The 72,089-nt window shown below is 36.5% G+C and overlaps 2 protein-coding genes and 3 pseudogenes across 2 annotated transcripts; all 5 read left to right on the plus strand.

The window, feature by feature from the left end:
• The first annotated feature begins 10,638 nt into the window (after positions 1–10,638).
• On the plus strand, positions 10,639–17,314 carry LOC114268896 (LEAF RUST 10 DISEASE-RESISTANCE LOCUS RECEPTOR-LIKE PROTEIN KINASE-like 2.1 pseudogene; annotated as a pseudogene).
• Positions 17,315–18,912: 1,598 nt separating this feature from the next.
• Positions 18,913–21,505, plus strand: LOC145789863 (uncharacterized). Its single transcript, XM_082867403.1, has 3 exons — positions 18,913–19,680; positions 20,609–20,650; positions 20,886–21,505. The coding sequence occupies exons 1-3, from the start codon at positions 19,281–19,283 to the stop codon at positions 20,957–20,959; spliced, it is 516 nt and encodes a 171-aa protein (XP_082723529.1). The 5' UTR covers positions 18,913–19,280; the 3' UTR covers positions 20,960–21,505.
• Positions 21,506–33,692: 12,187 nt separating this feature from the next.
• LOC145824407 (LEAF RUST 10 DISEASE-RESISTANCE LOCUS RECEPTOR-LIKE PROTEIN KINASE-like 2.3 pseudogene) lies at positions 33,693–34,926 on the plus strand (annotated as a pseudogene).
• A 584-nt stretch (positions 34,927–35,510) lies between these two features.
• LOC114295582 (LEAF RUST 10 DISEASE-RESISTANCE LOCUS RECEPTOR-LIKE PROTEIN KINASE-like 2.4) lies at positions 35,511–45,212 on the plus strand (annotated as a pseudogene).
• Positions 45,213–46,457: 1,245 nt separating this feature from the next.
• Positions 46,458–50,878, plus strand: LOC114261377 (LEAF RUST 10 DISEASE-RESISTANCE LOCUS RECEPTOR-LIKE PROTEIN KINASE-like 2.1). The gene is made up of 3 exons (XM_028201647.2): positions 46,458–47,568; positions 48,923–48,976; positions 49,115–50,878. Exons 1-3 carry the CDS (start codon positions 46,806–46,808, stop codon positions 50,329–50,331), a joined length of 2,034 nt encoding a protein of 677 aa, XP_028057448.2. The 5' UTR covers positions 46,458–46,805; the 3' UTR covers positions 50,332–50,878.
• The last annotated feature ends 21,211 nt before the right edge of the window (positions 50,879–72,089 follow it).

Below are 72,089 nucleotides of genomic sequence, written 5' to 3' on the forward strand. Positions count from 1 at the left end.
AGTTCCATGGCTATGCCTTAAATAGGCTTACAATCAGTTACAAACTTACAACCAACATTACAAGGAAAGCATGCCAAGTGGCATGGCAGTTGACACCCCTAACTGCCTAGGGACTTAGGAACATTTTTGGGACATAACTGCTATTAACTACTGCTATCTTTCAACCTTGGTTCTTGATGTCCAGGCTTGCCTTGTCTTTGCCCAACATGGGTAACTGCTGCCAACAGACAAGCATAATTGCTAATAACTGCTGTGTTGTTTGCCTCATCAAGTCAGCCACGAATTTGGTTGTCTTGGCCTCCAGACCAAGTTTTGCCCACTGATTGCTTTGAACCCCCAAGTATGCTGCAGCCCGCATTCGGGTCATTTTAATGCCTTGCATTTGTGCAACTGCTGCCCATTCTTTGGCCAAGGGTTGTGTGCTGCTGCCTTAGCACTTTGCCAACTTTCCACCTTGCTGTTTAGGCATGCCACCATCATGCCATTGCCTTGGCTGGACATTGGCGTAAGGTGTTGCCAATGCCAAGCTTACAGCCTTCAAGTAGAAGGTGCTAACAAACCACCCCCACCAGAAGAAGCCAACGTCCTCGTTGGTAGGGTCTTCAAGTACTCTTGGACTTGTTTTTCAAATTGTCACAATGTTACATCCTTTTCCCAACTTGCATCAGATTCTGGGGAACCCTTCCATATTATGAAGTAATGGGTCCTTTGATTCTTTTTGCTTTAACCCTCGGTCTTGTGATCAAGAATCTGTTCTATCTCTTTGTCAAACTGTTTTCTGATCACCAGGGGTGCTCTCCGAGCTTGTTTCCTTGTCAAATTTGTTTGATCCTCATGAAAAGGTTTCAAGAAACTAACATGGAAAGTTGGGTAGATTTTCAACCGATCAGGCAACACTAGCCTGCATGCAACATTGCCCACACGTTTTAAGACTTCAAAGGGGCCATCATATTTCGGAATTAAGCCTCGGTGCACTGTCTTACTGCTTATTTTCTTCCAAATTTGTGGAGTACGCTTCAGTAGCACTTTGTCACCCACTTTGAACTCTAAGGGTCTTCGCTATTTATTAGCATACTTCTTCATTCGTTTGCTTGTTTTGGCCAAACTGTCTTGTGCTTCTTCCAGCAATTCTTGTTTGCTCCTTGCAAAGTGGTATGCTGCTGGACATCTACCACCAGAGCCTGTTTTAGCCACTTCGTGAGGAGTTAAGGGTTGTTGCCCCGTGGCCAATTCAAACGGACTCATCCCAGTTGCGGATGATCTATGCAGATTGTAGCAAAACTGTACGCTGTCCAACAATTTGACCCAGTTCTTTTGACTTGCGGTCACATAATGTCGGAGATACTCCTCCAGCAATCCATTCATCCTCTCGGTCTGGCCATCCGTCTGAAGGTGATTTGTTGTGGAAAACTTTAATTTGGAACCCAAAAAATTAAAGAGCACAGTCCAAAACCTTCCTGTAAACCGGGTATCCTTGTCGCTTATTATGTCCTCAGGCAAACCAAAGTATTTTACAACATACTTATAAAATAAATCAGCAGCAATATCAGTGGGACAATCATGAGGAGCAGGGACAAAAAAAGCATACTTAGAGAAACAGATTCTTGATCACAATTGCTTTGATACCAATTGTTACAGGGTCAATTTTTGTTTCAAATTTCCAGCCTGTAATGGCACTAAGTTGGACACTTAGTCTCAGCCAATTATGAATACACACACACACAAAGTGTTATAACAAGTAAGAGAGTAGGCAGCAAGAGATTACAGGAAAATTCCCAACCTTTATTAATTGCACCAACAATACAAAGGAGGCCTATGGAAACTCTTACAAAACACTTAGTTAATTTTCGAATTCCATGGCTATGCCTTAAATAGGCTTATAATCAGTTACAAACTTACAAACAACATTACAAGGAAAGCATGCCAAGTGGCATGGCAGTTGACACCCCCAACTACCTAAGGACTTAGGAACATTTCTGGGACATAACTGCTATTAACTGCTGCTATCTTTCAGCCTTGGTTCCTGATGTCCAAGCTTGCCTTGTCTTTGCCCAACATGGGTAACTGCTGCCAACAGACAAGCATAACTGCTAATAACTGCTGTGTTGTTTGCCTCATCAAGTCAGCCACGAATTTGGTTGTCTTGGCCCCCAAACCAATTTTTGCCCACTGATTACTTTGAAACCCCAAGTATGCTGTAACTCACATTCGGGTCATGTTAATGACTTGCATTTGTGCAACTGTTGCCCATACTTTGGCCAAGGGTTGTGTGCTGCTACCTCAGCACTTTGCCAACTTTCCACCTTACTGTTTAGGCATGCCACCATCATGCCATTGCCTTGGCTGGACATTGGCGCAAGGTGTTACCAATGCCAAGCTTGCAGCCTTCAAGTAGAAGGTGCTAACAGCCTTGGACCAAAAGGGCATGAATTTCAATGACTTACTTCTCAACTTTGGCCAATCGGGAGTCATCATCGTTGTCAATTCTTCCCTGGCTAACAGTTGGTGCATGCGACTTTTCAACAATGTTAGGCAAAACCATCTATTCATACATATACAATAACTTGTTAATGTCACAGGTTCAATGTAAATTGAGTTACAATTATAAAAAGTCATGTGTTGTAAATATTTACCTCAACATTTAAATATCCTCCCAAAACTTTAATTTGATTCAAACCCTGCTTAATTTTTGAATTACCCCAATAGGACAAGCGAGGGATAGGGTTGGAAGTAGCCACTAACTCCCTTTTGCGACCAAATCGGTCCAAGTAAAATAACTACATGGAAAGAAAAAAGAAAAAAAAGTCATCTTAATGTGTGTTAGACAATATGCAATAAAAATCAATAGATGAAATAACTACACATCAAGGGGAGGTACCATTAGAAGAAGCAAACAGCCGCACACATCAGACTGCTCTTTCGCCTTGGCAATATCAATGCAGTCAACAAGGAAATCAATTGTGTGCTTTGCCCAATTGAATTGACTAATGGACTCAACATTCTTAACCATTTGAATGAATGATTGGTGTATGCTTGCCTTTGTGGTGGGGCACAAGAGGGCTCCTATGATGTATAAGACAAATTTCCTTTTAAATTTAGTTCCATCATCTTTTGTTTCAATCAAATAAGATTTTAGAGATGTGAATGGAACAAATTTATTCTTCACCGCAAGTTCATCACATAGGTTTGTAATTTCATCTGCGAACTCTGTTAACTTCACAGGTAGACCATTGGAAGGTAATCCCATCAACTCATGAACATCTTCTATAGTGAGAAGCATTCGAAGATCGTGGACGTTCAATGAACAAGTTGAAGGATCAAAGTTCTGAACTAACCAATGGCACAAGTCATGATCTATATGCGTGCACCTAAGGCTTAGGATACCATGAAACCCCATATCAGTCACTGCTTGTTGTTGTGCTTTGTCTAGCCTTCTAATAGTCTTACAAATCAATGTAAGCTAAATCCGAGTTTGAATTTTTACTTTTGGAGGCTTCTGTTGGACAATAGTTTTTAATTGGGCATATCGTTCAGATTACAGCGTTCCCATTTGTATGTACTTATTTTTTTCTTCTTCGGGAAGTTGATTCCATTTGTGTCCAATATCCTACTTTGCATGCATAAAATCATATGAACAATTACATACAAGCTAACAAGTACAAGATGAATACTACAAACAACAATAATACGTTGCACTTACCATCACATCTACTTTCATTTGGGTTTTTTTTAACTCCATTGATTGTTTTTGGCTATAACATATGAAAATGAATATACGAATTCGTATAATGGAAAATATATAACTACATACAAATAGATATTAATGAAATACCAAAAAAAAAATGAATGGAGTGATCGGGCGCTTTGGAGGATCAATCGGTTTATCCATCAGGCTTCAATCAAAATTCCTTGTGAAGAAAGACAAGAAAAATAAACTTAAACAAACAAAAATCTTAAAGGTTACAGTACATTCATCAAATGCACGAAATGCACACAAGAATGGATTTGTTTAATAACAATGTAGTTAACAAATACTTAGACTATGTTTCCAATGTAAAAAGGAAAAACACTAAAAAAAAATTCTAATCATAAACAAAAAAATGATACCCCAGCAGCTTAGGTCACATTACTGTAATAAACAGACTAAAGAAGTTAATTTTTTTAGACGAAATTTATAATTTGGTAAGGAAATTTTTTTCTCGCAAAAAGGAGCCAAATATTTTGGCACCATACGAATTGATAATAAAAAACGATGTTGTGGTTATGTATAGCTCCTTTGCTACTTCAAGTCTCAATTTAGGTGTACAGTCAGAAGGTTGAATATCTTTATTAACTGGTTTTACTTGATTTGGTTTTAGCTATGTTGTGGTTCACTTTCCCACATTTTATCTTGCTAATTTTTTTATTCTTTGCATGGGTTTGGGGATGGCCTAAACCACATAAAGCACTTGAAAACTCTAAATGTTTAGGGAGACAATTTGTTTTGTAGAATACAAAATACAAGAAATTAGGAGATGGGAGAAAGATTTGATACTGTTGTATTCAATAATATCCATACACTAACTAAAGATTTGATGCACTAATTTAGGACCCTTGCTTACCGCTATAACCCACCGCCACTCACAATTGAATCTTGGGCTATGAATAGAGCTTTCTTTATATTAATGCTATGCTTATTATTTGATTTTATTATTTACATTTATTCTATCGTTGATCCTTTAAATTCATAATAAATAATACCAATATATGAGCACTACTACAAAATTGGATAAAGGTCACAATTTTTAACTGTGACCTTAAACCTTTAATCTCAATTTTTTTTTAATACAAAAACTGTGATGAATGAGGGTGTGATTGTACAAGTTATATCATAAATATTTTGCGTTTTAATTTGGCCATCAGGCATACCATATAATTTAAATATATTGAAGCTTAGAGGACCTTATAGGACAAAATATGTACCTGTCCAAGAAGTAGTTCAGCAACAACACAACCAGCAAACCAGACATCAATAGTTGTAGTGTACTCCGTCGATCAAAATATAAGCTCAGATGTAAGAGATATTGGGCTCTCCTTTTACCTGCCAAAAATAAGGAATGAAGCATTTCAACCAAAAAACAAAACTAAGAGAGGGCGGAAAAAATTAAAAGACATAAAAGAACATCCCAAAATTTTATAAATTCCAAAATGAAGTTGTTATTTGTAAAAGAGTTGATGAGGTGGTGGGAAAATAGTATATACGAAAGGGCACCATTACTGATGGAAAAATGTGAAATAATTACAATTACACATGAGGGGTTATAGAACTCTAAGAAGTATATAGCATATTAATTAGGATACATGTTAGAGTGTAAATCCTTTGGAAATTAGGCCAAATGTTATAATTTGCACATGGTACACATCCCAAAAAGGGTGTAGTAGCATGACCATACATACCACACATAAACCCATATAAACTTTAGTTTGGAATGAATCAATAAATCAAAGACCCCAAAAACAGAAGAACAATAATTTTTAAAGGCATTTATTTGTTTCATGTATCTTCATGCTCTTGTATAAAAAGCAATAAACAACAAAGAAAAAGGGAGAAAAAAAGAAAAAAAAGAAAAAGAAAAAGTAAATTAACAATTTAGTGCCTTTGAAGTTTGAGGGTTTTGAATGAAAATAGGTTTTTCTGGAATCAAGTAATTTTGATATTTTTTTTATTATTTAATGGAAAATCAGGATGGGTGGATTTTCTAGTTCGATATGCGGTGAGTTGTGTTATTTGTCATGAATGTTGGGAGTTATCCTATTATCACTCTATTTCAATCCAGATGAATTTTTATTTTTTATATTTTCTTTATTAATTTGTTTGTGTTTATCATTGTTATTGTACTAAATTTAACTTACCTTCTATGTCTTGGCCTGTGGTCATTAAAGGTTTTTGTTTATTTCTCATTTTTTTTTAAAAGCTTTTGCATTACATATCCTTATGATTTTGTTGAGTTTGTACACGAGCTCTACAAGTTCCACCTTCAGGTACCATTCCAACAAAATGGCATGGCTAACTGGATCATATGGTTGGAGTCTTATCTTAGATAATCACATGGCTAACTAGATTCTCCTAAAGAGGGAAAGAAAATTAAATTCTAAGTTTAGGAGTTCAAATTCAACTAAATTGCATAAATTGACAATGGAGATTAGAGTCAACAGTAGTTTACAATCACATTTACAGTACATTGTAGTATAAGATTTCAACCGTAGATTTAAGTCCTTACATCTTTGATGGGGCTTGAATATCCGAATAAATGAAAGACCCCAAAAACAGAAGTACAATAATTTTTTAAAAGCATTACTCTGTTTCAAGTATCTTCATGCTCTTGTAGGAAAAGCAATAAACAACAACAGTTAATAAATTTACAGTTGCAAACAACTTTAACACAAAGAATATTGCCAAATGATATACTTGGTGCCACAATGTGAACTATTTAAGAAAGAATAGATAGAAGCTAAATAGATCAAAAAAGTAAGTATTAATTGTGTTCACATGCTATGCCAATGACTGTAGAGTGTAAAATACTAGATTTAGTACAGATAGCTACGTCACTAATTAACTGAAAACTTCGTAGGTAACAATGTAAATATTACTCATTCCAAAATAAGCAACACCTATATTAAGAGTCATATAAATAACACAGTGACTTGTAGCATTACATCAATTGCAAGCTTCAATAGCAAATATTCAGTTGGTAGTACAAAGAAACGGATAAACCAAACGAATATTACCATTTGCACCAAGAATTTAATTTGCATCTGTTACTCAAAATAAATAATTGGTTTTGGGTCTCATGATATTTTTTTTGTAAATCTCTTATACGTTATGGAGTCTGTAAAAGCCTTTCTTTTGAATCATCTTTAAAGATTATTCTCTCATCAAATAGTGAACAAAAACCAATGGAAAATGTTATAAAGCAAAGCTTAAGATATAGCAATAAACCAAGTAAATTAATCTTTAACCATGAAGATTAGAACACACATACATCGCTATGAAACTAATTCTATAAATGTGATGAAAAAGACCTTTAATTGTCAAACTCTTAGTAAACATCATGATACCCAACTTTTATTCAACCCATTTGAATTAAATGATTGTAAGTTGGTTGAGCTGAGCAGTGAGTTTCTGAATTCAGATCCTCTGTTACTAGTGTTGACCATGGATTAAAGTTAAAAAGAAAAGAAAAGAAAGATGGGAAGATAATTTTAAAATATTTTCCCCTCATCCTTTCCCAGAAAAACATAATTTCATTTATGCAGCTTTGGACAGAAGTTTAAACAAAATAATAATAATAATGATAATAATAAAATTTAAAATAAAATATTTTCATTTTTACCTTCTCCCCACTTTCTTCTCAACCAAATAAGGAAAAGTAGTTATTTTGAAAAATAACATCTATGTACATTTATATACAAGATATACATATTACGAAAAGAAAAATGGAAAATGCAATTGAATTGTATACAAGATACACATTTATATTCAAGACACAAGTTTCATCTTCATAAAAACATATCCATCTAGATGTGTTCTTATTGTTATAGATAGGAGCTCTATAAAAGTTGAACTAAATTGACAGATTCAATATACATATCCCAATAATATCTTTAATCGAATTGCACACATACACAAGTTTCTTCAATTTATCAGCATAGAAATTCTAAACTACGTTGGAGTTGAACAATTCATCTCAATATTCCTTAGTCCCTCAGTCACTGCAATAGATTTGGACGGTCTAATTGCAGTGTTGAATCACAAAGTTTGGGATTGGGTGCTTTTTTGCATATTTTGATTATCAAATCATTTCAAGATGCAATTGAGAATTTAAAGGCTAAAAAGATGGTAAGAAGAAAGATGAACTAGAGAGAGTCTCAAAATCTTTCTCATATTGGGTAGTTTTGAATAAGATGGTCTATGGATGCATGTTAATCAAGCCAAAGAGTTGACCATTTATAGAGGGAGTGTAGATACAAGAATTATCAATTTTATTGGTTTTTTAAAAAAATTAAAATGTAAAAAGAAAAAAAAAAGAAAAAAACAAACAGAGAGCTAATGAATTCCTAGAAAATAGAGCAACATACAGAGAAAAAAGAAAGAAAGAAAGAAGCAGAGGATGATTTAGGAATGTGATCAATGATATTGCTGATTATAGATGGAATCAAAGAGAGATAGAGAAAGAGCTAATAATTGGATTACAAATTTTGAACTTTTTCAAAGGAAAAAGCTAAGAAAATAAAAATTAATATCAGATATTCATTCTTCACAGTTAGAGTTTTGAAATCAAAGTGGCACAACTATTGGCTACAGATGTTAATTTTCATTGAGAACCAAACTTAATATCATATATTCAATAAGGGTTAGGGTTTTCAAATCAAAAGCCCTAATGTAAATGAAGTTTAGAGTTAGAAACAAACCTGAGCTACAGAAAATATCTCTTGGAAATATTCGATTAGAATGGAAACAACTAATTCTTGACGTCGAGAGAGTGAGAGATTATGAAGACGATGTCAACACTGAGAGAATGGTTGCCCCGACGCCAACGAGGCTGGTGGTCTTCAGTAATGGCTGAAGCTTAGGCTATGGCGGAAGAGAGGAGGGAGGAGAAGAGAAAAACAAGAGCAAGAGAGGGAGGCCAACTGACTTGGGACCTCTCAACTCCTCTGATTTCCTTTACCCTTCTTTTGGTAATCGATGCCGACAAAGCTGGTGGTCTTCTGCAATCGTTGAAGCTTCGGCTATGGCAGAAAAGAGGGGGCAGGAGAAGAGAAGAGCAAGAGCAAGAGCCAAAGCAAGAGAGGGAGGTCAACTGACTTGGGACCCCTGGACTCCTCTGATTTCTTTTGCCCTCTTTTTGGTAACCGATTACACTAGTTGCCAATTCAAAATTAAATTATTAAAATAATTTAATTATGTGATAGTTATGAGATAATATGATATGTATGAATAACTAAATATAACTAAGTTATGAGTTAATATGATAATGGTTATGATCTATATGACATTAGTTATAAAATAAAATCACATAACCTCATAACTAATGTATGGTACATGCAAATGTACCATAGCATCACCCATCAATCAATTCATGGTCAACCTAAAATAGTGACTTGCATGGTTGTGCATACCATGATGACCGCCTGATGGTTCAAGTAACTTGTAGAAAATGGGTCTACAAACATAACCCAAAATGTTAAGCTAAGTTACTAACTTGAAGTTTGTGGTTGCATTTAGAAGCTCCCACAAAATTTTTTAAAAGAACTATAATCTGATCCAAAAATTACTACCTTTCCGTTAATTCTGTTAATCTAGCTGCTTCGTAAACTCTTTATCTTAACTTCATAGTAATCACCAACCAAGTTCAGTGAGTGCTACAACTTGGGGACAAGGGCAAGGAAAAAGTTCATCTTGTGGAAAAGAATTTCTCATTAATTACATGATGGAATATTGGTCATAATCAAGCTCTTGAAGCTTCATTTTCTGGATTTCCAAATTCTCATATGACGATGATGTTGATTGCTCATGGAAAACGTGTGTTTTATTGGAGAAAATAGAATGAATGATTGATCCACTTCATTCAATTCCATCAACAGTTCAAAATCTTACAAACCTTAAACGACGACCGTACTGGCATTGGCTACACTCCATAAACTCGTTATATAAACAAAATAAGTTATTAAACCAAACTCAAACAACCTATTACTCGGCTAGTTTTTAGCCCTAAATAGCTATTTATTTATTTAAATAATAATATCAATATATTAAAATTCTTCATTACTCGTGATATATTTGATTATTTATTTATTTATTTTTAAATTTTAATCAAGTTAATAAATAATGTGACTAATATTTTGCAGCCGTCACTGTAATCACCAACCCCACTAGGTTGTTCGAAAAATCAGAGGCTCGAGTGGCCCGAAATACAAAATGACATCGTTTGGATTTTTTTTTTTTTTTACTTCTCTTCTTCCTTTCCATAACTCGCAAGTTCCATAACTCAGAGGAGAGAAGGAAGAAAGAAGAAAGAAAAAGAAGAAAGAAGAATAAGAAAGACGTGAAGAGGAGAGGAAAGAAATAGAGCAGAGAGATTCAAACCCAAAAATCAAAACCAAAAATCAAACCTACAAATCAAAAATAGAGACTTGGGTGGTGGTGGTGGTGGATATGGATTTACATCTACAACAACAAAACATCATCATCAACAACAACCAACAATCACAAAAAAAAAAAAAAACACATCATCATCAACAACAACCAACACATCATCATCAACACACATAGAGACTTCACAGATCTATATGTGTATATATCTATATATATATATATATATCTAAGAGAGAGAGCCACCCACTGGTGCCGCCATCGCCATCACCGTCTCCAATCTATGCCATCACCGTCTTCTCTTCCTACTCCTTCTCTCCATCTTTTTTTTCTCCTTCTCCTTCTTCTCTTCCTCCTCCTCCTCTCTATCTTTTCTCCTCTCTCTCTCTCTCACGCCTCTTCTCTCTTTCTTCTGTCGGATTCAGAGAGGGGAAAGGAGGAAGAAAAAAAAAACCCAAAATGACGTTGTTTTGGGTATTTGAGCCATTTCGGACCAAGTTTTTTTTGAGTTACGAAGTATTTTCCCTGTAATTACTGACTTGCTACTACTTGTTGCGTGCGCAAAGGCCAAACGAAAAGTAGATCGTTTGGAAAAGTATTTCTGATGATTCCCTGTGTTTATGGAGAAAAATAGACCAGACTGACTAGTCAACAGTTCCACCAACAATTCAATTCATGGAAAAACCTTGTGTTGATCCTTGGTTCCACGTTGTCAATTCCTTCAACTGTTCAAAACGAAGAAACCATAAAAGGCTGGTGATGGGTTTGCATTGCATGCACTCCAAATGTTCGATAATTTGCTTCTGTAAAAAATCTTTGCACCCAGACGAAAACCCAGCATTTATTCTGTCCCATTTCCAACTTTTGTTTCTCTAATCTGTGTTTATGTTTGAAAAATGAATACCTATTTCTTCCCAAGCTCTTGTGTTTTCCTCATGATCGTAATTTTAAGCCAAATCCCAACATTTTTATGCACCGATAACAATGAATACACAAACTGCACTCAGGAGTTTCAATGTGCAAACTTTCCTAACATCAGTTATCCTTTCTGGGGAGCGAATAGGCCAGACTACTGTGGCCACCCGAATTTCAGGCTAGATTGTCAAGGTGATGCCCCGCGGATCACAATCCAGAGTGCATACCGAGTCCTTGCAATTGATACCACAACAAGGACTCTGACAGTTGTTAGAAAGGAATTCTGGAACAACACTTGCCCGACGCAGTTCCAAAACACCACCTTGGATACCACCCATTTCACCTATTTTTCTGATTCCCAAAACCTCACGCTTTACTATGGCTGCCGGAGAATTTTGGCTAGTCAAACAGCTATTCCTGGTCAGCTCAATTGCAGCGCAGATGGCACGAACAACACAATAAGTTTTGCGACGACCAGTGTCACATCTTCCATGAACATCAACATTTCAACATGCCAGACTAATGTCATTGTTCCAGTCAATCAAATAGAAGCTGTGGCTTTTGCAATCAATTCAATAAATGTAAGACAAGTTATTGGCAGTGGTGTTGGGTTGAAGTGGGATGCAAATAATACTCTGTGTGACCAATGTGTTCAATCGAATGGAACATGTGGGTCCAACTCGAGTAGTTCTGGTTCATTTCTTTGTTATTGCCCAGATCATCGATCTCATAAAATTTCCTGCAACACGAGTCAAAGCCAAACCGGTATGAGCTCCCTCTAATCTTGATCTGTTTTCTTTAGTTGTAAGACAAGATGATTTCCTTTGGTCTGATCTTCTTTTAGAGGTTTCCATAGAGTCCAAATTGCAAGGGATCTGGTTTTCCAAGTTATCAGACTTCGAAAATCATAAACTTAAAAATTTGGATGAGAGATGGTAAGCAAATATATTAAAAAAAATTGGTCATCCTAGAATTATTCTTTACCGAATGGCTCGTGGAACGGAAAATAAGAGCTCTGTTTGGTAGAGTTTTGGAACTTTAATTTCACCCCTTGGTTTGCACGTGGTGTTTGCTTACAGTTTTCAAAAATTGATTTCCACATTCACATTTCAAAACACGTCTACCCGGTTGACCGGAACAGTGAGGGAGAATTTTTTTTTTTTTTTTGGCTCCTGTTATTTTTATATTTTAAATAAAAAAATATTATGGGAATTTTTTTAAAATTTTTTATGAGCTTTGAATAGAATTTTGGGTTGTGTGTTTGATTATGAGTTGTAAATTTTTGAATCAAATATCATATGTCACATCACTCAATTCAAAACTCATAACCAAACCAATTTTCCACGTTCAAATCATAATTCCAAAACTCACAAACTCAAAATACAATTATATTCTCAAATCATAAGTTTAAAGCTCTACCAAACACAACCAAGATTTTGCATCTCACTTGAGTTTGAAGGTTGCATCTTCCATTCATTGCTTTAAATAAATAGTTGTTTGGGTGGGAATAGCCAAAGCTTTCCATGCCTCATATCATAGAAAATCCTCCCATTTTAATCATAGAGAATGTCCAAATGCCTTTTTACTGCCAATGATTGGATATGGATTTGCAGAGAAAATTTGTGGAGAGAATGGGAAAAAAAGGATAAGCCAAAAAGAAGTTGAATTGAAAGAAGCTAATTTTATTTCCATTTCATCCAAGAAACAAGAGAACAGCATGCGGGGGAACTTGATTCAGTAAAAACTGATAGGCAGCAATAATTTTGAACAAAATGGTTCCCCTAGGGATGTAATCGGTTCGGTACGGTCAGTATTTCAGTAAAAAATTACACCGAACCGATAATGTCGGTTTTACTATTTTGAACAACGATACAAACCGTTTCTCCCATCAAACCGCACCAAACCATTCAGTTTGGTGCGGTTTAATCGGTTTATGATTTTTCAAACTTGAGTCACTTTTAAATATAATCATTAATCTATATAAAAATATTAAATTACTTATTTGTCTACCATTTTAAACATATTCAATCCATCTATTTAATGCATACTTTTCAATTCCTAAATTAACAAAAATAAAAACAAAAAAAAATTAAAATACTGGGTGTGTTTGGTAACGTTTACGTTTTCAGTTTATATTTACAAAAATTTTATAAACTGATTTTTATTTATTTTTTGTTTATTTTTAGAAAAACATAAACTACAAACTCGTTTGGTAATTGACAAAATGTTTAAAAAAAAATTAAAATATAAAAAAGAGTGAGAAATGACAAGTGGTGGCAAGTGGCGAAAGACAGTGGTGGAAAGCGGTGACGGTGGGTGGTGGGTAGCTGGTGGTGGTGGGTGGTGATGGGTGGGTGGTGGTTGGTGGTTGGTGGGTGGGTGGGTGACGGTGGCGGGTGGTGGGTGGTAGCAAGTGGGTGGTGGTGGTGGTGGTGGTGGTGGTGGTGGCGGCGGTAGGTGGATGACAGATAGTGGGTGGTGGCGGGTGGGTGGGTGACGGTGGCGGGTGGGTGGTGGGTGGTAGCAAGTGGGTGGTGGTGGTGGTGGTAGTGGCGGGTGGTTGGTGGTGGTGGCGGTGGCGGTGGCAAGTGGGTGGCGGATGGCGGGTGGGTGGCGGTGGGTGATGGTGGCGGGTGGTGGGTGACGGTGGCGAGTGGTGGTGGTGGTGGCAGATGGGTGGCGGATGGCGGGTGGGTGGTGGTGGCGGTGGTGGTGGTGGGTGGGTAGGTGACGGTGGCGGGTGGTGGGTGGTAGCGAGTGGATGGTGGGTGGTAGCGAGTGGGTGGTGGTGGTGGTGGTGGTGGTGGTAGTGGTGATGGGTGGTGGTGGTGGTGGTGATGGGTGGTGGGTGGCGGATGGCGAGTAGTGGTGAGTGGGTGGTGGGTAGGTGGGTAGGTGACGGTGGCAGGTGGTAGGTGGTAGCGAGTGGGTGGTGATGGCGGTGGTGGGTGGCGGATGGCGGGTGGTGGTAGTGGTGGTGGCGAGTGGTGGTGGTGATGGGTAGGTGGGTGGGTGACGGTGGCTGGTGGTAGGTGATAGCGAGTGGGTGGTGGGTGGGTGGTGGCAGGTGGGTAGCGGTGGGTGGCGGGTGAGTGGTGGGCGATGGTGGTGGTGGTGGCGGCGGCGGTGAGGGGTGGGTGGTGGTGGCGAGTGGGTGGCCGGTGGCTGATGGTGGCTGGTGGCTGGTGGTGGCGGGTGGTGGCTGGTGGTGGGAGGTGCATGGTGAGTGGTGGTGGCAGGTGGTAGTGGGGGGTGGGTGGTTGGTGGTGGTGTCGGAAGACGGTGGTGGAAAATAGTGGCGGGTGGTGGCTAGTGTTGGGTGATAAAAAAAAAAAACTCAAAACTCAAAACGGAAACACATTTTTTGTGTTTTCATTTTTTGGCCAAATTTATAAACTAAGACCACTGATTTATAAATCAAAAATTTTACCAAACAAGTTTTTATTTGAGTTTTTAAAATTTTTGTAAATATAAACTGAAAACTGAAAACGTAAGTGTTACCAAACGGCAAAGGTTTCAAGAATAATGAGTTAGAGTTAAGGTTATATATAATAAGAGTTTACAAACTTAGGTTATAAAGATAATCGGCCTTGTTTGGGATAATCTACAAAAGTCAAAAAGTCAAAAGTTACTAAAAAAGTCAAAAAATTCATACTATTTGGAAGAAGTCTAGAGGGCAAAATTATTATTTTGCCTTTTAAATTCAACTACCCAAAAGTCAAAAAGTCAACAATGGTAGAACGGTCATTTTGATTTTACTACAATATTTTATTACACATTTTTTCGTAAAAAGTCAAAAAGTTATCCCAAAAATACATCTTTTTTTTCTCTACTTTTTTAGTCAAAAAGTCAAAAAGTACACTTATATAGCACATCCCAAACAACCCAAAATAATAATTTATTATACTTATTAATATCACTATATTATTAGATTATATATATATATATATATTATAAATATAATATATGTTGAAGCGGTCGGTTTCGGTTTAGATCGGTGCACAAGGTGCTTAAACCGATACTGAACCGAAAAATCGAAAAAAATCAAATTTAAAAACCGCACAGACTGATTCTTGTCAAAAAACAGACCAAATATAGCCGGTTTGAATCGGTTCAATCGGTTTGATCGATTTTTTTGGTTTTTCTTACATCCCTATTCCCCCCAAAGAAAGTAAGCTCAACTTGCAATATTCACTTTCTATCACAATTAGGGTATTTGGTGTGGATTATAGGAGTGATTATAACTTATTTTAATTTGGGAATATGTGTCAGACTGTTTGGTGCAATTTCTGCTTACAATTTTTTAGGCACAAATAGCTTAAATAAGCTGAGAAAAACTGATTATTTAGAAGCTAGGCAAAAGGTGCTTTTGGTTTCTATTTTCTGATTATCAACTTTTAACTTACAATAAGCTTCACCAAACAGCATTAATATTTCTTGATGTTGTGGCAGTGTCTCATGATAATCTTCCTTGAACATTATACTATGGGTTCGTTTGAGAAGAAAAAGCTTGGGGCTTTTTTGGCTATTTTAGTCACAAAAAAATAAAATAGACTTTTTAGCCTAACAAGACAAAATATCACATCCAACCCATAACTATTACATTTTTTCTCTCACAAAAGTCAAAAAAGCCAAAAAAACACATCCCAAACGAAGTTTTTAGTGTCAGGCTAAAATAAGCAAAAAGCCAAAAAGTTAACCCATATCCCAAACAAACCCTACGTCATAGATGTAAATTTTAAGTATATATAGAATCATTTGGGGAATTACATAGAACCATTGTCTTGTCCATCTGAAGGTGTCACTAATTTTCCCTTTTATCTTGCAGGATCAACCTCTCGTTTTCATTTGGGAAGCAAATTAAGATTAAGATTAACCATAGGTAAGATGAGAATCAAGATAACTCTTGGTCATTGAAAGCCAAACTCTTCATAATTTACAATGAACAAAACTGGAATTTTATCATCTCCCAATCACAAGACTCACCACTTCTATGCTCTATTTTATCTTATATCTGCAGCATTCACAATAACATGCTTAATCACAATAATCTTCTGCCTTAAAAGACGGTTTGCATCATCGGCTAATGTGGTGGCATTCTGGAAGAAGGAAAGTGCAGATGATCAAAATGTTGAAGCATTTATAAGGAATCACAGATCTCTTGCTCCGAAGCGATACAGGTATTCAGATATTAATAAAATAACCAACTCATTCAAAGATAAACTAGGTCAGGGAGGGTATGGTTCTGTATACAAAGGAAAGCTATCTGATGGCCGTCTTGTGGCAGTCAAGGTCCTCAGCCAGACTGAGGGAAATGGACAAGAATTTATTAATGAAGTTGCTAGCATCAGTAGAACTTCTCATGTCAATATAGTCAATCTTTTGGGTTTTTGTTTTGAAGCAAAAAGAAGAGCTCTAATTTATGAATTTATGGCCAAAGGATCGTTGGACAAGTTCATTTGCAACGATGAATCTGCGAGTACAAACTGTCCCCTGGAATGGAGTATATTGTACCAAATTGCATTAGGCATTGCACGAGGGTTAGAGTACTTGCATCGAGGTTGTAGGACGAGGATTGTACATTTCGATATAAAGCCTCACAATATTCTCCTTGATGAAGACCTCCGGCCTAAAATATCAGATTTCGGTCTTGCTAAACTATGCCAAACAAAACAGAGTGTCATATCAATGTTGGGTGCCAGAGGGACTGCTGGATATATTGCTCCAGAAGTGTTTTCTAGAACCTTTGGCCAAGTCTCTCATAAATCCGATGTCTATAGCTATGGAATGATGGTTCTTGAAATGACTGGAGCAAGAGATCAGAAAGTTGGAGTAGTCCAGACAAGTGAAAAATACTTTCCACACTGGATTTATGAGCATCTGGAACATTATAAGGATCTGAGACTGCATGACATTGTCACTACCAAAGAGGAAGAAGAAACAGTGAGGAAGATGATCTTAGTGGGGTTGTGGTGCATTCAGACCAGTCCATCAGACCGCCCACCAATGAGTAAGGTGGTAGAGATGTTGGAAGGAAGCCTTCAATCCTTGCAAATTCCTCCAAAGCCTTACCTGTTTGCTCCTACAAGGGCTGACCCATCAGCCCAAGACACTTCCCACTCATTAGGGACAACAACTATGGTGGAGGAAATGTCAGAAGGAAGACTTCAATCTATGCAAATTTCACCCCTCTCATCTTTTCTACTGTGAGGTCTGGCTAGTTCGCTTGAGACTCTTCCAAGTCATAGTCGTTACAGGCGACAACCGGGCTCCTTGGGCAACTGCTTGAGCACTTTCAGCTGCCAAAATTGCCTAGGTGATGCTCTCTTGAGGAAAACAATCCATCAGATTGGCCATCAACTATTAAGGCGGTGGATATGTTGTCAAGAAGCCTCCAAACTTGGCAAATTCCACCTAAGTGTTTCTTGTTTTCATATGCAAGGTCAGCGAAAGATTCCTCCTAATTATTGTCAATAACAATGGAGGACAAAGAAGGGGAAGAAAAGGAGAGAAGCTTCTTCATTTAGCAGAGCAAGAGTGCAAGAGAGCCCTCTTCACATCTTTCCTTCTTTCTTCTTTTGTTTCTTTATTTATTTTTATTTGTTTTACATGTTTTTTGCTTCTTAATAGATAGTGTTGCATGTCCTAACCGTAAGGCTTGTCATGCGTCCCTCATGACACAAATTCAAGTCACGGAAATAGCCTCTTTAAAAATGGGATAATTGCATACATCTTACATTTCCTTAAGACTTTGCTTTACCAGTAATCTCATGCACTTGTTGTTTTTACTTTCTAATCTGTTATGTACTTATAAACTTCTCAAGAATTTCAAGTGAGATTCAAAGATGGTTGCTTCAAATTTTGATGTTGAAGTTGTAGAAACAGTTTAGATGGCCCACAAGCTAGAAAAATTTATTCAGAGTTTTACAAGCCTGAAAAGTCTCAGATGAGCAATGAGAAGAAAGGGCTCACAGCTTATTAAACAAGCCTAAAAAGTCTTTGATGTTAACGGTTTAACAGCATCTCCAACTTAATTATCTATTAAAAGCAACATTTTCTATTTAAAAAGGAATTAATTTCACTTTCTACTCCTAAACTATTAACAAATTATCTACTTGGTCATTAAATTTTAAATTGAGCCTACTAAGTTCCAAGGATATTAGTGATCCAACATAATTATCATGCCAAACTAGATATCGTTCTAATAGATAAATAGTCTCAAATCCATGGGATAACCATTTATGATGAGAGAAATCATAATTCACAAAGGAAAACACTTAATTAATTAGTCTAATTACTTGTTAAAACCAAAAAAATAATAAGTAATCTAAATTTAAATGGTAAAAACCAGTAAAAATGTGTCAAAATATGTAAAACCGGAAACAAATATTCTTAGTTATATCTCCCTCTCAAAATATTGGTTCTTTTTGGAAATTTAACTTTTTTTTAGTTGTATAATTATTACATTTCAAAAATATTAACTTTTCAAAATTACCATTTGATTTAAAATTAAAATAGTAAAAAAAAATATTGGAAATATCAATTGTCATAATTATACTTTTTGTGTTAATAAATTTAAAAGAATGGTCAAATAAAAAATTCATGTTATTTTAATTCTTGATTTTTAAAAGAAACTAATATTTTGAGATAACGAAAAATGAAATAAAGAAAATATTTTGAGACGGAAGTCTCTGTCCATCAACATTCCAATAACAAAGAAAAGAAACCATAAAAGACTTTAATGAGTTTGCATTGGCTGCCCTGCAATTTTTCGATAATTTGCTTTTTATTTTTATTTTTATTTTTTTATTCCTTTGAAAAAATCGTTTCTATAAAAATACCTTGCACTGAGAGAAAAACCCGGCATTTGTATGGTTGCATTTCCAAATTTTGGTGAGTTCTATCTGTCTGTATCTGTAAAAATGAATCCCCTTCTCTTTCCAAGCTCGTCTTTTCTTCATGATCATAATTTTAAGCCAAAACCCAACATTTTTGTGTGTCGAAAGCGAGCAATACACAAACTGCAGTAAGGCGTTTCAGCCTAAACTGCACAGGCGATGCACCACTGATCACAATCCAAACAAGACCATATCGAGTCCTTACAATCAATGATTCAACACAAATTCTCAAGGTCGTTAGAGAGGAATTCTGGGAAAATATTTGCCCTACAGAGTTCGTTAATGCCACTGTAGATAACACCCCTTTCACCTATGTATCCTCCCAGGAGCTCATGCTCTACTACGGTTGCGCGAGACTTCCTGCTACAACCATTCCTGGCCAGTTTGATTGTAGCGTTGATGGCACGACCAACACACTAGGTTTTCCGAGTTTGATAACCGCCTCGAACATGACCACCGTTACGTCTTGTCACAAGGTTGTCAGTGTTCAAGTTGATCAAACAGAAGCCGCGGCTTTTGCTTCATCTTTAACAAGTAATTCAACTTCAGTAAATGTGACACAAGTTCTTGACAGTGGTGTTGAGTTGCAGTGGGATGCTAATAATAGTATCTGTGACCAATGCATCGGGTCAGGAGGAAAGTGTGGATCCAACACTAGTTCCGGGTTGTTTGCTTGTTATTGCTTGGATAAACCTTATGCATTTACCTGCAACACAAATCAAAGTGGAACCGGTACGTGCCCCTCTAATCTTGTTACTATTTTTTGTTTAGTTGTAAGATTAATTGTTGGTTTTAGAAAATCCAGGATCCCTAGATCTTTGGTTGCCTTTGCTCTGGTCTGATCTTATTTTAGAGGGAGCTCAAACTAATTTCAAAGTTTCCATGTAGAGTCCAAATTGCAAAGGATCTGGTTTTCATGTTATCGAACTTTGGTCATAACTTAAAATTCTGGGTGAGAGATGGTATTTGTCATCCTACCATGATGCATTACCAAATGACTCGTGAAATATAAGAGCACATCTGGCTTGGGTTTGAGGGTTGCATCTACCACTTATTGCTGGAAAATCCTCCCATTTAATCATAGAGAATGTCCAAATTCCATTTTAGAACTCTTAGGTTGTGTTTGGGTTTTAAATTTGAGTAGCTAGTTGTGAAGAAAAAGAAAAAGGAGAGGGGAAATTGCTACTCCGTAAATTTTTGTTACTTTTTCCATCCATTTCCCTTTCCTTCCACAAATCGCCACTTATATCTAAGATCAAAATACAACCTTAAGGCCATGATTGAATATGGATTTGTGGAGAGAATGTGTGTGTGTGGTGGAGCATTTTCATTTCTCTTGATAAATTCAAAATCCAAACATAGCATAAAGTTAAAAAGAGAAGAGCATGTTGGAAAACTTAACTCCGTAAAAACAGATAAACAGCTATTATAATTTCAAACTAAATGGTTTACCTAAGAAAGTAAGATCAACTTGCAATATTCAATTTATATCACCATGTTTCCTGATGTTGTGGCAGTGTGTTATCATAATCTCCCTTGAACATTATAATACATCAAAGATGTACTTTTTTTAGTATATAGCATCATTGAGGGCTAATTATATAACACCATTATCTCTTGTCCATCTGGAGGTGCCGCTAAATTTCTCTTTATCTTGCAGGATCAACCAATTGTTTTAATCTGGGGTTCAAATTAACCATAGGTAAGATGAGAATCAAGATAACTCTTGGTCATTGGAAGCCAAACTCTTCATAATTTGCAATCAACAACACTGGAATTTTATCATGTCTTTGCCCTTCTAATTGGTTGGAAGATATCTCTAGATGAACTTAAGCTCTCTGTTCAACCTTAAGCCCCATTAGAGAGAAGAATTGACTGATATTATTATTTCCCAATCACAAAACTCACCACTTCTATGATTTATTTTATATATGCAGCATTCTCAATCATTGTAGCTGTAACATGCTTAATCACAATAATCTTCTGCCTTAAAAGACGGTTCACATCATAAGTAATGCAGTGGCTTTCTAGAAGAAGGAATGCGTGGATGATCGAAATGTTGAAGCATTTATAAGGAATTATGGATCTCTTACTCCAAAGCAATACAGGTATTCAGATCTTAAAAAAATAACCAGCTCGTTCAAAGATAAACTACGTCAGGGAGGGTATGGTTCTGTATACAAAGGAAAGCTATCTGATGGCCGTCTTGTGGCAGTGAAGGTCCTAAGCCAGACCGAGGGAAATGGACAAGAATTTATTAATGAAGTTGCTAGCATCAGTAGAACTTCCCATGTCAATGTAGTTAATCTTTTGGGTTTCTGTTTTGAGACTAAAACAAGAGCTCTAATTTACGAATTTATAGCCAACGGATTGTTGGACAAGTTCATTTGCAATGATGAATCTGTGAATACTAATTGTCGCTTGGAATGGAGTACATTGTACCTGTTAGTGTATATTTCCTTTACTTTTACTTTACTTTATTTGTGCCACTTTCGGCCACTTTAGGCTCCCACTTTTGGCTCCTCTCCTATATAAACGAGCTCAATTGAACCTTTGTAATATATAATCAATAACATCAATAACATCAATATATACACAATTTCTCTCTCTCTCTATCAATTTATCTTACATTTAACATCAATATATGTTGGAAAATGGTTTTATATAGGCATATTTTTTAACCCAATTTGGGTGGACCCCAAACGTCTTTTGGGGTGGGTCCGAAGAGGTGAAGTGGTGAAGACGGAACGTCAAAACCATTTATAAGTGAATGGGAAGATGACGTCGTTTTCGGGTTTAACATTAATTTTTTAGATAAAATTCTTTTGAATTTTTTCAATAAAAAATTATTGTGGAATTTAATTTAATTCTAAATTTAAATTTTAGATTCCTTAAGTGGTTTCCTAAAATTTGTACCTCTTACTTTATTTATTAAACTATTCAATTTGTTTAATATATATATATTCAATAGTTTATATATATATATATATATATTCCAAATAGTTTAATTCAAAAAGTTCCTACAGGTTTGAAAGGCATAACCACCACCAACGGATCCTTTTGTTTGATAGCATGTTCTTTACAACGGACAGATTCAAAATTTCAAACAAAACCTGTTCAAACATTGTCACATCTATTCGGCAATTGTTTGCACCTGTTGGGACAGAATGTTGGTCTCTCTTTGTGCCTATATATAGATCCACTTCCTTCAGTTCAAGGATACCCGAAAATCTGTCAAAATTTGGTCTCATTGTTGTCCAGATTTTTCTACTTTTGCATTATTCTTCATTCTAATTTTAGGAATAAATGAAAGAGAGTATAAGAACACAAGGTTTGGTTCGCCGAATAAATTGTTTGGAGTACTACTACAATTTGTGAATATCATTGTATCCTGGGAGATAGACGTCACTCATCCCTAAGTACCATAGCGGGGCGAATCTGTCTTAAGGACAGAGTGTCACACACTCGACTTGGTCTTGTAATTTTATTTGGTTCGACAAAATAAATCCGGTATGTTATTTATTTATTTTGTTTGAATTTATTTCTAGTTATTTTATTTACACAGAAGATTGTTCCAACAATCTTAAGACAGATTCGAATTATTTTGTTTACAGAATTTTTCGTTTGTTTTCCTTTTTCATTCTTTGTAAATAATCTCGGAAGAAAATTATTTTCTGTGAATTTACAAAATAATATTCTGGTTGAAAAAACAAATAGTGATTATATGCTATTTGACAGATAGTAGTAATATACTGTCTCTTTTCTTTGACAACAACTAGTAGTACGATACTGGTGTCATTAACAATTCAGAATATATTTTTGTGGAATTTTTTCAGAAATTAATTTTGGGTTTTAGAAATTATTTTCTGAGTTTTCATTAATTAAAATTCTGTTTCAGTATTTTAATTATTGAAGTGTTACTGAAATTAATTTCTTGTGTGTAATTATTTTGGTTAAATAAAATTTTATTTTATTTCCAAATTAATTGAAAAAATAAAATTTATAGTTTTTATTTCTTTTATTTTTACAGAATTTAATTTCTTGTGTGGAATTATTTTGGTTAAATAAAATTTTATTTTATTTCCAAATTAATTGAAAAATAAAAGTTATAGTTTTTATTTCTTTTATTTTACAGAATTTAATTTTCTGTGTGGAATTAATTTGTTTAAATAAAATTTTATTTTATTTTCAAATTAATTGGAAAATAAAAGTTACATTCTTGTTTCTTTTATTTTTACAGAATTTAATTCTGTGAATTTGGTTTAATTTTCTGTGTAGTGTAAATTCTAATTCTAATTTTGTTTTATATATTAGAATTGATGGCTACTGAAACAAATGCCCAAACAAGTACTACTGTGGTGGCTGCAATGATGCCAACCCCCTCTCCTGTTGTAACAGTACCGGTAAATCACGATGAAAAACCAGAGAAGTTCTTAGGAACTGACTTTAAAAGATGGCAACAGAAAATGTTGTTCTATCTTACAACTCTAAACCTGGCTCGTTTCCTCCATGAAGATGCTCCTATCCTGAAAGAGGATGAAACCGACCGGCAAGTGGTTGCTGCGGTTGATGCCTGGAAACATACCGATTTCCTTTGCCGGAATTACATCTTGAACGGACTTGACAACACATTGTACAACGTCTACAGTCCAATCAAGACAGCAAAGGAACTTTGGGAATCGTTGGAGAAAAAGTACAAAACGGAAGATGCCGGCTCAAAGAAATTTGTGGTTGGCAGATTCTTGGATTTTGTAATGGTTGATTCAAAAACTGTGATCAGCCAAGCTCAAGATTTCCAACTCATTCTGCATGACATTCACGCAGAAGGTATGTCTCTCAGTGAATCCTTCCAAGTTGCAGCCTTAATTGAAAAATTACCAAAAGGCTGGAAGGAATTCAAGAACTATCTCAAACACAAGCGCAAAGAAATTTCTATGGACGAATTAATTGTGCGTTTGAGAATTGAGGAAGACAACCGCAATTCTGAAAAGCGGGCTGGTAAGCATCCTATGGAGTCTAAGGAAAATGTGGTGGAACATACTTCAAAAACCAAGAAACGAAAGTCTTCTGGAGAAAGTTCATCACAAGGCTCTAAATGGGGGGATAATAAAAAGTACAAGTTTAATGGCAAATGTTACATCTGTGACAAAGAGGGACATCGGGCCAAAGATTGCCGTAGCAAAGGCAAAAACAAAAGAAGAACAAGCAAGAAGCCTGCTCAAGCCCACATGACTGAAGTGGACAATATTTCCAATGGTGTCGATGACATCAATCTTTCTGCAGTTGTTTCCGAGGCAAATCTAGTCGGAAATCCTAAAGAATGGTGGGTAGACACTGGTGCTACTCGCCATATTTGTGCCGACAAAAAGATGTTCACATCTTATTCTTCAGTGGACAATGGTGAACAACTCTTTATGGGCAACTCCTCAACTTCCAAAGTTGAAGGACAAGGAAAGATTGTACTCAAGATGACATCTGGAAAGGAACTCACTCTCAACAATGTGTTGCATGTACCGGACATTCGCAAGAATCTTGTTTCCGGATCTTTGTTGAGTAAGAATGGGTTTAGGCTAGTATTTGAGAGTGATAAATATGTACTTACTAAGAATGGGATGTATGTAGGAAAATGTTACATGTCTGATGGCCTTTTCAAGTTAAATGTAATGACCGTTGTACCCTCAGTTATTAATAATACTACATCTTCTTCTTACTTGCTTGAGTCTTCAAATTTATGGCATGGTAGACTAGGACATGTTAATTATGGATCTTTGCGTAGATTAATTAATATGGAATGTTTACCTAAATTTGACATTGATTCAAATCATAAATGTGAAATTTGTGTTGAGGCAAAATTATCTAGAACTCCTTTTCATTCAATTGAAAGAAGTACGGAACCACTTGAATTAATTCATAGTGACATTTGTGATTTTAAATCAATTCAAACCAGAGGTGGAAAAAAGTATGTAATCACTTTTATAGATGACTATACTAGATATAGTTATATTTATTTAATTCGAACCAAGGATGAAGCTTTGGAAACTTTCATTCAATATAAGAATGAAGTAGAAAATCAACTTGGTAAGAAAATCAAGAAACTTAGAAGTGATAGAGGTGGTGAATATGAATCACCTTTTGGTGAGTTTTGTAAAGAACATAGAATAATTCATCAAACCACTGCTCCTTACTCACCTCAGCAAAATGGAATTGCTGAAAGGAAAAATAGGACTTTAAAAGAAATGATGAATGCCATGTTAATAAGTTCTGGATTACCTCAGAACTTGTGGGGGGAAGCAATACTTTCTGCTAATTATATACTTAATAAAGTACCCCGAAAGAAAGTGAATCAAACACCTTACGAATTGTGGCATGGAAGAGTACCATCCTACAAATACTTAAAAGTGTGGGGGTGTTTGGCTAAAGTGGCTATTCCTAGTCCTAAAAAGACTAAGATAGGTCCTAAGACCATTGATTGCATTTTCATTGGTTATGCCAAGAATAGTAGTGCATATCGGTTTTTGATTCATAAATCAGAACATTCTGAAATGCATGTAAATACTATTATTGAATCTCGGAATACATCTTTCTTTGAACATGTATTTCCAAAGAAGACTGGACAAGAGACTAGTACTAATAAAAGATCTTTTCATGCTATTACTAGTCAGGATCAAGAACATGATCAAGAACAAGAGTTAGATCAAAATGAGGAAGAGAAACTTAGGCGTAGTAAACGTGCTAGAACCTCAAAATCTTTTGGTCCAGATTTTCTAACATATTTGTTAGAAAATGAGCCTTTAACTTTTAAAGAGGCTATGTCCAGTCCTGAAGCTCCTTTATGGAAAGAAGCTGTCAACAGTGAAGTTGAATCCATCTTACAAAATCACACTTGGGAATTAGTGGACTTGCCACCAAGTTGTAAACCTCTTGGGTACAAGTGGATTTTCAAAAGGAAAATGAAAGCGGATGGATCAATTGACAAATACAAGGCAAGACTTGTAGTCAAAGGATTTAGACAAAAAGAAGGTCTTGATTACTTTGACACGTACTCACCGGTTACTAGAATCACATCCATTAGAATGTTAATTGCCATTGCATCTCTATATAATCTAGAAATTCATCAAATGGATGTTAAAACCGTTTTCTTAAATGGTGAGTTAAATGAAGAAATTTACATGGAACAACCAGAAGGGTTTTCTGTTCCAGGGAAAGAAAAGAAAGTGTGTAAATTGGTTAAATCATTATATGATTTAAAACAAGCCCCAAAGCAATGGCATGAGAAATTTGACAAGGCAATGATGTCAAATGGATTTAAAATTAATGAGTGTGACAAATGTGTTTATATTAAAAACACAGATAAAGGTTATGTTATTGTATGTCTTTATGTAGATGATATGCTCATCATAAGTAGTAATAATGATATGATTAAAACTACCAAGAAAATGTTGAATAAACATTTTGACATGAAGGACATGGGCATTGCTGATGTAATTCTTGGTATGAAAATTACCAAAACATCAGAAGGATATACTTTGTCATAATCTCATTACATTGAGAAAATACTTGACAAATTCAGCAAAGATGATGATCATCTTGCTAGAACTCCTGTAGATGTTAATTTGTATCTTTCTAAAAATGTACAGGAAAGTATTTCTCAATTAGAGTATGCCCAAATTATTGGAAGCTTAATGTACTTGATGAACTGCACTCGCCCAGATATAGCTTATGCAGTAAGTAAATTAAGTAGATATACGAGTAATCCGGGAGTAGAACACTGGAAAGCAATTATAAGGGTTCTAAGATATCTCCGATTTACTCGTAACATTGGGCTGAATTATACTAGATATCCAGCAGTACTTGAAGGATACTGTGATGCAAATTGGATATCGGATACAAGAAACTCGAAGTCCACCAGTGGGTATGTCTTTACTCTTGGTGGGGCGGCTGTATCTTGGAAATCTTCCAAACAGACTTGCATTGCTAGGTCTACTATGGAATCAGAATTCATAGCTTTAGACAAAGCTGGGGAAGAGGCAGAATGGCTTCGCCACTTCCTTGAAGATATTCCAATTTGGCCAAAACCGGTGCCTGCTATATGCATACATTGCGATAGTCAATCAGCAATAGGTAGAGCACAGAGTCATATGTATAACGGTAAGTCTCGACACATTCGTCGTCGACATAATACCGTAAGACAACTATTCTCTAATGGAATTATTTCCATAGAATATGTTAAGTCTAAAGACAACATAGCGGATCCACTAACCAAAGGGTTAGCAAGAGAGTTAGTTGAAAATTCATCGAGGGGAATGGGACTTAAGCCTATTAAATAAGAGTTACCATAACGGCAACCCAACTTAGTTGACTGGAGATCCCAAGATCTAGGTTCAAAGGGACAACCGAGTTGTGATTGACTCAGAAGGGTCACTGTGGAGTCCAACTCCTACCCATTTCTATGATGAAATAAGTGATGTCTGCAGCGATTTAGGTTAAGTAATACTTTTAATGATTCTTATATCTAGGTAAACCTAGTGGAGTATGGCAGGATACTCTTCATAAGCATCACCTATGTGAGTGTGAACTGGGTCGGTTCTATAAGATTTGTGAAGGGCTACAAGTCTTTAAAGCACTCATGAAGACCAGGTTGTTCAGGGCCAAAATGAACACAATAGTGAGAACTAAACTGTGTCTGGAGATATACTGTGTGAGTTCTATTGTCTTGGTTTACACAAACGGCTGAACAGTTCAAGACATCATGTTCACTAGTTAGCTAGTAAATCCGATAGTTTCTCACAAGGGAAGGTTCAAAGCCAAAAGCTACCTATCCTTTGCAGAATATTTTCTTTCTGTACCCTCTGATTAGATCATGTTGTTGCATTTTCTCTCCGTCAATTTCCATTCATGTGGGGGATTGTTGGAAAATGGTTTTATATAGGCATATTTTTTAACCCAATTTGGGTGGACCCCAAACGTCTTTTGGGGTGGGTCCGAAGAGGTGAAGTGGTGAAGACGGAACGTCAAAACCATTTATAAGTGAATGGGAAGATGACGTCGTTTTCGGGTTTAACATTAATTTTTTAGATAAAATTCTTTTGAATTTTTTCAATAAAAAATTATTGTGGAATTTAATTTAATTCTAAATTTAAATTTTAGATTCCTTAAGTGGTTTCCTAAAATTTGTACCTCTTACTTTATTTATTAAACTATTCAATTTGTTTAATATATATATATTCAATAGTTTATATATATATATATATATATATTCCAAATAGTTTAATTCAAAAAGTTCCTACAGGTTTGAAAGGCATAACCACCACCAACGGATCCTTTTGTTTGATAGCATGTTCTTTACAACGGACAGATTCAAAATTTCAAACAAAACCTGTTCAAACATTGTCACATCTGTTCGGCAATTGTTTGCACCTGTTGGGACAGAATGTTGGTCTCTCTTTGTGCCTATATATAGATCCACTTCCTTCAGTTCAAGGATACCCGAAAATTTGTCAAAATTTGGTCTTATTGCTGTCCAGATTTTTCTACTTTTGCATTATTCTTCATTCTAATTTTAGGAATAAATAAAAGAGAGTATAAGAACACAAGGTTTGGTTCGCCGAACAAATTGTTTGGAGTACTACTACAATTTGTGAAGATCATTGTATCTTGGGAGATAGACGCCACTCATCCGTAAGTACCATAGTGGGGCGAATCTGTCTTAAGGACAGAGTGTCACACACTCGACTTGGTCTTGTAATTTTATTTGGTTCGACAAAATAAATCCGATATGTTATTTATTTATTTTGTTTGAATTTATTTCTAGTTATTTTATTTACACAGAAGATTGTTTCAACAATATATACACAATTTCTCTCTCTCTCTCTATCAATTTATCTTACATGGTATCAGAGCTAGGTTAACAACCTAGTCATTCTGCTTCACCGGCGGGCGGCAGTCTCGCCTTGGCCGCCCGCCGGACCTCTACACATACCTTCACTCCGCTGCCACAAATTACATAACTGAATTGAACTCTTGTCTCTCTGAGGGAATAATCAACACCTTCACACCAGTAAGGCCGTGGATATGGATCGCAGGTCCGTCTATGTTGTAGCTTTATCTGTATTGTCGCCGCCGGCGTTGGAGGTCAATCTCCGGCCACACCTCCTGTGGTGTCTGCTCCGCCGGTTTCAGCTCCACCAGGGCCAACCCTTCCCCGACCATGCAAAAAGGTTGGTAGAGGATTTTCACCACGTCCTCGACCATAGGCAAATGTAGAGCCCTGTTTGTTTGGCATTGGAGTTTGGTGATGAAGAGGCTCTACTCTTTCTCGATTGAGGGTGTTAGATCTCCATGGACGATAATGGTCCCCCTCTATCTCATCCTCCGCATGATGAGTAAGATGAGACAATCCTTTATCAACAGGCATGTCAGCATCCTTGCTAGAATCCATCCATTTATCACGCAAGCTATCTGCCTCCTTATTGTCAGGGCCCCAACGTGTGTTCCATTTGCTCTCACGACGTTGAACATAATTAGTTTCTCTGTTACTCAAATCAGTCCACCGCTCAGATGGGGCACGGCATGCTTCTCCAAATTGCCTTGCAGAAGTGCCATCCATCCACCGGTCCACCTTACGAGTGTCCCCAGACTCTTTATCTCCCTCCCTCCAACGATCCCTACGGATGGAGGAATTGGTGGTCTCTCTTTCCTCGTTACGCCAGCGGTCACGGCGACCAGAATCCATGTCAAGCACAGTTGGCCTGAAAACATCCTTTTTCTTCTGGGTATCATGCATCTCCTCACCATTTCCCGATGACTTCATCACATCTGAAAGACTGGCATAACCTGGATTTGGGGTAAAATTGTTCTCCCCAGTTGCATTTCCAGACTTGTTCTCCCCCGGCTTCGAAAGAAGCCACTGTGGTGAAAGTGGAACAGAATTGTCAGATCCATGCACATCTTTGGAGATCTGGTTGTTGCGAGATTCGAAGTCGGTCTTGTCAGCCATGGATGATCAGGGAGAGAGAGAGGACACCACACAACACACAGCAGTTCATACACATACACACCACCAACTTCATCTTCTCACAGCACACACGGCTATCACACACCAGATACACATAAACACACAACACCGTACCCACCCATTCTGGGTTTTGACCATTGACTGCCACAGACTGAACACACTCTCTCTCTCCTATCATACACAGATAAACACATTGTTTTTACTATCACTTCCTCTCACTCTCTCATAAAATAATACTCCACCTCTCATGGACCCGACAGACCCCAGACTCATTATTATGCTCTCTACTCTCACCTTCTCTCTCTCCACTTTATCACATGGGTTTGTCCCTCTCTCTCCTCCCGACAGACCCCAGACTCATTATTATGCTCTCTACTCTCACCTTCTCTCTCTCCACTTTATCACATGGGTTTGTCCCTCTTTCTCCCCTCCGTTTGATTTCAAAATCTATTATTTTTATTTATTTTCTCCAAACCACTTTTAATCTCTTTCAAATACCCACTTTTATTTTATTATATAATCAACATACCCATCATTCTTTTCCCCACTCACATATATTATACTAGCCTTCATTGATTCCACTAGCTTCCAACACTTCATTTTATTTATTATTATTATTATTATTATTTTCACCAAAAAAAACTACATTCATTCCAGTTGATTTTTCTGCCTTACCACACCTCCCATTCGAGTTTGCAAAACACACTTGTTTTATTCATATCAGGGATTCACCCCGCTCACCTTTCTACACCAAAAAAAAAAAAACAAAAAAAAAAAAAAACAAACAAACAAACAAACAAAACCATAACAAAACAATCACACCCACAGTGGGATTTTTCTTCTCTACTCTGCCGCCGGTCTTTTCTTCTTGCCTTCGTCCTGCGCGGCCCTTGACGGTGCTGCCTCTGTGTTTCCCACGCCACCGAGCACATTCACTCCCCCCTGCTCCTCCACTGCAGCATATGGCGGACCTCCAAATCGGAACATCACGGTGGCCTTCCGCTTCAGCTCCTTATTTTCCGCCTTTAGCACACTTATCTCTGCTCGCGCATCCTTATACATGCGCTGGAGCAGAGCCAGTTGGGCGTTTAACTGCTGCACCTCATTTGTCCTACTCTGAAGTCGGTGCGACAAGTTTGTAACCGCAGTCATGGTCTCCACACATGACTTCAAGGTATACTGATTGGCCTCAACATCCGATTGCACTGCCATTTTTTGCTCCACAGACCGCATAGGAAAGTTCAACGGAGCAAAACCAGAGGCGCTTGGTTGAGGTTCCAGGGCAACCGCACCAGTTATCTCTCTTGTGGACTCGTTGAGGTCTGGAAAGAGCGTGAGCAGACCACGGGAAGAGGACGCCATGTTTTGGGTTGCTGAGTGTTTCAGAGAAGGGTTGGATACAGAGTATTTATAGAGTGTTTCAGAATGACAATGCTCAGAGGTTTCAGCCTGGTTTGATTTACACAGCCTCCGCATTGGTTTATATCGACAATGACGACGCGGCCGACACGCCGCTCTGTCGCTCACGTGCATCGCCGCGTGTCTGGCGCGCCTTTTGATGGCTCGTCGCTCAATGCTTTCTGTCGGGCACGAATTTTGATGTAGTGGGCGCGACTTTTGAGGGCTCGATATATATATATCTACATGTATATCTTTTGGGCAGCCTATATACACAATCATACAGTATCTTCTACAACGGTCCGACATGACCCCATAAACTGTCCCGACATTGATTCCGGTTAGCTTTTACAACGGTCCGGCATGTCTCCATAAACTGTCCCGACATTGATTCCGGTTAGCCTCTACAACGGTCCAGCATGACCCCGTAAACTGTCCCGACATTGATTCCGGTTAGCCTCTACAACGGTCCGGCATGACCCCGTAAACTGTCCCGACATTGATTCCGGTCAGCTTCTACATCGGTCTGGCATGACCCCATAAACTGTCCCGACATTGATTCCGGTTAGCTCCTACAACGGTTTGACACGACCATACAGTGTCTTCACCAACGGTTCGACACGACCATACAGTGTCTCCTATCCTATTTTATTTTCACGTTTTGTTACTCTCTTCAAACTCAAGTTGGTTAGTTCTTATCCCCCTTGAGTTTGAGGGGGGCTGTTAGTGTATATTAGTGCTTGTAATGATATTAGTAGTGTATAGCTGTTAGTAATGTATATTTCCTTTACTTTTACTTTACTTTATTAGTGCCACTTTCGGCCACTTTAGGCTCCCACTTTTGGCTCATCTCCTATATAAACGAGCTCAATTGAACCTTTGTAATATATAATCAATAACATCAATATATACACAATTTCTCTCTCTCTATCAATTTATCTTACATTTAACATCAATATATACACAATTTCTCTCTCTCTCTATCAATTTATCTTACATTTTTTTTTTGTGTGTTTGAGCATGGTGATGATGAATATATAATGATGAATAAAAATAATAAAGGTGGTAGTGGGGAACAGGGCGAATCAAGAGCACCAATTAAGCTTTATAATACAATCCATATATATACAATTCTCTATTTCTCTTTATACATTGATTTCTTACATGGTATCAGAGCAGGTTTAGAACCTAGTATTTTCGCTTCCCCGGCGGGCGGCAACCTCACCTTAGCCGCCCGCCGGACTTCAACCTATTCCGCTTATTTTCTACACATACCTGCCATCACTAGCTGTTACAAAGTCCCTCTTAATTAGCTTTCTTGTTCCAAGAAATCGTTCGTGTGAATTCTTCTTACAAGACTGCTCAAACAGAGCTGCCATAGTAGTGGCCCCTTCCCAAGGAACTTCAATCAATTTGGCCGATCTACCATTACGGATTGCTAGACCTGCCTCACCACCAACCTGAACAGGTACCCCTCTCTGTTTGACCTTTTTCTTCCCCACAAGTATCATGGACAGCAATGAAGGTACAAGTACAGCAACAACAATCGCACCCAAGACGCCATACAATCCAAGGCCTTTGAAAATTGATGAATATTCACGGTCGGCAATTTTTTCTATTATAGACTAAGTCCTTGAGAGACACGAAGCGAAGCTTGTGCTTACTGTTTTTGGTTCTCTTTTTGGTGAGCTTGGAAGCTATCTCTCAATCACAGTCGTCCATCAGCGAAGTCGCATCCACCGGCGAGCGAGGAGCGATGGCTCACCAACAGCCGTACGATCCATACTACCTCCACCAAGCACCGGAGTACGGGTTCAACAACGATCGCAACGGCATCAACACCCTCTTCGTTTCGGGCCTCCCCGACGATGTCAAAGCCCGCGAGATCCACAACCTCTTTCGCCGCCGTTCCGGCTTCGATTCTTGACAGCTCAAGTACACTGGTCGCGGCAGCCAGGTTGTTGCTTTTGCCACCTTTGTTAATCATCAATCAGCAATGGCAGCTCTGCATTCCTTGAATGGTGTAAAATTCGACCCGCAGACTGGATCTGTTCTCCATATTGAAATGGCCAGATCAAACAACTATTGTCTTCTCACTCTCTCTCTCCATGGACCCAACATCATCATCATGCACCCACTCAATCTCCCTCTCTCTGGGTCTCGGTTGGAGGAGGAAAACATGGGGGACACCGATTGATCTCTCTCTTCTCTCTCTAACATTCCTCTCTTTCATGGATACACACCCAACACAAAACAAAACCAAACAAAAAAAAAACATACAACAATCAATAATACAATCCATATATATACAATTCTCTATTTCTCTTTATACATTGATTTCTTACAGTACCAAATTGCAGTAGGCATTGCAAGAGGGCTGGAGTACTTACATCGAGGTTGTAGCACAAGGATTGTGCATTTCGATATAAAGCCTTACAACATTCTCCTCGATGAAAACCTCCGCCCTTAAATATCAGATTTTGGTCTTGCTCAACTATGTCAAACGAAACAGAGTATCATATCAATGTTCTGTGCAAGAGGGACTGTTGGATATATTGCTCCGGAAGTGTTTTCTAAAACCTTTGGCCAAGTCTCTCATAAATCTGATGTCTATAGCTATGGAATGATGGTTCTTGAAATGACTGGAGCAAGAGATCAGAAAGTTGTAGTCCAGACAAGTGAAAAATACTTTCCACATTGGATTTATGAGCATCTGGAACATGAAAAGGATCTACGCCTTCATGGTGTCGTCACTACCACAAAGGAAGAAGAGACGGTGAGAAAGATGATCTTGGTGGGCTTGTGGTGCATTCAGAGCAATCCACCAGACCGGCCACCAATGAGTAAGGTGGTGGAGATGTTGGAAGGAAGTCCTTGCAAATTCCTCCAAAGCCTTACTTGTTTCCTCCTACAAGGGCTAACCCATCGACCCAAAAGACTTCCAACTCATTATGGACAATGAATATGGTGGAAGAAACGCCGGAAGATGGCCTACAATATTAGGAATTTTCACCAAGGCATAGTTGTTACACCTTGCATGAGCCCTTTTAGATTCCAAAATGGGATGCCCAAGGCAATGCTCTGCTGAGGAAAACAATTTTGTTCATTCATCTGACAAGTGAGTAATCAAAACTATTCTCTCTGATTGATTAAAAAATTGAAGTGGGTGAACAAAATTCTACTATAGTAGCGGATATATGGTCGCTTTGTCGATATTTTGATTATCTTTGTGTATCTAAGGTCAAGCAAACGGATGTTAAGCCAGCACATGATTTGGCAGAGTCTGTAAATAACTTTCCACACTTAATATGATGCTTGTTATTTGTTATTTCTCAAACAAAAAAAAAAAAAAAAAATTGGGATGGATCCCATTTAAAACAGTAAAACCAACTGTTTTAACTAATCAAAGGGTCCAGTTTTATTCACTCACCTGCGAAGTCCGTAAACAAAGCTAAACTCTCTCATGAGCCATGGCTAATACCACCCAAATGTTATGTTTAGGCAACTTTTGTTGGTTGCATACTCACCTCTTTCTGTTTTTGTTTTTGTTTTTTTTCAATAGCACAAATGGCTTCTTTTTTTTCTCTTTCTCTCTCTCTCTTTTTTTTTTTCTGTTTTGCTAAATTGAATGGCTTCAAATAGACATTTCCATGATTAAAATGACTATTCTCCGATAATTATTTACATCATGCAATGATAAAATTTTAGTGACTTGTGATTTTACTACATAGGTATTGAATTTCAATAAAGTTCATCAACAATTTATTGACTTTTTAACGATGTTATTTGTAATATTTGAATCAATAATTTGATCTGTCCATTAATTACATGATGGAACATTGGTCATAATCAAGCTCTTGAAGCTTCATTTCCTGGATTTCCAAATTCTCATATGACAGATGATGTTGCTTGCTCATGGAAAACGTGTGTTTTATTGGAGAAAAATTCAATTCCATCAACAGTTCAAAATCTTACAAACCTTAAACGACGGCCGTACTAGCATTGGCTACACTCCAACTGTTCTGTAATTTGTTTCTGTTTTCCTTCCCTATGAAAAATCACACTACCGAGACAAAACCCAGTATTTGTAGTCTTACATTTCCAAATTTTGTTGTACAGTCTGTCTGTTTCTGTAAAAAAAAAAAAAAAAATGAATCCCCATATCTTCCCAAGCTCTGTTGCTTTTGCTTTCTTCATGATTGTAACTTTAAGCCAGGTCCCATCATTTTTATGCGCTGATGATGAGCAATATGCGAACTGCAGTCAGTTGTTTCAGTGTGCAAACATTTCGAACATCGGTTATCCTTTCTGGGGAGGGAACAGGCCAGAGTACTGTGGCCACCAGAGTTTCAGCCTAAATTGCCAAGGCGATGCCCCACTGATCACAATCCAGACAATACCATACCAAGTCCTTACAATTGATGATTCAAGACAGACTCTCAAGGTCATTAGAGAGGAACTCTGGCAAAATAGTTGCCCGACAGAGCTCATTAATGCCACCTTGGATACCGCCCATTGCACCTATTTATCCGATTACGAAGACCTCATGCTCTACTTTGGTTGCCAGAGACTATCTGCTAATCTAACAGCCATTCCCCATTGGTTTGATTGCAGCGTAGATGGCATGAACAACACAGACCAGTGCGAGTGCCAGTGCGAGTTTTATATCTACCTTGTATGTGAATGTTACGACATGCCAGAATGTTGTCAGTGTTCTGGTTAATCAAACAGAAGCTGTAGCTTTTGCAAGCAATCCAAATTCAGTAAATGTGACACAGCTTCTTCACGGTGGTGTTGGGTTACAGTGGGATAATAATACTATCTGTGACCGATGCATCGGGTCTGGAGGAACATGTTGGCTATGTTATTATCATCCCATGTGAGTGGCTAACCCACCTTAGAGAGAGTGGGGTGGTTGGAGACCACTTTAGAGAGAGTGGGAGTGGCATCTCCCCACTAACCAATCCACTCACCATTGCTGTCCAGCTACCTTCCCTCATGATATGTATAAATAGAGGTTGAGAGGAGAGTAGACAATAAGAGAGAACCAAGAGAGAAGAGAGTGAGAGATGTGAGGTGGAGAGACCGTCTCTCTCGGTGTGAGAGAGGGAGACGGGTGAGTGGGTGAGTGAGGAGAGTGTCAGCTCCTCCCCTATTATAATCTTTCTGTAATCTCTCCATTGTTATAGTGATAACCGGTTACTCTCCCGTGGACGTAGGCTTTAAGGCCGAACCACGTTAAATATGGTTTCTCCTTCTGTGTGGGTGTGTTTTTCTACTTGGTATAATTTCTAGAAGGTCTTGGGCGGGATCCCCGATCCTAACAAGTGGTATCAGAGCCTCGTTGGTGGCGTTTCGGAACAAAAACAGCGTGTTGTTTGAAACTGCCCAGAAATCAAGTTGCTCAAAATCAAGTTTTAAGCATACCAGGAGCAAGGGCTCGAGAAGAGGAGTCCAACCATATAAAGCAGACACCCAGAGGAGTCGCCACGCGCCCTCACGCGCCGCCTGAAGAAGGCGCGTGAGGCCCAGTCTCGGCACGCGCCTCCACGCGCCGTGAAGACAGTCGGCGCGTCGTCCCAGTCTCAGGCACGCGCCACACGCGCGGCGAGAGGAAGAAGGTGACTGAGCAGACGCGCGTCCTAGACACGCGCCAGGCCCACGCGCACGCCATGTGGACCCACGTCAGCAGCGACGTGTCATAATCTCCGCCACGTGTCATCCACGTGTCTGACACGTCAACAGTGGTGTTGACCAGTCAACCAGAGGCAGGGAGGGATCCAGTGCTACGCGGCAATGGTGCAGCCGCAGAAGGAAGGATCCTGTGTTTCGCGGCGAAGGTACAGCCGCAGATCTGAGGCATACAAAATGTTTTGGCTAGATCTAAGCCATTTGGAGTCCGTTTTTGACGATCCAATAGTGGTTTTTAACTATTTGGAGTATTCCGGACACATCCGTACGGTCAGATTTTGGAGACGGAGTTTCTGTAAAAAGAAGGCAGATCAAAGTGGCAGACGGCGTCGGGGACGGTGGACGGAATATTTTGTTAGAACACGGAATATTCCCTGAACTTCTGAAAAGTGCAATTTGGCCCAGAATTTTTAGAAAATTGTGGTGTGGCCCAGCTTTCGGGGATAGTTTTCAGTGAGGTCCCCGGAAATGCAGCAAAGGTTGGTTCTAGCTAAACGGACCGCTCCGGACGCAACCGCGAGGTCAGAATAGTGAAATTCTGAACGGTTTGGGAAGATTGTAAAAACATGGGTGTTTGTCATCTTCAATAGTCAAAGGAAGGTTGCCGGATATTGTGGAACGATGCGGATTCACTGAAGAGGTTAGAATGGACAGATTCTAACCAGATTGGACAACCAGATACAGATTGAGATAGATCATTGAAGACCAGAAGAGATCAGGCTTGATTAAATGGCAGATCGAGGGAGATCAAGATTGGTCAGGAGTAATCAGAGGATTGCAGAAATGATTATCTCTGGAGTTCGTCGGAGGATCTGGTTCAATCAAAAGAGAAGACCATTCATCGACGGATAGATGATTTGGCAACCAGTACAGGCTCAGGGAAATACTGTGGCTGTTGGAGCTACTGTATACGAGTAGGTACTAATGGTATGTGGACATGTAGAACAATAGTTGCAGAGGAGCATACTAAGCGCAGAAGTACAATTGCAGACGTGCAACAGTGCAAGGGTACGCTAGAGTATCGTACAGAGGCGCGAGAAGAATGTGCAGCAGCGGGTTGTTGACAGTTCACAGGAACTTCCAGACAGAGAAATTGAGACAGGTAAAACGCAAGAGTGCGTGCCAAGGAGTGGCAAGTCTTATTTCTCTATGGTGGTTTCTTTAGTTCCATGGCAGCAGATGATAGAGTTGATGCAGATCTCTCAAGCAAGCTTGACGCAGGGAGACCAGAAGCCATGGGTGCGAGCACTATGCACGGAGTTGCATAGTGGTAACTTGTACAAAGCGGTGGAAGTTATCTTGGCAGAAGGGCTAACTGTCAAACATCAGTACGGACGTACAAGTGAGACAGAACCGAACATCAGGGATTGCAGCACAGATAACGGGCGTATGAGATCGCTGGGAAGTTGTTCTGAAGTGCAGAAAGCAAAGGCTGGTTGTTCAGAAATAAGCTCCGAGCAAGGAAAATTGAGGATGTTGATGTGTCAAACTCTGAAGTTTTCTAGTTGCTCCAGTGTTCATCATGCAAGGAGTTGCACGGTAATGCAAGGAGTTGCACGGTAATGTAAGGGTATCCCGAGCAGGGGGTGCAGGACATCCAATCAGGGGGTGTCAAGATATCTTGGTTGCGCAAGTTCAAGCATAACAAGTGAAGACATCCGAGACAGGAAGCGTAGAAGAGATCTGAGGGAGATAGGAGAAGAGGCTCTCTCCAAATCAGAGAGTGGTATGAGTTGAGTTGAGGATGTAGGATTCCCTCCTCTTCTTGTATCTCTGGTGTATTATCTCTAGCTTCAGGGGATGTAGCGTCTCAATGAGGAGATGAAGATTCTGTTGAAATTTGGGCGTGACAAGATTAGCAGCAGTGTGTGCAGTTTATCACCTCACATGGGTTGAAGGGGTGATTTGTTGGCTATGTTATTATCATCACATGTGAGTGGCTAACCCACCTTAGAGAGAGTGGGGTGGTTGGAGACCACTTTAGAGAGAGTGGGAGTGGCACCTCCCCACTAACCAATCCACTCACCATTGCTGTCCAGCTACCTTCCCTCATGATATGTATAAATAGAGGTTGAGAGGAGAGTAGACAATAAGAGAGAACCAAGAGAGAAGAGAGTGAGAGATGTGAGGTGGAGAGACCGTCTCTCTCGGTGTGAGAGAGGGAGACGGGTGAGTGGGTGAGTGAGGAGAGTGTGAGCTCCTCCCCTATTATAATCTTTCTGTAATCTCTCCATTGTTATAGTGATAACCGGTTACTCTCCCGTGGACGTAGGCTTTAAGGCCGAACCCCGTTAAATATGGTTTCTCCTTCTGTGTGGGTGTGTTTTTCTACTTGGTATAATTTCTAGAAGGTCTTGGGCGGGATCCCCGATCCTAACAGAACATGTGGGTCCAACTCGAGTAGTTCTGGTTCGTTTCTTTGTTATTGTTCAGATCAACGTTATGCACTTACCTGCAACATAACTCAAAGCAAAATTGGTATGAGCCCCTCTAATTTTGATCTTTCTGCTATGTTCGCAAGTTGGATTTGTAGAGAAAGTTGTGAAGGAAAAACAAAAGCAATCACTCTATTTGGTTGGTTTCAGTTTTCAGAATTCACTTTTTAGAAAATTTTACTTTTTTGTTTTCCGTATTTTTTTTTATTTTCACTGAATTTTTTTAATATTTTAAGCAATTTTTTTAATTTTTAGACACACCTAACATAAATACACTTCAAAAGTATAATATTTGTGAATTTTTTTTATAAAAAAAAAAAAGAAAAAAAATCACTAAATACCAAAAAAACAAAAAACAAAAATTCGGTACATTTTTTGTATTTTTGTGTATTTATTAATTTTTTAAAATATTTTTTCACAAATATCTTACTATTTAGATGTATGTAAGTAACATGCATCTAGAAAAGTAAAAAAAATTGCTTAAAATTTTAAAATATTTACTAAAAAAAAAAAAAAACTCAATTTTAAAAAAAGTGAAATCAAACATACTAAATAATATTGTGATAATCACATTTTTTCTATTATATTTTGCTCTTGCCACTGCATTGATAGCATACATGAGTTGTAAGACATCAAATCAATACAAAGATGACACAAGAAAAGTGACTGAAATAGACGATTTTTTTTTTTTTAAAAAAGAAAAAGAAAAAAGAAGGCAGTTTTCTCTACTTTTTCCCAATACATCCACCAATTCATCAAGTCGAAGATTCAAACACCCACAAATTCCTCTTTCAAATTAAAGATCCAAACACAAAATAACAGGGCAATTGAAGTCTCCAAAAGCGGTCTGGTTTATACTTATTTTGCTTGGTTCAAAATTTGTGATCACAACACAGTGGATAATCCATTGGTTAGTTTGTGAGCAAGATTCAGTGTGAAGAATTATAATTCGCATTGTTTGATGTGTTCATTTTCCATAGTAATCCTAGGTCCTACAGGACATGTAGTTTGTCATTCCAATAAGAGGAGTATACTTACTTTTTTCCTAATTTGAAGTTAAGATGATCATATACCTCCCACAATTAGCACACTGCCACGTGGTAGGCCGAAGGTGTGAAATAGCTTTTTGTCTATGACATTGTGACTCACCAAACCTCTCTCTCCATGACATACATGTCCAACAACCCTTCAAATAATCCGTGCATGAGTCCTTCCTTACAAAGTTTGAGTATCATCCAAAGTTTTTCTTACTTCACGTGTCTTCTTCTCAAACCTAAACTAAACCCATATAGCAAAATTGCATTATTGCCCTGTTATCTTGTTATGATGCCCATAGAGAATGGCAAATAGGTATTGTTGTTGGAAAATTTTTTAGCCTGATTGAATTTATAATAGATAATAAAAGATGTGATCTTAAACCTGAGTTATGCATCCAACACAAACATACTGCACACACAATTGTCTAGTTCTGAACCGTTTCTGATCTACTTGTTACTGGTTCCCCCAAGAAAGTAAGATCAACTTACATGATAATCTTCCTATACATCACAATTTTTCTTGATGCTGTGGCTGTGTTACCGTGTTTCATGATAATCTTCCTAGAACATTATAATACATCATAGATGTAAGTTTTTAGTATATTGCATCATTTGGGGAATTGCATATCACCATTCTCTCTTGTCCATTTAAAGGTGTTACTAATTTTCTCTTTATCTTGCAGGATCACCCAAATGCTTTCATTTGGGGATGAAGTTAACCGTAGGTAAGATGAGAACTGAGATAAACCCTTTGTTTCTAGCATTTCAGTAAACTTGGTCATGGGAAGCCAATCTCTTCATAATTTTTATCATCTCTTTGCCCCACTAATTGTTTGGAAGAGTTGGCTAGATGGGCTTCAGCTCTGTTCATCCTTAAGGCCCTTTAGAGAGCAGAATTAATTGATGCTACTATTTCTCAATCACTTAACCTCTATGCTTTCTTTGTGCAGCATTCTGTGTCATTGTAGCTTTAACGTTCTTGATCACAACAATAATCTTCTACTTTAAAAGACGACTCGCGTCAGTTAATGTGGTAGCCTTTTGGAAGAAGGAAAGCTTGAGTTATCAAAATGTCAAAGCATTTATAAGGAATCACGGATCTGTTGCTCCAAAGAGGTACAGGTATTCAGATCTTAAAAAAATGACCAACTCATTCAAAGATAAACTAGGTCAGGAAGGATATGGTTGTGTCTACAAAGGAAAGCTATTTAATGGCCATCTTGTGGCAGTGAAGGTAAGCCAGATAGAGGGAAATGGACAGGAATTTATTAATGAACTTGCTAGCATCAGTAGAACTTCCCATGTCAATGTAGTCAATGTCACGACCCCAAACCGCCCCTAGTAGTTTGGTGCCGTGATGGCCAGTAATCCGTAATTACCGAAGGCCAACTTTCAAAAAGCTTAATACAATCAGAGTAATAATGAACGGGGCTCACAAATGCGGAAGAAGTAAATCAAAATACAAGTCGTCCATAAGAGTTGTGCATAGATCAAATGTAATGACATTCATCTTACAATTTGAATACAGCCAAGCAGAATACATGTTACATCTTGATCAAAAGGCTTCTCGAGCCGACATATACAAAATACAATAAAATACAAGTCAAGAAGCATGATTTTCAAGATTTGCCGACATGCAATGAAGGGCATCGCCGACGTAAATACAAAAGCAAAGCCGACATAAGCACTAATCCAAAACAAGCATCCAAAACGATCTAGGCGTCGCCGCCGTCCTGCTCATCACCTACATATATATAGAGGGGTGAGTACAAACACTCAGTGAATGGTACTAATAATAAAGGTTTTGCATGAATACAGCCGAAGTCTTTCAAAACGAAACACATCAAACTTTATCGAACAAGGGATGAACCGTATTCATCAATCAAATATCACAAGTCGCAGGGGATGCTTACTGACATCGGCAAAACAAGGGATGAACCGTATTCATCATTCAAATATCACAAGTCTCAAGGGATGCTTACTGACATCGGCAAAACAAGGGATGAACCGTATTCATCATTCAAATATCACAAGTCTCAAGGGATGCTTACTGACATCGGCGGAACAAGGGATGAACCGTATTCATCATTCAAATATTACAACATCGGCGAAGCAAGGGATGAACCGTATTCATCAATCAAGTATTACAAGTATCAAGGGCTGTACGATCTGTTATCGTTTAGTCAAAGGTACTGCGAAAGTTTATAGTCCTCCAGCACAAGGGACTGGTGTTACTTAGGCCCGTAGCCCGATTTAACATAGAAATCTTTTCAAGAAAGGACCGTATCCTTTTACACTTAGTACTGCAAAAGTTTAGAGTCCTTCAGTACAAGGGACTGGTGCACTTGGTACCGCGAAAGTTTAGAGTCCTCCAGTACAAGGGACTTGTGTTACTTAGGCCCGTAGCCCGATTTAACAAGGACCGTATCCTTTTACACTTAGTGCTGCGAAAGTTTAGAGTCCTCCAGCACGAGGGACTTTCCAAGGGAGGACCGTATCCTTTTTCAAAGATGGCATCAAAACAAGGAGTATACTTGACACATCAAAACAAGAGCTATTCATTCATGCTTAACAAAATACTTTTGTCAAAACAAAGCAAGCAAGATTTATCAAAACAAGTATAACATAGCTTTATCAATAATACCACTCACCTAGTTCTTCAAACGTCGGGGTCAAGGCAATCCCAAGTCCTACAACACATGGCAAAGTCTATTGAATAAACTACTCAAAACAAGTCCAGTACACATGCAAATGACCTCGGCTGTCACCAGATCCAAGTCAATAACAAAGCAAAACATGCTGGGAGTTCAAACACTGCTCCCGTCTCACGAAAACACTCTGGGTACCATCCAGGTCTTTGCCGAGGTCCCACACATCCTTGCCGAGGTGTGGTCCCGTTGGCCTCATTCAAAAGCAAAGTCGGGAAAAACCTGGGTTTCCCTTGAAGCACATGAAGAACATGATCGAGAGGAAGATGAATGCAAGTTCAAAACTTGTTACAAAATCTGAGGTTTCATGCCAAGAGTTCAAAACATGGACCTGGGTACCCGCACAAGAAGGTTATGCAAGAATAAACACAAAAACATGATTTCCGTTCCAAACTTTCGATCAAAACGAGACTTTCTTCAAGAACACATGGAAAACCATTTTCTCTTTCCAAAACCAACTTCAAATCGATGCATGACATGCAACACAAATTCGATCATGCAATGCAGCTAGATGATCAGCAAGAACAACCAAAGGAGATCAAGATTCTAACCTCAAAACTCGGATCCAACGGTTCAAACCACGAAGATCAAGCTTGGGAGACTTACTCTCACTCAAGAACTTCTCTAGAGCTTCTCTCTCTAAAACAAAGATTTGAGACAAGAATGATGTGTTTCAAGGTCTGTCGGCTGTCTTAACAAACAGCTCGGACACGTGGCGCTACTGGGTTGGTTCAGCTCAAAAAGGTGATTGATTGATAAGACAAGTCTCTGACAAAGCGTATGCAGCAAGCTCGGTACAACACATCGGCAAGAAATGACATCGGCTCAAATCAAAGCTTCAGCAACCGGATGACAAAAACATCGGCTAGGGAGGACGACACTTGACTAAGCTGTGCCACACCTTGGCCGGGGTGTGCCACATCTCGGCCTAGGCCATACCTGCCCAAGGACAAGGTTCAGCAAGTGCAAAAACATCTCGGCAACAAGCCCGAGGTGAAGATAGGGGTCGACCAAGGTCTCAAAACAGTTCTAAGTACAAGGGTTCAAAGGCGAACTAAGCTCAAGAGGACCTCGGCCACACACACACCAAGCAAAGATCAAAATCATGCTAGCAACTTTAAGCAAATCAAGACAAGACAAAACCTTCAAAAGCAAAATAACAAGGCAGGATCATGCAGGAATGTATGCAAGTATGACAAGAGTAAGGTGAGGGTTGTTACAGTCAATCTTTTGGGTTTCTGTTTTGAAGCAAAAAGAAGAGCTCTAATTTATGAATTTATGGCCAAAGGATCGTTGGACAGGTTCATTCGCAACCAAGAATCTCAGGGTACAAACTGTCGCCTGGAATGGAGTACATTGTTCCAAATAGCAGTGGGCATTGCACGAGGACTAGAGTACTTGCACTGAGGTTGTAGCACAAGAATTGTGCATTTTGATATAAAGCCTCGTAACATTCTCCATGATGAAGATCTTCTCCCTAAAATATCAGACTTTGGTCTTGCTAAACTATGCCAAACGAAACAAAGTGTGATATCAATGTTGGGTGCCAGAGGGACTGCTGGATATATTGCTCCAGAAGTGTTTTCTAATACCTTGGCCAAGTCTCTCATAAATCCGACGTCTATAGCTATGGAATGATGGTTTTTGAAATGACTGGAGGAAGAGATCAGAAGTTGGGAGTAGTGGAAACAAGTGAAAATTACTTTCCACACTGGATTTATGAGCATCTGGAACATGGTAAGGATCTAAAACTTCACAACATCGTCACTAGCAAAGAGGAAGAAGAGACGGTGAGGAAGATGATCTTGGTGGGATTGTGGTGCATTCAGATCAATCCATCAAACCAACCAACAATGACTAACGTGGTGGAAATGTTGGAAGGAAGCCTTGAGTCCTTTCAAATTCCTCGAAAACCTTTCTTGTTTTCTCCTGCAAGGTCTGACCCATCAACCCAAGACGCTTCCAAGTCATTATAGACAGACAGTATTACATAGGGGTAGAGATTTCAGAAGGAAACTTTCAATCTTTGTAAATTTCGTTCTTTGAAAAATAAAGAAGGATATAAAAAATTAAGTGTCCTTATCACATAAGGTATGTCCCATCCGCATATTGATTTGGAACATTGTGCCATATTGGTAAGCTCTCAAATCCTCGTAGAGGTGGTTGTGAGTTCAAATCCCATATAGAGCGTTGAGGGCGATTCCCTTTCCCTTTCTACATAAATCTAGGCTAAAGTAGTTTCTAAAAAAATTATATATATAAATAATGATAATAATAAATTGATAGTAATTAATCAAAAGGATTGAATCAGTATATTTCACTTGTATAATACCAAATCTGCATCCTCCGTAATTATCTGGGAACTTGAACTTGAGTCTAACCCTTTTCCCTTTTTCTTTCCCCAAATCGACGTTGTTTTAAGAAATAACAGATCATACACTACTTAAGATCCATATTCATACCAATATTACATAAGTAACTAACTTGATAAGTATTTCCTCAGTTCTCGATAAGCTTATACACACTATTAAAAAAGGGTTGGGCTTCCCTCCAGCCCTTGATCGAACTGGAGAGTACTGTTGGGCCCATGGAGGCCCACCACGAGTCCCGTTTCGACAATCCGAATTGTTTAATGTGTAGAACTCATCAAATACTATATGCTTGTAAAAAATCACGTTGATTGAATGTCGATAGCTATCTCATCGGATTAAATTTCTATCAACCTTTTATTTTTTCATCGTCCAATTTTTTTTTTTATACAAAACTGATTTGATCATGTAGTTATCGATATCCGATCAACGTAATTTTTTACAAGCATATAATACTCGATGAGTTTTACACATTGAACAGTTCAGATTATCGAAACAAAACCCGTAGTAGGCTCCCACAAATCCAACAGTACCCTCCAATCCGATACGGGCTGGAGGAAAGCCAGCCCCATAAAAAAAAAACGAAGTTACTCAAGCTCAACTCGTTATATAAACAAAATAAGTTTGAATATAATTTTAAACTCGTCAAGTTATTAAACCAAACTTAAATAACCTATTACTCGGCTAGCTTTTAGCCCTAAATATATATTTATTTATTTAAATAATAGTATCAATGTATTAAAATTCTTCGTTACTCATGATTTGTTTGATTATTTATTTATTTATTTTAAATTTTAATCAAGTTAATAAATAATCTGACTAATATTTCTGCAGCCGCCACTGAAATCACTGACTTTTACTACTTGTGTGGGCAAAGGCCAAAAGAAAAGTTGATCGTTTGGAAAAGTATTTCTGATGCTTCCTTGTGTTTATTGGAGCAAAACAGACCAGACTAGTCAACAGTTCCACCAACAATTCAATTCATGGCAAAACCTTGTGTTGATCCTCGGTTCCACGTTGTCAATTACATCAACTGTTCAAAACGAAGAAACCATAAAAGGCTGATGATGGGTTTGCATTGCATGCACTCCAACTGTTCAATAATTTGCTTCTGCAAAAACATCTTTGCACCCAGACAAAAACCCAGCATTTATTCTGTCCCATTTCCAAATTTTGTTTCTCTAATCTGTGTTTATGTTTGAAAAATGAATACCCATTTCTTCCCAAGCTCTTGTCTTTTCCTCATGATCGTAATTTTAAGCCAAATCCCAACATTTTTATGCGCCGATAGCAATGAATACGCAAACTGCACTCAGAGGTTTCAATGTGCAAACTTTCCAAACATCGATTATCCTTTCTGGGGAGGGAACAGGCCAGACTACTGTGGCCACCCGAATTTCAGGCTAGATTGTCAAGATGATGCCCCACGGATCACAATCCAGAGTGCATATCGAGTCCTTGCAATTGATACCACAACAAGGACTCTGACAGTTGTTAGAGAGGAATTCTGGAACAATACTTGCCCGACGCATTTCCAAAACACCACCTTGGATACCGCCCATTTCACCTATTTATCTGATTCCCAAAACCTCACGCTTTACTATGGCTGCCAGAGAATTTTGGCTAGTCAAACAGCTATTCCTGGTCAGCTCAATTGCAGCACAGATGGCACGAACGACACAGTAAGTTTTGCGACAACCAGTGTCACATCTTCCACGAACATCAACATTTCAACATGCCAGAGGAATGTCATTGTTCCAGTTAATCAAACAGAAGCTGTGGCTTTTGCAAGCAATGCAATAAATGTAAGACAAGTTATTGGCAGTGGTGTTGGGTTGAAGTGGGATGCAGATAATAGTCTGTGTGACCTATGTGTTGAATCGGGTGGAACATGTGGGTCCAACTCGAGTAGTTCTGGTTCATTTCTTTGCTATTGCCGAGATCAATCTCATAAAACTCGCTGCAACGGTATGAGCCCCCTCTAATCTTGTTCTGTTTTCTTTAGTTGTAAGATAAAATGATTTGCTTTGGTCTGATCTTCTTTTAGAGGTTTCCATAGAGTCCAAATTGCCAGGGATCTGGTTTTCCATGTTATCAGACTTTGAAAATCATAAACTTAAAAAAATTGGACGAGAGATGGTAAGCAAATTTATTATAAAAAAAATGGTCATCCTAAAATCAGGCCAGGTCCTAAGATTTTCGGAACCCAAAGCCGATAATCAACTAATAAATATCACTAGATCATTTGGGGCCTTCACATATATATATATATATATATATTTTTCATTCAACAAAAAATTTAACACAAGTAGCAAGAGATTAATTCTTCTTGATGATGCAAATTTGTATAAATACCAATATTATAATAGCAATTGAGCAAAAGACAAGATAAATATTTAATTAATTAAATAGAAAAAAAAGACCTACCAGCGTTGTGCTCTGAATTCTTGAGAAATTTGTTAGTGCTTTGTTGTGCTGCTTCTCTCAAATTTTTGGGAAAATTGAATTAAGAGTTAGGGTTAGAAATTAGATAAGGAGAGTGAATGGGCCCTTTTAATTTTGAATAGGCCTTTTAATTTTTTAACGGATCAATTTATTTTAAGTTAGTTTAAGCCTTTTTAAATTAGTTACTAAACTATAATAGAATTGGCCCCTTTTTTGGATCTATTTTGAGAACCCTAAGTGATGTCCTGGTGGACCTATGCCCAGGGCCGGCCTTGCCTAGAATTATTCTTAATGACTCATGGAACAGGAAATAAGATTTTGCATCTCACTTGAGTTTGAAGGTTGCATCTTCCATTCATTGCTTTAAATAAATAGTTATTTGGGTGGGAATAGCCAAAGCTTTCCAAGCTTCCTATCATAGAAAATCCTCCCATTTTAATCATAGAGAATGTCCAAATGCCTTTTTACTTCTTAAGGCCATGATTGGATATGGATTTGCAGAGAAAATTTGTGGTGAGAATGGGGACAAAATAGGAAAAGCTAAACGAAATTGAATTGAAAGAAGCTAAATGTATTTCCATTTCATCCAAGAAACAAGAGAACAGCATGCCGGGGAACTTGATTTAGTAAAAAATGACAGACAGCAATAATTTTGAACAAAATGGTTCCCCCCAAAGAAAGTAAGCTCAACTTGCAATGTTCACTTTCTATCACAATGTTTCCTGATGCTGTAAGAGTGTCTCGTGATAATCTTCCTTGAACGTTATACTACGTCATAGATGTAAATTTTAAGAATATATAGAATCATTTGGGAAATTACATAGAACCGTTGTCTTGTCCATCTGAAGGTGTCGCTAATTTTCCCTTTATCTTGCAGGATCAACCTCCCGTTTTCATTTGGGAAGCAAATTAAGATTAAGATTAACCATAGGTAAGATGAGAATCAAGATAACTCTTGGTCGTTGGAAGCCAAACTCTACATAATTTACAATAACCAAAACTGGAATTTTATCATCTCCCAATCACAAGACTCACCACTTCTATGCTTTATTTTATCTTATATATGCAGCATTCTCAGTCATTATGGCTATAACATGCTTAATCACAACAATCTTCTGCCTTAAAAGACGGTTCACATCATTGGCTAATGCGGTGGCATTCTGGAAGAAGGAAAGTGCAGATGATCAAAATGTCGAAGCATTTATAAGGAATCACAGATCTCTTGCTCCAAAGCGGTACAGGTATTCAGATATTAATAAAATAACCAACTCATTCAAAGATAAACTAGGTCAGGGAGGGTATGGTTCTGTATACAAAGGAAAGCTATCTGATGGCCGTCTTGTGGCAGTCAAGGTCCTCAGCCAGACTGAGGGAAATGGACAAGAATTTATTAATGAAGTTGCTAGCATCAGTAGAACTTCTCATGTCAATATAGTCAATCTTTTGGGTTTTTGTTTTGAAGGGAAAAGAAGAGCTCTAATTTATGAATTTATGGCCAAAGGATCATTGGACAAGTTCATTTGCAACGATGAATCTGCGAGTACAAACTGTCGCCTGGAATGGAGTACATTGTACCAAATTGCATTAGGCATTGCACGAGGGTTAGAGTACTTGCATCGAGGTTGTAGCACAAGGATTGTACATTTTGATATAAAGCCTCACAATATTCTCCTTGATGAAGCCTTCCGGCCTAAAATATCAGATTTTGGTCTTGCTAAACTATGCCAGACAAAACAGAGTGTCATATCAATGTTGGGTGCAAGAGGGACTGCTGGATATATTGCTCCAGAAGTGTTTTCTAGAACCTTTGGCCCAACCTCTCATAAATCCGATGTCTATAGCTATGGAATGATGGTTCTTGAAATGACTGGAGCAAGAGATCAGAAAGTTGGAGTAGTCCAGACAAGTGAAAAGTACTTTCCACACTGGATTTATGAGCATCTGGAACATGATAAGGATCTAAGACTGCATGACATTGGCACTACCAAAGAGGAAGAAGAAACAGTGAGGAAGATGATCTTAGTGGGGTTGTGGTGCATTCAGACCAGTCCATCAGACCGCCCACCAATGAGTAAGGTGGTGGAGATGTTGGAAGGAAGCCTTCTGTCCTTGCAAATTCCTCCAAAGCCTTACCTGTTTGCTCCTACAAGGGCTGACCCATCAGCCCAAGACACTTCCAACTCATTATGGACAATGACTACGATGGAGGAAATGTCAGAAGGAAGCCTTAAATGTATGCAAAATTCACCAAACCCTCTCATGTTTTCTACTGTAAGGTCTGGCTAGTTTGCTTGAGACTCTTCCAAGTCATGGTCGTTACAGGCGACAACCCGGGCTCCTTGGGCAACTGCTTGAGCACTTTCAGATGCCAAAATTGCCTAGGTGATGCTCTTTTGAGGAAAACAATCTATCAGATTGGCCATCAACGATTAAGGTGGTGGATATGTTGTCAAGAAGCCTCCCAACTTGGCAAATTCCACCCAAGTGTTCCTTGTTTTCACCTGCAAGGTCAGCGAAAGATTCCTCCTAATTATTGTCAGTAACAATGGAGGGCAGAGTAGGGGAAGAAAAGGAGAGAAGCTTCTTCATTGAGCAGAGCAAGAGTGCAAGAGAGCCCTCTTAACATCTTTCTTTCTTTCTTCTTTTATTTCTTTATTTATTTTTACTTTTTCTACATGTTTTCTGCTTCTTAATAGAAAGTGTGGCATGTCCCAACCGTAAGGCTTGCCATGCATTCCTCGTGACACAAATTCAAGTTACGGAAATAGCTTTTTTAAAAATGGAATAACTGCGTACATCTTACATTTCCTTAAAACTTTGTTTTACTAGTAATCTCATGCACTGGTTGTTTTTACGATGGTTGTTTCAAATTTTGATGTTGAAGTTTGTAGAAATAGTTTAGATGATCCACAAGCTAGAAAAATTCACACAAAGTTTTACAAGCTTGAAAAGTCTCAGATGAAAAATGAGAAGAAAGGGCTCACAGCTTATTAAACAAGCTTGAAAAGTCTTTGATGTTAATAGTTTAACAGCATCTCTAACTTTAATTCTCTATTAAAACCAACATTTCCTATTCAAAAAGGGGTTAATTTCACTTTCTACCGCTGAACTATTAACAAATTATCTACTTAGTCATTAAATTTTCAATTGAGCCTACTAAGTTCCTAAAAGATATTAGTGATCCAACCTAATTATCATGCCTAACTACATATCGTTCTAGTAAATGAATAATGGATTTGAATGGTCTCAAATCCACGGGATAACCATTTATGATGAGAGAAATCCTAATTCACAAAGGAAAACACTTAATTAATTAGTCTAATTACTTGCTAAACACAAAAAAAAAAAAATATAATAAATTTTAAATTGTAAAAACCAGTAAAAATTTGTCGAAATATGTAAAACCAAAAACAAACATTCTTAGACAGTTACTATAATATATAGTTACTACCTCCCTCCCAAAATATTGGTCTTTTTTGGAGAGTCTAAACTTTTTTTAGTAGTACAATTAAACTATTAGCTTTTCAAAACTACCCCTTGATTTAAAATTAAAATAGTAAAAAAAAATTGAGAATATCAATTGTTATAATTTTCCTTTTTGTGTAGATTAATGTTAATGAATTTAAAGGGAATTTTTTTTTTAAGGTCCCTAATAATAGTAATTTAGAGGATAAAGGACACCAAAAAAAAAAAAAAAGAATGATGTCTCAGGTCCCTCAACTAATAATGCACGTTTTTTATTTACTTCTTAGACCAAAATACCCTTCACAATCAATGGGGAACTTGAACTACATTCTGACGACTGATCAGTTCCGCACTTCACATCCAACCATCTTCACAAGCAAGAGAAGAGCAAAATTAGGGTTTTCGAATCATCTTCACTATCAACATTAGGGTTTCATCATCTTCTGCCAAAATCTTTTCCATTCCTTTCTTACAAATTTCTCTGACCCGTTTTCACTATTCACCGTCATCATAGTATATCTTCATCTCAGGGCATATCAGTTCGTAATTAGGGTTTTATACTCACTCTAGTAAGTTTTTCTACAATCCAACAAGTTTTTCTCTGGAAACATAGTTAATTACATTTATATTAGCCTTCCATTAATTAGGGTTTCAATTTCGTAATAAAAGCTACATGAATTTGAAAAATGTTATTTCTTTGCGTTTTGAACTTATTCTTGAACATTGTTGTGTGATTTTGTCTATAAATTTCTCTGGTTTCAGAATTTCTCTAGCATTTGCTTGATCTATATTTCTTGTTTGAGTTTTCTTTGGTATGTTTATTCCCCATTTGTTTCTATTTATTCCCCCATTTTCTCTAGCATGGTTAATTTCTATATTTGTCTGTGTAATTTTCAAATTCAATTCCTTCAAATTTCTCTGGCATTTTAATTTTCTCTGGAATATGTAATTTTCTCAGGCATTTTCATTTTCTATGCTTGTTAAATTTAGGGCAAATTACAAACACCCCCTCGAAATTTGGTGAAAATACAGATTCCCCCTGAAGTTTGAGAAATTACAAATTGCCCCCTGAGGGTCAAATTTGCATAACAAATTAGGGGGGAATCTGTATGAAAATAAAAACCTCAGGGGGCAATTTGTTATGGAAATATAAACCTCAGGGGGCGGGATGTAATTTCTCAAACCTCAGGGGGAAATTTGTATTTTCACCAAATCTCGAGGGTGGTGTTTGTAATTTACCCTTAAATTTATGTTTCTTTTTTGAATTTTCTCTGGCTATATTTTACATCTATATATAATTTTACTTTCTTGTCTGTGTCTATGTTTTTATGGCATTTATAATTTTCTTTGGCCACATCACTTTTCTCCCTTGTGTGTGTTTGTAATGTTTAATTTTCTCTGATTGTGTCTATAAATTTCTCTGTCATTTTCATATTATGGAATGAAAATTTTCTCTGGCTTGCCATGTTTAATTTTCTCTAGAATGTGTAATTTTCTCTGTCATTTTCATTTTTTGTTCTTGCTAGATTTATGTTTCTTTCTTGAATTTTCTTTGGCTATATTTTACATTTATATGTAATTTTTAACAATTATTCAAAATTTCACTGTCATGTTTATGTTGCTTTGTTTATTTTCTCTGGGAATATAAATGAACTATGGCTGCATGTATTCCACATTATTTTTCTCCCTTGTGTCTGTCTACCATGTTTTTAATTTTCAGTGTTTAATTTTCTCTGATATTTATAATTTTCTCTAGCCACCTTAGTTTTCTCCCTTATGTGTAATTTTCTCTGGGAATGGAAATGAACTGTGGCTGCATATATTCCGCATTACTTTCTCCCTTGTGTTTGTTTGCCATATTTTTAATTTTCAGTGTCTAATTTTCTCTGACATTTATAATTATCTCTGGCCACCTTAGTTTTCTCTCTTATGTGTAATTTTCTCTGGGAATGGAAATGATATGTGGCTACATGTATTCCACATTACTTTTCTCTCTTGTGTCTGTCTGCCATGTTTTTAATTTTCAGTGTCTAATTTTCTTTGACATTTATAATTTTCTCTGGCCATCTTAGTTTTCTCCTTATGTGTAATTTTCTCTAGCATGTTCAATTTTCTCTAGCATGTTCAATTTTCTCTGGGATTTAATGTTGACATCTTTATGTTTTCATTGTCTAGAAAGGGAGAAACGTAAAACTAGCAAAACACTAGAAACACCAAGAAAGAAATAGAAACTCTCTGAGTCTTCTTATGATCTTAGATAAAAAAGCAGCAAAACACCACAAACTCCTCGCCAAAAAACACAAGTACAAGGTAATGAAGCAATAAGCATCAAGATGAGTACCCCAACTTCAAAAGACTCAAGCTCAAAGGGGAAAAAACAAGTTAAACTCCAAAGAAAGAGAGCTCATTACAGCATTCAATACTGATCCAACCTCTCATCTGTTGTCTCCTTTTTTGAAACACTTAAATTTAATTCAAACTACCTTGAAGAGCTTCAAAAGACTCTATTTTGGTATTTGATCCAAGCTCTAACCACTGGAAGGATAGATCCAAGGAAGCCTAGGAAATCTGATGATGATGTAGTTGCAATAATCCAACGTTACAATGAAAAAATGAAAGCATTCGCAGTTGGTAAAAAGAACTTGACCTTTACAACCAACGACATGATCTTGATTTTTGGTTTGCAAGGTGGTAAAGGAGCCATGTCACTAAAATACTCAAAAAAACCAAACACTACATTCCTAAAGCAAAGATTCCCAAAGGACACAAGGCTCTTTGGTCCTGTTCTTAAGAATGCCTTGGTCAAAGCAATGAAAGACAAGTAACCAACTGACTTCAAAGATGTAACAATCATTGTTACCTTGTACTTGTGTCTCACCTTATTTTTTTCAACAAGTGGGAATTCAATAAGGTGGGTTTTTATTAAGTACGTCGAACCTCTTGAATCAATGAAGCAATATGATTGGCCAGAAGCAATCACAGTAACATTGATCGATTCTATCACAGCATTGCACAAAACTCCGAAAAAAGTTACGGGGTGTGTCATTGCATTGTTGGTACGTAGAATTTCCATTCAAATTTACAATTATGATACTTACAAATTTGTGTGTTTAGAAGAATTAATTACTTCAATTTTCATCATAGTATTGGCTATGTGAACATGCGAATATCATCGATTGGGAAGACAGCAACACAATTGAATTTCCAAGATGTAACAAGTGGAACCTACAAAGCTTGACTAAACAGCTGCAGAAAACACCAGTCCACTCTCTTGCACCTCGACAGGTTAGATTCCTATCGTCACTGAAATCTCGATGAAATTCCAAAATTTCTCTAACCACTGATTTGTTTCCCTCATTGTGCCTTGCTTGATTTGATCAATTTTCTCTACGATGCAATATCTTATATGGAATAACTTATGTGCCTTGACTGATTGAGATCAATTTTCTCTAAAATTTCAATTTATGTTGCTTCTTTGATTACCACTGATTTATTTTTGCCTTTGTAATGAATTCTCTCTAAAATCCAAATTTCTCTGACCACAATTATAGTAACATTAACTTATATGTCTTGCTTGATTTTATTTGATATCTAAATTATGTTGCTTGTTTAATAATTTTCTCTAGCCCATAAAATTATTTCTCCGTAATTGGTTTTCTCTGACCACAGGCATTTGGTTGATCTTATATGAATTTTTCTCTCAGTGAAATTTTAATATTTCTCTAATAAAGAGGCCTCTTGTTATAGATAGATAACAAGGAGCTAGTTAAAAACCCGTCAGAGGAGTTTGTCTTGGTAAAAAGAAGAAGAAAGAATCAAAAAAGGCATTGGTCAAATTCAAGGAGACATTAGAAGATTCATCTGAAGAAGAAGCAGGGAATGAAAAAGGAGAAGGCAACAAAGAAGAACAAGAATCAACCAATGGAGAAGAAGATCAAGCAAGCAGTGCAGAAGTGGAAGTTAGAGAAGAAAATGAAGAAGTAGAAGACAAAGAAGAAAATGAACGGAAAGAATAAGAAGAAGACAATGAAGAAGAAGATGAAGGCACTGAATATAAAGAGGAAGAAGAAAACAATGAGGAAATAGATGAAGAAGAACATAATGAACCAATGGAGCAACATCATACTAGCAATTGTGGCTCAACAATGCATCAGCCTCAAGAATATGAGGAATCTAAGGATGCTCAAATTACTAATCTATATCAAAGACTAAAGATACTTTCTAAATCCAAAATAGAAGAAGAGAAAAATTGGAAAGAATTACTTCAAGAAAAGGACATTGCAATAAGAATCTTGATATCAATTAACTCGGAACTTCAAGAAATAGATAGCACAAACCAAATGAAACTAAGGATATTGGAGATTCAAAAAGATGATGATAAAAAAACAATTCAATAGTTGAGATGTTCAATTTCAGAGCTTGAAATTGAAAATGCTAGATTGCATGAATAAATTCAAGAACTATCCGTACAACTAGCAACACAACCTTACCAACCATCAACACAAGTTCAACCCTAAGGTCAATGAAAATCTTGAACCACATAACTCAGAGAAATTTCTATTTGTTACAATTTTCTCTGCCAATGGTAATTTTCTTTAGAAGTTAAATATCTCTGACCACATTAACTTGGCCAGTTTGATTTCTGCTGCTTATTTGATTTTTGGGACTTGTTTGATTTTTACTGTGTATAGTTGGAATAGAAGTGGAACAACAACCAGCAACCCAGCAAAAACAAGTGGCACGCAAACAATAACCAAAACAAACACTACAAAAAAAACACTTTTAGCGACCTGTTTTTTAGTCACCAAAAGTGTAATTTTGGTTGCTGAAAGTATCCGCGACAGGAACAAAATTGGTCGCTAAAGCCCTGTCACTAAATGCTTCAGCGACCAAATCAATTTTGGTTGCCTTTATAAATAAATTGGCGACCAAATACTTCTGTCGCCAAAAGCCTAAAATTTCGTCACCATAAATTATCATTTAGTCACTAAAAGTAGCCTTCAGCTGATGACATGTTAAGTTTCAGCGACATATAAATGCGTCGCTAAAAATATCTTTCAGTGAATAAAAGAATTGGTTGTTGAATGTTAAAACTTTTGGCGACCAATCAAGTTTTGGGTCGCTAAAAAAATTATGGACACATACTTTCAGCAACATAAATAAAATGTCACCAAAAGTAAATTTACAACTAAAAAAACTTGCCACCAAAAATTCATTATAAATAATTTTTTTTAACAATTTCCCTGTTCAATACATAATTCATAAACCTATAAACATAAGCAAAATATAATTCAAATTAACACACTTGTGCAAAGCATCCAAAATATAAACTTAATTCAAAAGTAGTAGTACCATATTAAATATAAACAACATATCAAATCCAAAACATCCAATTTAAGTACAAATCTCTTACAATCCCAAACTTCAAACATGTAATGCCCAAAGCCCTTCTAAGCTTGCAAATTCATAACAAAAACCTATGACAAAATATATCCAAAAATTCAAAATATAATCCTTTGATATTCCCCGAACAATATTTCATCCATTGCCAATCCAAAAAACCTTCCAAGCTTGCAAATTCATAACAAAAACCTATCACAAAATATATCCAAAAATTCAAAATGTAATCCTTTGATGCTCCCCGAACTATATTCCATCCATTGCCAATCTATCAAACATATGAAAAAAAAAATTATAATGTTAAAATGTTAATAATAAAGGTCTTGGTCTAAAAACATTGGTTTCACATTATAGATGAACAAATTGAGAGAAAATTTTCCTACGGCGAATTACAAAATTTCAATATACCAAAATCAAAAAGTAACACATGATTCATCAGTTAAACTTGGCATATATGAACTAATTACAAGCAATATCTCTATAAATTTGTAAATCAGTCACATGTTGTCCAACCAAAACCTAGCTCAAATTATGTCATTATGTCTTAGAATTTGGATAAATTCTAATATGCATTTTAACTATACAATATGGATATAAAATTTAAATCCACACTATGTACTTGTCCCACTCGTGTGTGTCAATGGTGTTACATATATATGATAGTGCATTGTATGTCGCATAATGCAGTTAAATTGTGATGCATATTTATAGCAAACTAAAGTAAACCTTGTGTCACACTAAAGCCAAACTAGGCTTGTCCTAGTTGGCTATATGAATTTTTTTTTCTCACCATTTTGCTATTGCTCAGTTAAATAAAATAAATTCGTATATTTTTTTTACTACTACATCTCGTATCTGTCAATTTATGCATGCCCCTCTCCCTAACATTTTTTATTTATGGTGATCATTCAACTTTTTCTTGCATCTCAACCAACCATTTTAGCCTATTCTTGCAACTTATTTTCAATTTATGTTACTCTAACTTAATCAACCAGCAACAATCAAGAAGAGGGATCAACCAATAACAATCAAGAAGAACAATACATCAACAAATAAAGCAAACTAGCCAACTGAAGAGCATCATAGCAGCAGCTTGTTTTAACAAATATATTAAGTGAAGTGTTTTTAGTGATCTGAAAATTAAATTCTGAAAAGTATACTTACAGAGCAAGCTGTCAATAAAATTCCTCTGATGAACAATCCTCTTCATCAACCTGTATGTCTGCCTTATCCTTGTGCATCCTCATAAACTTTTCAATCTCTTCAAACCTTTTGTTTTGCATTTCAATCTTTCTAGCTTGCTCTTGTGTTACCAAGTTCTGGGCTGCAATTTGTTCTTGCTGGACCTCAGCCAAATTCTTCAATGACTCTATTTGTTCTTGTAGGCTCGAAACCACCTCAACATGTGCTTGTGTACTAACAGAAGATTTGGATGAGGATGGGTTTCGACCAACTCCGAAGCCCTTTATGTATCCTGATTTACTCGTTCCAAGAACTTCAATTGACAGCTGCTCCTGAGTTAAAGGTATTGCCCCAGGCTCCAAAGACTCTTCACGTCGTTTTTTAAAAGCTTCCTATCAATTTTTAAACAACTTTAACAAATATAACCAATTACATAAATATGTAACTATATTAATTGGCATACTTACATGTAATTCACCACATATTGGAGCTATCCAATCTCCCTTTCTCTTGCTCCAATGGGAATCTTTGTAGAAGTCTACAATGTCAACCTTCGCAGTACCCTAATTCCATCAATTTAAAAGTAAGTATACATAATTAATTTTAACTTAATCACACTTTCAAATATATTAAATGCATCACCTCTCTATACATTGCAGCTTGAAATGACTTAGAGCCCATTGTATGATTATATGGTAATTTTGATCGACTATTTCTCCCTTTTTCAACCAATTCCTACACAAGTAAATGATTAGTAAAATTAAATTGACTATTCCTCCCTTTTTCGATCGACTATTCCTCCCTTTTTCAGCCATTTTAACTGGTTGCAAATAAAGCCTACTTTCTGGTTGCTCAATGGGGACATTCTCTTACAAGCCTAGGTACTCTCTATCATATAACCAGATTGAAAGCCTAGGGAGAGGGAAAGGGACTACATTCAGATATCAGAGATAGAAGAGAGAACAGAGAAGCGACCCAAAAAGAGGGTCGAGATCTGCAGCCGATCTGCTGCTGTCCAGCGCTGCTATGCCGTTGGCATTCGGCGGTGCGAGAAAGCAAGAGGAAGAGGGAGAGGAACTACATTCAGAATATTAGAGACAGAGAAGAGAACAGAGCAGCGACCCAAAAAGAGGGTCGCGATCTGCTGCCGCCCAATGTTGCTGCCGCCGAGCACTACTGTGCCTTTCGCATTCAGCGGCACGAGAGAGTAAGAGGGAAAGGGAGAGAGAGAAGAAGAAGAGAAGAAGAACATACCTGATTTGTGTCGTGCCGTTCTGTGTTGTGTGCCGTTTCAGATGGATGAGAAAATGAGAAGAAGTTAGGTCAATTGCTTGTTTATTCACTTGTCAACAGTTTTTGGCAATAAAAAATTTGGTAAAAAAAATACAAATTAATTTGTCTTTAAATTATTTGTCTTTAATAATTTGGTAAAAAATAAAAAACTTTGTTTATAGAAATAATTGTCTTTATAGAAATTATTTGTCTTTAATAATTGTATTATTTGTCTTTAAAAAATACAAATTATTTCTATAAATTATTTGTCTTTATAGAAATAATTGTCAAATTAATTATTTCTATATTTTTACAAATTTCTGTACAAATTATTTCTATATTTTTATAGACAAATTAATAGATTGGTCCAAATTAATAAATTAATATTTGTATAGAAATATAGAAATAATTGTATAGAAATTATTGTAACAATTAATATTTGTATAGAAAACATATTAATATTTGTCTTTATATATATAATTAATATGTGTAATGTAACAATTAATATTTGTATAGAAATTATTAATTTGCTACAAATTTCTATACAATTATTTCTATAAATTATTTTTATCGACAAATATTTGTAACAAATTATTTCTATATTTTTGGCAAACTTTGTTTATAGAAATAATTGTCTTTATAGAAATAATTTGTCTTTAATAATTGTATTATTTGTCTTTAAAAAATAAAAATTATTTCTATAAATTATTTGTCTTTACCAAATTGTTTATTCACTTGTCAACAATTTTTGGCAATAAAAAATTTGTAAAGGCAAATAATTTATTGGCAACCAAATTAATTTGGTTGCCATAAATATTATTCAAATTTTTAACGACCAAGTAATGTTTGTCGCCAAACAAATACAATTGGCGACTAAATGTTCCGTCGCTATAAATTAATTTGGTCGCTCAAAAGTTTTTCGCGCTCCTGTGCAAGAAATTCACTTGGCGCCAAAATCAATAGCGACCAAAATTATAAATTCGTCACCAAAAGTTTATTTTTTAGTGACCACAAATATTCTGTCGCCAATTATGTATCTTTGGCAAATAAATTTTTGTTTGGTTGCTAAAAAGTGTCGCCAAAAATATTTTTTGTTGTAGTGAAAAGACAAAAGTCTATGGTAACTGGAAAATATTGAATCAAATAAATTTACATATTGAAATATGATCTGTTACTTCAGAGAAATTTAACTTTTATTGATATTTTCACTGTCTACAGTGAAAAAAGATCCTACATCAATAATAAAGAATTTAAAGGCAAAATGAAGGAAAGAAAAGCAGCAAGATCTAGATTTTCAATATCTGAAAGTTATGAAGGTGACTAGAGGTTCAAAGCAAGCTGCAAAGCAAACAGAGCAAACCACCAAAGACAAAGAAGTACTTGATACCGATGAGTACGTCTTGCCTCAACCAACAAGCATCAGAAAATCTTGGGTTTTTTCACAAACTCTACCGGTTGCAAAATTGGTAAAAGAACATGTAAAAGATATCTTGCAGCACATATCAAATGTGTCTGGACTCGAGTAAGTACAACAAATAAAATAGAAAATAACAAATAACAATTTACTATCTTATATTACATTAACAACTATTAAATCCCTTCTTTGTCATCTTGTAGAGCTTTAATCTGGACAAGTGGGTTGAATCTCATTACTTTTGAAGATATTGGAAACCTAATAAAGGAAAAAGAAATTGCCAACAATGTAAGTCTTTCATCAAAATTTCTCTGTAATGTTCCATCAACCTTTGTAAACCAATGTTACAATTATAAATGATATTTTTTAGGTCATTGATGGTTATGGAGAGATCCTATTTGCTGACCAAAAGAGAAAAGAACAACAACCAACTTCATTTTTGCCACATCCATGAGCTTGATATGTTATTACTCTTTTATTTGATTTTCTTTGGAATTTACTTATTTTTTTCTCTTGTTAAGATACTTCTTAATGCCAGTTGTGTCACTAGTCTAATTTTCTCTAGCTAGTTATGTGCATCTAAAATTTCTCTGTGTGTATATTTCTGAAATTCCTGTCATTTCAACTTTCTCATATCCATTTTTTGATTTTCTCTGGCCGCAGAACTTCATCAAGATGACGGAGAATCAAACTTTTCGAGTCTCATTATTTGACAAGCATATTGAAATCGATGGAGAAACTACAAGTTCCTCTATTTCCCAATAAATACCGGGGGCAATGAGAAGTCAACAGATGTAAATCACTGGACCTTGCTTGTCTTAGACAAACAAGACAATTTATGGAGGTACTACAACTCACTAAGGCCAAGGGGGGATGATGCACAAGACAAATATATCAAACATGCAAAACAATTGGTAACAAGTGTAAATTTCTCTAATCCATGATAATGTTTATATGATAATAATTTTCATTGAATCTCATTAATTTGTGTGTAAATTTCTCTGTTATTTAAAAATTATTTTTTTTGCAGCAAGATTATGTGGAGAATTTTCTGAAAGCTTGCCTTGAAAGAGAGGCACAATCACAACCCTCTTTCAAATTGATAGACTCAAAAAACACAAATTATGACTTTCAATATGTCGATAATGCTCCACAACAAGCCAGTGATTCGTAAGTTTCATACAACATCTATAAATAAGATAATCTAATTTGAATGTTTCTTAAAACTAACTATACTTATAATTTGTATGCAGTGTGGATTGTGGCCTCTTTGTATGCTACATAATGAGACAATATACCAACCATGAACCTATCAGCTCGACATTGCCAACACAAGACGTAAGGTTGATGAGTGCAGAAATCATAGAGAGATTTGTGACCGAAGTTGGCTGGTCATGGACAGAATTAGTTAAAATACCACCAAAAGAAGAACCAAAAGTATAATAGTAAAAGGAAGACAATGTCCACAATGTAATTAGGATCAATTTTTTTTTCCCCATACATTGAAGGAAAGATAATGTTTGACATATATGTATATATCTTTTTTTGACTAATGTAAATTTCATAGCTATCAATGGTTAAATATATATTTTTTTTATAATGCATGCTAAGTGGTGATTGTCAACACAATCCACATAAAGAAAATTGTCTGAAGAAATTTCTCTGGTATGAAGTTACCAGAATTTCACAGAGAAATTTAACTCGTATCGTGCTAAGAGGATGTCTATATGATCATGTAATTTGTAATGCATTATGTTGGTACAAAACAATCATCAAATTCAAAAAACACAGTGCACACACTAATTTTCTCTGCTATTGGCAAATTTTTCTAGATGAATTTGACCTCACAAAACACAATGCACAGAGTAATTTTCTCTGCTAGTGGCAAATTTCTCTAGATGAATTTCACCGGTATTATAAACACACTGCCTATAGTATGTTTCAACGAACACAATGCACATAGTAATTTTCTCTACTATTGAAAAATTTCTCTAAATGAATTTGACTGGTATTATAAAGGCACTCCCAAAGTATGTTTCTAAAAACACAATACAAACAGTAATTTTATCTGCTGTTGAAAAATTTCTCTAGATGAATTTGATTAGTATTATATACACATTATCCACAAAGTACATTCCAAAAAACAAGATATACAAAGTAAATTTCTCTGCTACTGGCAAATTTCTCTAGATTAATTTGACTGGTAATATAAACACACTGCCTAAAGTATGTTTCAAAAATACAAGTGCATTGATCCAGAAATTACAGAAAAAATTTCAGAGAAAATACTAAACACAACGCACAACAGACACGTTATTTTTGTAATAAGATCCTCTAACATCCTCAAATGTATTATTCAATCAATAAAATGGATTATCCTCAACTATTTAACAAAGGTTCCTTGCATGTTCTTTTATTATGGCGACCAATACTCTCACATCGACTATACTTCATCACCCTTTTAAACTCTCCAGTAGAAGAAATTCTGTTCTTCTTTGGTCTCCCAGCTGGTCTCTTACTCAATGGAGGTAAAATCATAGCATCATCGATGCTAGACACAAGTTTTTCAACAGTTGGATCTGGGCCAATCAAAAACGAGTATGCTTGACGATACATATCAGTATGAAAAAATGGTTTAACAAATGAATTCAAATTCTTTCCAATCCTAAAAATTACAACAACAGCATGTTCACATGGATGCTCATTTATTTCCCATTTTCGACATAAACAAGTTCTCAACCCAAGATTAACCTTAACCGAAGGAAAACAATGCACTTTAAACACATTATCAGATGATAAACTCACATTTCATGTCCTTCCATCCATGAAAGCCTTCTTCAACACACTATCCATACGAGGACAAAGAACTTTATTCCATTTACTAAAAAACAACGTCCTATCAGACCTCATATTCATGATTTGCAACTGTATCATGTCCACCAAATTTGTTATTGGCAAGTGTCGAGCTTCTCGTATTCATGAATTGAATGACTCAGTAACATTTGAATATATTTCACCATAACGTTTCCCCTCAAAACATCCATCACTCTAATTTTCATATGGTAAACTTCTCAAGAAAACACTTACAATGTCTCATCCCTCACTTTTTAATTCATTTAACTTAAAATGAAATGATGCCTTTGTTAGCGCATATGCACATTCTGAAAACTTAGACACAATCGTCTCTCTAACCAAATTTGTGTTTCCTCATGATAACCTATCCCTCAAATTTCTCTTTTGATGTTCAAGACAACATCCATAATAATAATTAATTAGGGAAAAAACCTAGCAATTCCTTCCACAATACCACAATGTCGATCTGATATAAAACTTATCACCCTCTCCAATCCCAATACTTCACATAAATGTTTAAAGAACTAACACCAATTGTCTTTATTCTCAGCATCAACAACGGCAAAAGCTATAAGAAAAAACCTACAAAACAAATAGGAACAAGCATATTGAATATACACATGCAGAGAAAATTAGAACAATAAACAACAAGAGAAATTTGACACTACCGAAATCCAAAGAAACTTTACACAATGGCCAAATACAGAGAAAATTCACACGATGGCAACATCCACAGAAAATTCAATGAAAATTCACACAGTGGAAACATCCAAAGAAAATTCACTTAGTGACCAAATACAGAGAAAATTCACACAGTGCCCACATCTAGAGAAAATTCACACATTGGCCACCTCTAGAGAAAATTCAAAGTGTCAGAGAAAATTCACAAAATATAACCACAAAAATAGAAAATTCACTCAATTCCCACATGTATAGAAAATTCACAAACTTAGAGAAAATCAGATATATTTACAATTACCTTCATTCCCATCTTTCTCCGTCGCAGCAAGCATAACTCTTTTGTATCGACCTTTCAAAAATGTTCCATCAAGAAACTACAATGATCGACAATATTTGAAACCAGCAATGTATGCATGAAAAGCCAAAATGATTCTTTTAAAACGCTTGTAATCTTCTAAATTTAACTCAAAACGACTACCTAGATTGTTATTCAATGCCTCATCAAAATACCACCGTAATTGATCGAATGACAAACAAGAATCCTCGTATGTACTACATTTTTCTTTTTTAACCCCCAACCAACCACAATTATAACTGATCGAGATTCCATACGTGTCTTTCATTTCTTTGACAATATCCACTAGGCGAGTTAAAGGTTTTGCACTTATCTCTTCAAGTATCAGCCCAAAAACTAAACTGGAAGTCATCCTACCATGTTTACTAGTAAGAACCGTCCCACCACACATATGTTCATTGTTCAAAGGTCTTATGTAAAAAAACCCATTTGTTTTTTCAACTGAAGCATATACACGCCACATACATCCCCTTGATTTCTTATATGCACATTCATCCGTAACCCTCAGCTTGTCATTTTTAACATAGGTAAATTGAAAACCAACGTCAATAGCATACTTGCATAAAACAGTACAGAACTCAACCACACCACCCTCAAACTTTTGTCCAACACTCGTAATATTATTTCGCCAACCAGCTAACAATAACACCTTTTCTTGGTGAAAACAAAACTTAGAAAGTGAATTCCTTTCAATATCCATGAGCCTATCACATTCACTATGCACAACATCTACCCAATTAGACCCCACTTCATCCTCTCCATTAGAAATACTACACCTAATAACTGAAACATCAACTATATCAACACCACGTGCACAAATAACCCTCAACATATTCAGAAAATTAATATTATTTCGAACCATACAACTCGAATGGCTGACAATAGAATATGTAACAACCAAAATTTTTAATTATTCTGTAGAATTTATACTAATATTATTTAATCACAATTAGAAAAAATATATAATTTATTATACATTATTATGTGTAATTTTGTAAAATAATATTATTAAAAATTTAGGGATCAAAATATAAATAAATAACTAAGTTAAGTTATCCATTAAATAAGTTGGAGATAAGCTTGAATTAATGTGTTTCATGGAAATGTGACATGTGGCAGCCCGTGGCGTGGTGCCCACGGCTGCCATCCTATATATAAGGGGCGAGGTGCCCAAAAAGAAAAAACAAGGAAAAAAAGAAAGAAAAGTAAGAGAGAAAGAAAGAAAGGAAAACGAGAGAAAAGAGAGGAAGAAAAGAGAGAAAAAAATAATAGAAGTTGGAAAGATCTTTGTTGGCAGAAAGAAAGAGTGAGGTATTAAAGTTAAGGTGAGTTATATTATACCTTGAGTTATCAAAATGTATTTTACGTATGTTTTGACTTATCAAAATCTGTTTTATATAAGTTATGTTTTATTAGTATATTAATAAAAGTTCTATTTTATAAATATTTCAGTTACGTGGTTTTATTTCTGAACCCTATTTGCTTAAAAGGAAACCCATGGATATGTTTGCTTTACTTTTAAAGAATATTTGGCTATGACCTTATATACAATTATGTTTTGTAAGTAGTACCACGGGAGTCTCACGTCTTGGGGGACTTAAATAACCATTGGCCCTCTGATTAGTCACTTTGTGACCCTCTGTCTGTCATGGATCCATTGACCCTCTGATTTCTGGTGGAGCAAAGTGCTGTACGGAGCTAAGTGCTACACGATGGGAGCCACCTCTAGAGTTCGTACGAGCCACCTCTTGAGTCCATATATTTGTCTGGTTCTATACCGTGGTTATGACTTCTGGTGTGGGGCAAAGTGCTATACGAAACTAAGTGCTACACTATGGTGGGAGCCACCTCTAGAGTTCGTATGAGCCACCTCTTGAGTCCATACATATGTTATATTCCGTTCTGTACCGTGATTATGATTATGTATATGATTTCCGTATTTGATCTCTATCTTATATATTCTGTAGTTTACTATCAACCTCTGTTCAGTCAATAATTATCCATGGTGAATTTTATGCCTTATACTCTTAGTATAATATTTCTCACTCTACCATGAGCTTATAGTTTTTTACCACTTTCAGGTGACATGTCGGGACCAGCGTGTGGGGTAGGCACAAAGCACTTTTATTGATGTATTTTTTTTATGTAAATATCGGCCTTTTTTGTTAATACATTTTGTAATAAAAATAGACACTCCAATGATTATTTTAGTACCCTTATTTAAATATTTCTTCCGCTTGCGTTTATTAATTTGTTTAAAGATTTGGCCGGAGGTAACCTTGGTTACTGGCCATCACGATGCTTAACCCTTGGGTACGGGGAGCGGGTCGTGACAGAATATGAAATACATATCGTCTCAGGGTTTAAATTTTTCCATGTTTTACACCAAATGCCGACAAATTCTTCAAAATTCAATTCGCATGAAACATTAATGACAATAGTATCATTCCCATATTTGCACAACAACAACACTGCACTGTCCATCTAACCTGAAAGAAAAAATACGAAAAATAACTTGTTCAATATAAAAACACTTCACAAGAACAACATAAAAGTCCAGAGAAATTTCTAATAATTCTAATTTTTTCTAGATTATAATAACAAGCTTATTATTTTCTCTGAACTCAAATAAAAGCCCAGAGAAATTTACAAACTTATATTTACCTTCAAGATAACAAAAATAAAATCACAGAAAAATTAATGAATCCAGAGAAATTTAATGCTAACTATTAAACACAATCATAGACAAAAATCACACAGAAGATCTATTATGAAATTATAAACTTCTCTGTGATTTTCACTGGACTACAAGCTTACAATTTTCTCTGTGTGATTGTGCAGTATTGCACTCAAATCAAAATCCAGAGAAATTAACCAACTTATATTCACCTTCAAGATAACAAAAACAAAATCACAAAGAAAATTAATGAGTCCATAGAAAATCACAAAGAAAATTAATGAGTCCAGAGAAAATTACAGACAAAATTAATACTAACTATTAAACACAATCACTGACAAAAATCACATAGAAGATCTGTTATAAAATTATAATCTTCTCTGTGTTTTTCACTGAATTAGAAGCTTACAATTTTATCTGTGATTTTCGTTGGATTATAATAACAAACATACAATTTTCTCTGGAATACAAACAAAAGTGCAAAAAAAGAAAAAAAAACTGCAGAATAAATGAAAAGTGCAAAAAAACAGAGCACAAAACTTAAGAAAGCAGAAAAACAAAGCTGGTCTCCAAACACAAAGAACAAAACTTATCATTGATAAACATGTAACAGAGAACGAAAAATCTACTCCAAAAATCAAAATCAACTCTATTGTCAAATAACAAAGAATGAAAAATCAACTTCAAAATCAAACAAAACTATACTAAGCTGGCTTTTCTCTCATATTGATCAACACTGAAAACAAAAACCTAATTCAAAATACATTACAAAAACTTCTCTGAAATCAGAGTCCTTACATACAAATCAAATGAAAAATCAAAAACTTATACTGATTATTAAACTTACCTGATTCAACCCCACTGAAATTTCGAGCTTCAACACAACTTCAACTTCTACACGAGCAACTTTAAACAATTTTTACACGACCAACAAAAATCAACTTCCACGCGGCTACAAAATTCCTAAGAAATCTTCACAAATATCTGCATCATCAAAATCTTCGTCGCCAAGTTCATCCCCAAGTAATCTCCTACAAAAATAGCAACATAATCTTCAGTTTCCAAACTTGAAAACCGTATATTATAAAGAATAGTAAAATAGATATTTCATAAACTAAAATAATATTGAGGTGCCTTGGGTATCAAAAAAATAATATTGTGAATCTCTCCTCATATTAAAAGTTGAGTACGGACCTTAAACTAATTTTTTTGAATTTAAAAGAATTACAAAATAAGAAATTTATGCTATTTTAGTCTTTCAATTTTTAGAAAGAATTAATATTTTAAGACCATAAAAAATAGAATAAAAAAATATTTTGAGACTGGAGTAAATTTCTATCAATTTAGCTGCTCTCGGGTCAAGTGACTTGTCAGTAATCACTGACCAAGGAAGGGTCAGAGAAAGTTCATCGTTTGGAAAAGTATTTCCAATTTGTTTAGTTTGATCTGGTCATCACTAAGCTGCTGAAGCTTCTTTTTGGACCAGAAAAACTTGTGTTTATTGGAGAAAAATACTAATCAACAGTTCCATCAACATTTAATAACAAAGAAAAGAAACCATAAAAGACTTTAATGAGTTTGCATTGGCTGCCCTGCAATTTTTGGATAATTTGCTTTTTATTTTTATTTTTATTTTTATTTTTATATTCCTTTGAAAAAATCGTTTCTATAAAAATACCTTGCACCGCGACAAAACCCAGCATTTGTATAGTTGCATTTCCAAATTTTGGTGAGCTCTATCTATCTGTATCTGTAAGAATGAATCCCCTTCTCTTTCCAAGCTCTTGTCTTTTCTTCATGATCATAATTTTTAGCCAAATCCCCACATTTTCGTGTGTCGAAAACGAGCAATACACAAACTGCAGTAAGGCGTTTTAGTGTGCAGACAAATCGAACCTCGTTTACCCTTTCTGGGGAGGGAGCAGCCCAGATTACTGTGGCCACCCGAGCTTCGGCCTAAACTGCACAGGCGATGCACCACTGATCACAATCCAAACAAGACCATATCGAGTCCTTACAATCAATAATTCAACACAAATTCTCAAGGTCGTTAGAGAGGAATTCTGGGAAAATATTTTCCCTACAGAGTTCGTTAATGCCACTGTAGATAACACCCCTTTCACCTATATATCCTCCCAGGACCTCATGCTCTACTACGGTTGCGCGAGACTTCCTACAACCATTCCTGGCCAGTTTGATTGTAGTGTTGATGACACGGCCAACACACTAGGTTTTCCGAGTTTCGTCTCCAACATGACCCTCGTTACGTCTTGTCACATTGGTGTCAGTGTTCGAGTTGATCAAACAGAAGCCACAGCTTTTGCTAGTAATCCAACTTCAGTTACTGTGACACAAGTTCTTGACAGTGGTGTTGAGTTGCAGTGGGATGCTAATAATAGTTTCTGTGACCAATGCATCGGGTCAGGAGGTAAGTGTGGATCCGACACTAGTTCTAGGTCGTTTGCTTGTTATTGCTCGGATAAACCTTATGCATATACCTGAAACACAACTCCAAGCGTAACCGGTATGTGCTCCCTGTTAGAACAATCTTCTGTGTAAATAAAATAATTTGAAATAAATTCAAATAAAATAAATAAATAACATACCAGATTTATTTATCGAATCGAAATAAAATTAAGACCAAGTCGAGTGTGTGACACTCTGTCCTTAAGACAGATTCACCCCGCTATGGTGCTTACGGTTGAGTAGCGTCTATCTCCCAAGATACAATGATCTTTAATCAACTTGTAGTAGCACTCCAAAACAAATTGTTCGGCGAACCAAACCTGTGTTCTTACTCTCTGAATATTTATTCTTAAATCTAAAATGAAGAATAATGCACTAAAAATAATTTGGACAGCAAAAAAGACAATTTATTAGACTGTTTTTCATCCCCAAGACTGTTGGTAAACCCATGTATTTATAGGCAACATAACACTCCCGAACAGGTGCAATTACATGTAGTGAACAGGTGCAATAGATACTGTTTTGAATATTATACAGATCTGGACAAATTTGAAGAAAAACTGCCCGTACCACATGAAGTAGTTTTCTTCCTTCCAAACAAATTTGAAAAAGTAGCCGTTTGGCGAACTATCAAACAAACTGTTTGGAATATACTTTATTTAAACTATTAGAATAGTTTAATCAAAGTCAATAGTGAAAAACCTGTTTAGACTTTATTTTATAAACTATTTTGAATTTATATATATATATATATTAAACTATTGAATATATATATATATAAAAAACAAATTAAATAGTTTAATAAATAAAGAAAGAGGTACAAATTTAAGGAGACCACTTAGGAACCCAAAAATTAAATTTAGAATTTAAATTAAATTCCCACAATAATTTTTTATTAAAAAATTCAAATGAATTTTATCTAAAAAATTAATGTTAAACCCGGAAACGACGTCAACTACACATTCACTCATAAATGGTTTTGACGTTCCGTCTTCACCGTGTGACTTGCCACGCGGCAAGGAACACGTCACCTCTTCGGACCCACCCCAAAAGACGTTCGGGGCCCACTAAAAATTGAGCTAAAAAAAATATGCCTATATTAAACCATTTTTCCAACAATCACTCACATGAATGGAATTTGACGGAGAGAAAATGCAACAACATGATCTAAATACAGAGAGTACAGAAATTGAAAATATTCTGCAAATGATAGGTAGCTTTTGGCTTTGAACCTTCCCTTGTGAGCACTATCGGATTTACTAGCTAACCAGTGAATATGATGTCTTGAACTGTTCAGCCGTTTGTATAAACCAAGACAATAGAACTCACACAGTATATTCCCAGACACAGTTTAGTTCTCACTATTGTGTTCATTTTGGCCCTGAACAATCTGGTCTTTCATGAGTGTTCTAGAGAATTGTAGCCCTTCACAAATCTCATAGAACCGGCCCAGTTCACACTCACATAGGTGATTCTTATGAAGAGTATCCTGCCATACTCCACTAGGTTTACCTAGATATAAGAATCATTAAAATTTTACTTAACCTTTAACGCTGCAGACATCACTATTTCATCAAAGAAATGGGTAAGAGTTAGACTCCCCAGTGATCCTTCTGAGTCAATCACAACTCGGTTGTCCCTTTGAACCTAGATCTTGGGATCTCCAGTCAACTAGGTTGGGTTGCCGTTGTGGTAACTCTTATTTAATAGGCTTAAGTCCCATTCCCCTTGATGAATTCTCAACTAACTCTCTTGCTAACCCTTTGGTTAGTGGATCCGCTATGTTGTCTTTAGACTTAACATATTCTATGGAAATAATTCCATTAGAGAGTAGTTGTCTCACGGTGTTATGTCGACGACGAATGTGTCGTGACTTACCGTTATACATATGACTCTATGCTCTACCTATAACTGATTGACTATCGCAATGTATGCATATAGCAGGCACCGGTTTTGGCCATATTGGAATATTTTCAAGGAAGTGGCGAAGCCATTCTGCCTCTTCCCCTGCTTTGTCTAAAGCTATGAATTCAGATTCCATAGTAGACCTAGCAATACAAGTCTGTTTGGAAGATTTCCAAGATACAGCCGCCCCACCAAGAGTAAAGACATACCCACTGGTGGACTTCGAGTCTCTAGTATCCGATATCCAATTTGCATCACAGTATCCTTCAAGTTGTAAAACTCAAGTTGTGTGTAGGATTATTTTATTGGATAGATTAGTAATTAAATTAACTTATATGAGTCATTTATTAATATCAAAGAATTAGTTATGAGAT

The sequence above is a fragment of the Camellia sinensis genome, chromosome 4, assembly GCF_055761805.1.
Source record: "Camellia sinensis isolate YWXY chromosome 4, ASM5576180v1, whole genome shotgun sequence".
Taxonomy (NCBI): Eukaryota; Viridiplantae; Streptophyta; class Magnoliopsida; order Ericales; family Theaceae; genus Camellia; species Camellia sinensis.

What these genes read in the sequence shown, in the direction of transcription:
- LOC114261377 (XM_028201647.2), top strand. Translation starts at nt 46,806, where the DNA reads ATGAATACCCATTTCTTCCCAAGCTCTTGTCTTTTCCTCATGATCGTA. An exon ending in TCATAAAACTCGCTGCAACG is followed by an intron (nt 47,569 to 48,922) that starts GTATGAGCCCCC and finishes TTTATCTTGCAG; the next exon opens with GATCAACCTCCCGTTTTCAT. An exon ending in AAGATTAAGATTAACCATAG is followed by an intron (nt 48,977 to 49,114) that starts GTAAGATGAGAA and finishes TTATATATGCAG; the next exon opens with CATTCTCAGTCATTATGGCT.
- LOC145789863 (XM_082867403.1), top strand. Translation starts at nt 19,281, where the DNA reads ATGCTCTACTACGGTTGCGCGAGACTTCCTGCTACAACCATTCCTGGC. An exon ending in CACAAATCAAAGTGGAACCG is followed by an intron (nt 19,681 to 20,608) that starts GTACGTGCCCCT and finishes TTTATCTTGCAG; the next exon opens with GATCAACCAATTGTTTTAAT. An exon ending in GGGGTTCAAATTAACCATAG is followed by an intron (nt 20,651 to 20,885) that starts GTAAGATGAGAA and finishes TTATATATGCAG; the next exon opens with CATTCTCAATCATTGTAGCT.